The sequence below is a fragment of the Castanea sativa genome, chromosome 2 (assembly GCF_040712315.1).
Source record: "Castanea sativa cultivar Marrone di Chiusa Pesio chromosome 2, ASM4071231v1".
Lineage (NCBI taxonomy): Eukaryota > Viridiplantae > Streptophyta > Magnoliopsida > Fagales > Fagaceae > Castanea > Castanea sativa.
Window position 1 is genome coordinate 20652902 of NC_134014.1, and position 72089 is coordinate 20724990.

Sequence of the window (72089 nt, forward strand, 5' to 3'; positions counted from 1 at the left end):
TACTGTTTCTGATATTCATATATCTCTCTGCTTTTTTGAGAGAATTTTATTTTACGGGTTTAGTTAATAGATCTCTTTGATGTACTTGCTCACCTGCATCCATTGCTAGCTCTTGTTAAATAGGGAAGATCTTACTATGAATTAAGCAGTCCTCAAGTAGAACAAACGCTGAAGAAATCTATTAAATTTAATCTATTTATGGTTAATCATTCAAATTACAAGTTTGTTTGGATTTTTTTTTTGGAAAAAGGTGTCATTTTAATCACTTCTCTGAAAAGCTGTACTGTATTGTATCAACAAGAGTAATAAAAAAAGGTCATTTTAATCTCTCTCACACAAGATTAGTCGATTGTTAAAAACTGTGATCAATTCGCCATTTCTAGCCAGTTTTAGCAAAAAATGTGTCAAAATGATAAATTGGACAAAAAGAAAGAAGAGGAGGTATTTAACCGGACCAAAACTTGGGTTGGTTAATGATTATTGATTAACGCAGTGAGCAAATAAGGACACTAAATATTTTACAATCTATTCAATAAGACAATTGGTGGTCAGTTGAAGATGAGAGCAAGTTCTCACTTTTTAATGCATCACTGAAAACTTGTTACCTCAATAATTTGTGAAAGAGTGTCAAAAAGTTGTGTACATAAATTTATTTTTATTAAAATGGAAGTTTTATCAATTAAGTTTTGTCTAATTTCAAGAACACTGTTTGTCCTCGCTTGATTAAACGAGAGGTAGTGCAGGCCTGAATTCCTTGTAACTCTTGCTGAAGTCAGTTTTAAGAACACAGTTTGCCATGGCCTACTTCTAGCAGTTTTAATTTCACTGACTGGTAGGTTCTTGAATTCCTTGTATAGTTCTTTTTTTTTTAATGGGAAAATTACTTGCATAGTTTTTTTTTTTTTTTTTTTGAGAAGCTACTTGTATAGTTGTATATACTCTATAATGCCGTTTGACCATAAAACCTTAAGGATATCATTTGTTAACGCAGTAACTTATCAATTTATTATTATTTTTTTTTTGAGAAGAAGATTAAATTGAGTACAATTGACACTTTTTATTTATCTCAATTACAATTTAAAACATACTATATTAGTTGTAATTTATTTATTTATTTATTTTTTATTTTATCAATAGATTTTTATATTTTTTTTTTTTGGAGAAGATTGTCAATAGATTTGTTGTGTATGAATGTAACTGTAACCGGTATCTTTAATTGTTGGTCCACGGTACATAAATGTCTTGAACCTATACATTAGATCATGGGTCCAATTTAATTTTAATGATTGAACCACATTAGTTGGGCTAGAGCCCACATACTTAATTTTCAAGGGACTTGATGTCCGGCCTGAAATGAAGAACTCTGATGCCTCGACCTGGTTTAATTACCGAATGAAACAAACGGATGTCCATTTGTGATTTGTTTGTTTTGCTGAGACTAAAATTTTTTTGATAAAAATATTATAGATAAATGTAAAAGTTAACTGAAATAGTACAGTGAAATTTATAAATAGTACTAAAAAATACAATAAAACTCATGAATAATATTAAAAATAAATTAAATAATAAAATAAGTTGAGAAAAATAATTTTTGTTTAATTTAAAGGAAAAAAAAAACCTGAAGGAAAGAGTGAGCTCTTACTTTTCTTCAAACGTTGCCCATGTGTTGCACTATTGCGAGGGCCTGGCGCACCCCACCAAAAAAAAAAAAAAAAAAAAAAAGGAAAAAAAAAACTCAATCAATGTAAGAAAGTTAATGCAAACTACTTTGGCGGCGCAGCCCACTAGGCCACAACGAATATGAAAAAAGATACCTAAAATTATTATAAGGGTAAATTGCGCTTTACATTTCTATAGATAGGGTGTTTGAATTTTACATCCTGAAATTTTATAATTTAGATTTTATTTTCTGAACTTTGAGAGTATTTGGATTTTATATCCCGATATTTCAAAATTTGGAATTTACTTTCTAAATTTTAGGGGTATTTAGATTTTATTTCCCAAAATTTAGGTGTTTGAATTTTACACTTTTGAAATTTTAGAATTTGGGTGTATTAAATTTAAATACTCCCAAATTTTTAGGGGATAAAATCTAGATTATGAAATGTCAGGATGTAAAATCTAAACATTTCAAATTTTAAGAGGTAAAATTCAAAATTTGAAACTTTAGAGTATAAAATTTAAATACTTCCAAATTTTAAGAGTGTAATTTGCAATTTATTCTTATTATAATTATAATTTTAACAATTAATTAAAAAGAGATATGAGGTTCGACATTCGTTAACACCAAAAAACAATTGGTGTTTTAGTATTATAATACTAAAAGAGATATGGGGTCATTTTGATATCAGGAGTGGAACACCTATAGCCATAAGTTGAAATTTTCTTTAAAAAAACTAGCATTTAATTGAGAGAGGAGAAAATGGTCCAATAAGTTTTATCTTTCCAATTATTTCCAATTCTCTATGGAATGAATTAAGGGGCCAGTCTTGTCACATACATGGTCCAAAAACACTTATTTGAGTGTGTTGGTGTTCTAGAATTTTATTCCATCAAACAAAGAATTTTATATATTTTAAATGACGTTATATACACTCTCAAACTCCTCTATTTCTCCATAGACCACTATTGACAAGATGTTAACCAATTTTTAATTTTTTTCAAAGTAATAGTTTTTTCTTTGCTCAAACTAACTCATTTCCCACTTGAATTTTTGTGTAGATTCTGAATTTTGAGGCTCTTAAATGACCTAGACGATAGAAATGTTTTTCAATTTGGGTCTGTTTTCGTGAATTAAAGAATTTTTTTCCACAATTCGTCCACCACTAACTCATACCACATTCTAGTCAATATATCCTCAACTTTGTTGTATAAAATGCTATTTCTACCATCTACGAGATTCGTGATGAGAACCCTAACATCATCACTTTTTTTGGGTAGTTTAGTTGGCTTTATGTTTCTGGGACTTTTCTGTTTTTTCTGGATTTGGATTTTATGGGTAGTTTGTTTTCTTGTGCTTTTCAATTAATCATTGTGAAAAATTGTGCTCAGTTTATTGTCGGAAAATGACATTTGATCACTTATGTGATCATATCTCTTCAATCATCAAAAATTGTTGAGTGAATCTTGTTCTATTAGAAAGTATACATGCATGGTTCAATATGGACACACATTTGACTAGTTTGAAGCTGCATTTGTAACTTTTGAGGCTGCGCATGCATCTTGTGGTGAAAAACCCTCTCTAAAAAACTCAAAAATTAAGTTCTAAATTTTTTTTTGTTACGGGTATGTTTCATTGTTTTGCACCAAAAAAAGGTATCGAAAGTCGAAACACATCCCACAAAGCTGGGATGTAATTTTCAAGCTCAAACTTCTCCTATAAAAGTCCTACATCTTAGAAAAACAAAGGAAATGATTTTCTAGAAATGATCCCCGATTTGTCCATAAACATATATATACATTGGACGTTAGGGGTTATTGTGAATTGTGATGCATCCAAATATTATATGGCAAAAGTGTAATACACTTTTCCTTCTTTACTTTGCTTTAGGCTGGGTTTGGATTGCACTGAAGTGAAATTTCAGCATGTTTGCATCTGTCAGTGGGTCCCGTGCATTGTTCACGGGACCCATAAGTTGTCTAATTCAGCAAAATTTTCATTAAAATTGGGTTCCACGACACTATTTACACATTTAAAAATTATTTTGCTACACTGTTTCAGTTTTTAGTTTTCAGCAATAAGCGGTATCCAAACATACCCTTATTTATATGAGCTATTTCATCTACTAATTCTTGTCACCTAGGGGAGGGAAGGTTAATGTGGTTTGGAACTTTGGCATAATGACCTTTATTAGCAACATAAAGCCCTCAATAACTACCGTACTAATATGTTACAATGAATTTAATGTAGGGAATATATAGTAATACATTAAGTCTAGTATGGTAAAATTACAAGCATGTAGTTCTTGGTATTCCTTAGAACTGTGGTATTTCCATTTATGGTAATATATTACTAATATATTCTAACATTTCCTCTCAAACCTAAGGTGGAGGCTTATTGAAAACCTAAGTTTGGAAGGAAGGTTTAAGGAATTTCTTTAGTACTCATGGAATGTATAACATACCACATTGGAAAAAAAAAATCACAATGAAAGAGGAAGAAGCTTGTGAAGTGCATGATTCAAGTGAAAGAATCCATCTCTTTGGGGGCATGTAGAAACGGTTTAAAGAGCATTTGTTGTGTTGCTTGGGTAGAGAAAACATTGAGAAGACACTTGAAAATAGAAGCTTGTCACAATGATGGAAAGAGGTCTAATGCGAGAGTGCAAGTAGGCATATTTTTGACAGTGTGTACTATATGGATCAAAGATCAATGTAAGTCACTAGTACAGAAATAGTGCATGAGAACCAGGGGCGTAGCCAAGAATAATTACGTGGGGGGGGGGGGCTGAGTTGTAGTAGAGATATACTAAATATAATTCATAAGTCCATTGGATACAAAATTATCAACTTTCATCTATCATCATATACTTGAACGTTAATGAACATTAAAAACTGTCTAGTTCAATGTAGACATACAAAAGAGAACATTCACATTAAATCATACCTGGCGACGATTTTTCATGGAATAAAATTCATCCATTATCATCTCTATAGTGAAAGTCCTTGCAATTTCCTTCTTTATATAAACTATCATATTATCTGCCAAAAGCTCATCCTTTATTCTATTGCGAAGTTTTGTTTTTAACAGCTTCATAGCCGAAAAAGCTCGTTCTGTAGTTGTTGTAGAAACTGGAAGAGTCAACACAAGATGAATAAGTCTATCAATCAAAAAATAGATTTTAGATTTTCCTTAAATTTTCAATCCCCTACATAGCTTAGAAATTGTACTCATATTCTGAAAATCTGGATGTTTTGTCACATCAAGCTCATAATGTTGCAATTGAGACTCCAAAATTTCTTATTCATGTTCAGCGAAATCTTGAGGATAATATTTCTTAACCAAATTGCATATATTAACAATTTTGAATAATCTAAAAGCATCCTTGGGATTTAAAGCTGAACTAAGAATGATAAGTTCCGTCGTTAGCTCACAAAATCTACTTTTCAATTCTTGCAATTGAAAGTCTATTACAACTATAAATATGCCAATTCTAAAATGATGTTCTGCTTTTAAATCTTCATCTTGACGACAATATCTACCTCGAGCTTTAGTGTAATGAGAATTCATATAAGGAATATCAATTTTATGTTGCTCACAAAATGATATAACACTAGCAAGTAAAGGCTCCCAACCATTATCTCTCAACTTTTGAATAAGTGATTTTATAGTTGAAACTAAATGCATGGCATTCAAAAGGTCTTGAGAATGCTTTTTCAAAGCTTGACAAAGAATATTAGTAATTTCCATTATCTCTTTCATCAAATGCAAGATTAAAATAAATTCAAATGATATTAATACCTGTTAAGCTCTCTCGACATCACCACATTGTTTATAGTTAACCCCTTCCTCAGAGATAGTGTTGACAACTTTGCAAGTAGACTCAAACATTTTTATCAAACTACAAATAGATTGAAAATGAGATCCCCATGTAGTATCTCTAGCTCGTTGCAAAGTTCCAATTTGGTTTGCTCCTCTTCCAGTCTCAGTTTCATTATAAGCAATCATACTCTCAACTTGTTTTGCTTGAGCATATTGCAATTTATCAGTACGCTTACTAGAACCAACAACAATATTGATAATATTAATCAAATGATCAAAGAACTAATGAACAACTTTTACTTCTCTTGATGCTGTAACTAGAGTTAGTTGCAACCTATGAGCCATGCAATGTACATAATAAGTATATGGGCAATCTTTAAGAAACAAAGCTTGCAATCCATTCCATTCATCATGCATGTTACTAGCTCCACCATATCCTTGACCTCAAATATTTTCAATGTGGAGGTTGTAATAAGAAAGGATAACACATATCTCATTCTTTAAGGTTAATGTAGTAGTGTCTCTAACATGCACAACATGAAAGAAACATTCTTTAATGAAACATTCTTTATCAACAAACCTCAAATAATGGCCATTTGCTCTCTCTTCGACTTATCTCGAGCTTCATCAACTAGAATGCAAAATTTTGCATCCCTAATTTCTTCACGAATAGCATTTTGCACTTTACTAACTAGAATATGCAAAATCTCCTTTTGAATTGTGGGTGACATATAGTTGGCATTCCATGGAGCATTTTTCAAGACAACTTTAGCTACATTTTCATTGAAAGTTAATGTGTGTTTTATCAATTCAATAAAGTTACCTCGGTTTTTTGAATCAAGGCTTTCATCATGACTTCTAAAAGCACAAGCTTGGTATGCTAACCATCGAGCACACTCTCTTAAGGTCTTGAGCCGCAATCGATTATTCTCTATTTCTTTTGATGTTTGTTTCTCAACTAGTTTGTCAATATGTCCTGAATAATTCATTAGATCCTCACAACATTTCACAACATTTTGTGTGGTGTATTTAGATCTTTCTCCTCATGACCAATTAAAGAACAATTCATTCCATCCTTCACATTTTTCCAATTATTAAAACCTTTTTTAGTGAATGCATTTGATCCAGGACTTCTAGTTGGTTTCTTACAGAAGAGGTAACAAGGTAGACAATAGATTGCATCCATTGAAGGTGAGTATTTCAACCAATTTTCATGTGATTCAAACCATGAAGATTGAAAACTACGACGATGATTTTTCAGTCCTTTGTATGGATACTTTATGTTTCTAGGTTGATATGGACTGGCTATGAGATAAGCACGTCGAATTTCATCTTGTTCATTGACAGGGAATTTATATATTTGTTTATGTGATCCTGGGCCACAGTCTATCCCTTTAGATTGAATTCTGAAGGGCTAATATTTTTTTTCTTAAAGAATGCATCAATTGTTTGTCCTTTGCTCATTATTTGGCACCTAATTTCAATCCTAAAAAAAAATCAATTCAAAAAATGATAAACTAACTTGGGAGAGAGATATAATAATTTATCATATAAAATTCACTCTTACATACCCTCCCCAAATTGCCTTCCATAGATTAATTTTTATTCTTTTATAATTTCCTTACTTTACTACCCTACTGCACAATGCAAGCCCCACCCGGCCCCCACTCAAGAGAAAAACAACACAAAAGCCAAAAAGGCTAAGTCACAGAGTCAGTGGGTCAAGAATAAGTAATACAATAAAAATAAACACAAAAAGATAAAGTTAAATAAGCATAAATTGCTTTGCTGGCAAGTGGCAAAGGGATATCACATTCATATATTTGATATTTCTATTTGCCATTCAGTATTTAGTTCAGTTCTAGAGAAAAAAGAGAGATAACTGAGATGAGAATGATTGAATGAGATACCTTGAGGAATTAAGGTGAGGGCTTGAGGAGTTGAGGTAAAGGGCCTTGAGGTGTTGAGCGATGAAGGCTAGGTGAGGTCAGCGGCCAGTGGAGTTGCAGCGTCACGGTGATGCGTGAGGACTGGGAATGCAGGTAGCATGGACTGAGGCAGTTAGGCAGAGTGCAAAGGCGTGACGTGAAGACTAGGAGTTCAGGCAGTGAGGTAGAGACATGAAAATGAGTTTGTTTTGTTTGATTAGTGTTAGGTACTTCAGATTTGGGTTGGGTTGGGCTAGGCTGGAAGTGGCTTTAGTTTAGAGGAGAATTCATTTTGTTTGATTAAGGATTTTGGGCTGGCCGGCTAGGCAGGATGTGGGAAATATTTTTGTTTTATTTGAAGTTGTATTGGACAAGAAAAATTGTTCAAAATAATTTTAGGGGGGGGGGGGGAGCCAAGTAGCTCCGCGCTTAATGAGAACTCTCAAGGGGCGTTAAGGGGGCTTTTGGTTACTTTAATGTGACATTAATGTGTTTGGTTTATTTAATTTTTTTTAACATTATCTTAATCTAGAATTACAAATTATATCATATCACCTTAATCTCATCAACTTTTTAAATAGGGGTGATCTTACATTACTTATTTGTTGGAGTGTTTTAATTTATCAAATTAGCCATGCTAATAAATTTTAATTACAAAATTGTCCCTCATATATATTATTTTCACAAATAGTAAATTAAACCTAGCTATATCCCTATTATCAAAATAAAAAACCTAACTATATCTCTCTTCTTTCCTCTCTCTCTCTCTCTCTCTCTCTCCCCTAAGTCAAACCCTAGTCTAACTCAAATCTCAGAATTCCAAGCCTCCAATGGCGTCGTCAAACCCTAGGGTTTTCATTGTCCTTCTCTTGTGGCCATCTCATGTAGTTCTTTATACACAAAACCAATGGTTTTGGTAGTAAAGAACTCAAAATCTTTGCTCTAATGGCGTCCTCAAACCTTAGAGTTTTTGCCGGCGAGCCTTGAAGCCATTTTGTTGTGGTTTTGGGTGACGTAATTTGTGGGCTTCCCCCAAGCAAGGATAGAGAATCTCTCCTTCCTTGAGGCACTAGCAATCGATCTCGCGGCCAACAATTGATCTTTTGTTCTTTAGCCGTAAAGCCAATGTAAATAGGGGCAGAAAAGCTTAGCAAGTTTGGGCTTGAGCTTGGCCGCAACATTGAAGGCTATGGAACTCAAGACTTTCTTTTTTTTTTCTCTTCATTCGTATATTTTGGAATTGATTGGTTTATGTGGAGTTTGGGGTTGTATACGTCTATGGCTCGCCTGCCTCCTCCTTCTTCTTCTTCTTCTTCTTCTTCTTCTTCTTTTTTTTTTTTTTTTTTTTTTTCCTTATGAGTCTATTCGTTTCCTAGGAGAATAGAAATTCCTTCTCTTTTTTTTTTTGAGAAATAAATTCCTTCTAATTTGAATATTCAGTTCTCTAACTTTGTTTCTTTAAATTCGAAAGATACATGGTTGAATCTTTGGTACTTTGCTTGTGATTTACAAAATTTAAAAATTGGATTGTAAGAGACATTTGTGAAATTGGATTGGAAATTTTGTTGGATCTTGTTTGGTTGGTGAGAAAGTGCAACAAAGTAAAAGGGTGTTTAGTTATTTTGTGAATTTTTTATTAAAATCATAAGTTTACTGGGTTGTTTAGAAAGGACATTTGTGGAAATTTGTTCGAAGAATTTTAAAGCATTTTTGGAATATCACGGAGTGTAACTAGTGAACCAAACAAAGTAATGTTAGGATTATCTCCTCGTGTAGGAGCTCTCTCTCTCTCTCTCGCTTTTGACAAGCCATCACTTCCTAGGGTTTCCCTTAGGGTTTTTGTTTTCTTTTCAGTAACTATCAATCTCTACTTATTACTCCTCTTGTTAACTCTATAGCGGAAGATGTAATTGATAGTCTGGAGAATATGAAGTTGACTACAGAGGAAGAAGAGATTATTGCGATTTTAGACAAAGGAAGACCTGATGGAAATCGAGAGTTGCAATCTAAGTTTGATCGGACAGTTTCTTACTTGTAAACCTTTCCATAAAAGGGTTGCAAAAAACACTCTGAGAAGGGCTTGGGGTTTGAATGTTGGGTTACAGATTATTAAAGTTTGGCTCTAACTTGTTCCAATTCAAATTCAATTCTAAGTTTGATATGGAGTGAGTTTTACATAGCGGCTTGTGGACCTTTGACAATCAACTTCTCATGCTCTAGAGATGGCACAAAGGTATGATAGCAAAGAATATTAGGATGAAGCATTGCTTCTCTATGGGTGCAAATTTAGGGTGCTCTGTTTGATATGGTTTCGCCCCCAGTGGCTATGGAGTTGGGAAGAAGACTGGGTATGGTAAAAGAAGTGGAAAAATGGAAGAATCAAGATGATCAAAACTTCTTTATGCATGTTCGGATGGCCTTACCTATCTTTAAACCGCTTTGTCGAGGGGGCTTTTTAGCTGGCTTAGATGGTAATTGCACATGGTGCAAATTTAAATAGGAAAGGCTACTAATGTTTTGACATTATTGTGACTCCAGAGTTGGGAAGAAGATTGGGTATAGTAAAAGAAGTGGAAAAATAGAAGAATCAAGATGATCAGAACTTCTTCATGCATGTTCGGATGACCTTATGTATCTCTAAATTGCTCTGTCAAGGGGGCTTTTTGGCTGGCTTAGATGGTAATCGCACATGGTGCAAATTTAAATAGGAAAGGCTACCAATGTTTTTCCATTACTGTGGCCTTCTTGGGCATGACCTGCGACACTGTGCTGTCCATTTTGTAGCGGTGAAAAACTGTGGGGAAGTGAAGTGCCAATATGGGGATTGGATGTGTGCCTCGAGTAGGAGACCACGTTCTCCTCCTAAACGTAACAATGGCTAGAAATACCATTAGCGGTGGCTAAGAAACACCATAAACACCCTAGGAAGGATGGTGAAAATGGAAAGAGCGAATTTTTAGGGATTATTCTTGATCCTCAGCAAAACTACCCCATAATTCCTGAGGATAATATGGCTAGTAAGGAAAGTGGGCTCTTAAAGTTCGCAGGAAATGTTATCGAGATTTCAAATTCAAAAATTACCATTGATCACATGCCTTCTACTAATGATTGTGTGCAAGATAACAGTGGGTTGTCTATTTCAAAGGCCAAGCCCAAATGGAATCGAATTGTCTATATGGACTATGGGCCAAAAAATAATGAGATCATTAGCCCACTAGTGTAGCTTGGGAAAAGAAGGGCTCCACATGATGAGAAGGATGAGGGTACTCACAAGCAATAAGCAAAATAGAACAAGTGAGGAAAGAGTGCGGCATGGAAGAATGACTACGATGATGATGAATTGGTGAGGGTGGAGAGCCAACCTTGCCTGGAGCAATGAGGCTGTTAAGTTGGAACTACTAAGGGCTTGGGAACCCTTGGACAGTTTGAAGCCTTCGCAAGATTGTGAGGGATCAAGCTCTCATGGTGTGTTCCTTGATGGAAACCAAATTGGATAAAGATGGATTGTAAAATTTGTGTGAAGATCTGCCATTTCCTAATAAGATAGTGGTCAAACAACCTAACTCGAGAGGCGGTTTAGCTTTGATGTGGAAGGAAGGAGTGCAAATGGATTTAATTAACTACACTGCCAATCATATTCTTGTAAAGGTTAGAGAGGAAGATGGGTATAAATGGTTTCCTATCAGGTTTCTATAGGTGGCCTAAAGCTAGCCAACGTGATAAGTCCTGGGTTTTGTTCAATCATCTAAAATCCTTTATTGATTTCCCTTGGTTATGTGTGGGAGACTTTAACGCCATCATAAGCTTTGTAGAAAAACTCAGCCAAACCCTACCTCAACAGCGGCTCATGGATGATTTTCGTGAAGCATTGGAGTTGGCCAACCTAGTAGACTTGGGATTTCAGGGATATCCTTTTACCTGGAATAATAAGAGACCAGGGGAAGTAAACACTAGGCAAAGGCTAGATCGAGCTGTGAGCAATGATGCTTGAAGACAAATTTCCTCTCTCCACCGTGACACATCTATCCTCTCGCATATGATCATCTACCTATTACTCTCCAAACTAAATGTGCGGGAAAGTGGTAAGTAAAAGGAAGTCGCGGGTTCAAGTTTGAAGAATCATGGTTGCTTTGGGACGAATATGAGGCAGTGATTAAGGATGCTTGGGAGAAAGGGAATCTCGAGGCAACGACATTGGTTATAGCAAAATAGAAAATTGAAGCTTGTGGGGTTGATTTGTTGGCTTGGGGATCATTCGAAACTCATCTGGATATAGAGGAGATAAAAAAAACTTCAAATTATGATTGAGGCCCTGAATTGTGCTGATTACATTGAAGGGAATAAAGAAAAATTTTTGGAGACCAGTAAGAAGTTGGATGAGTTACTACATAGGCAAGAAATTTGTTGGGCACAAAGGTCTCGAATTCATTGGCTGAAACATGGAGACAGAAATTTAAAATTCTTTCACTCATCAAAAGCTTCACAGAGGATAAAACGGAACTACATACAGAGACTAAAGGATACAAAAAATAATTGGGTTGATGAAATAAAGGATCTAGTAGGAGTGGCAATTGGTTAGTGTCTAAATGCAGTTCCTCACAAAGTCACTACAGAGATGCATCAGATTCTGACCAGTGATTATAGTGCAGACGAAATCAAAAGAAAGTAAAGTTATATTGCTTTAATGTGATTACATGAATCTAACATTACAATGATCTAACATTACAGCTTGATGTGACATCAAGTGAACCAAATGCCCCCTAATCATATGCGAGACATAATTTCTTCAAAGTAAGAAGCAGTGCATGCGACGATAAGGAAGTGTATGATTGGGATTGAGATGGTGGGCGAGAGCATGAGTGATGTTGAGATAGCAATTTTAAGAGGTTTCAAATGTTGATATGAAGAATCTACGTGTGTGTGTGTGTGTGTGTGTGGATCTAGATCTCTGGTATGAGCTTTGATGTTGATTTCAAAAGTGAAAATGAAGGTTGATAAGAAATGAAAATCATGACTTTGATACCATGTTAAAATAGGAAAAAATAAAAAAATAAAATGATATAAAGAGAGAAAACAAGAACAATAAAATTGATATGGTAAAATCTCTAATTATTGAATAAAAATATAGTTTGACCTACATCCATAGCAGAAATCCCAAAATAGCTATATCTTAACTATACTAAGCTGTATGCATTAATAAAATCAAATATGGAGTATATCTATGAATACATTAGGCTTATTTTGTAAGCCTAAAACTACGATATTCCATAATATTTTACAAACCACGATCTACACAATTTAGTATAATATCCTAATAATATATAATTATGACAATTTAAAACATTTGTTATTGATAATTTTTTTAAAATTCTTTAAAATTATTCCAAATCAATTTCGAATAAATTGTGTTAAAATAAAAATTGCTTAACATAAGAAATGAAGCTAACGAAACACAGGAAAAGTGGTAACAAGAAAACAAACATAGAGATCATTCCGGAGTTCCCTCCCCCCACACAGAGACAAGTTATATAAAGACTAGAGTCTTTTTTTTTAGAATCAAATAAAGACTAGAGTCTACTTTTTACTGTAACAAACTTATATTATTATTATTATTTATTATAAGATATATACAACTGGCAGTGGGACACCTATTAGTTGAAATCATTTATCATTTCCTTTTCTTGATTCACATTTATCATTTCTCTTTATACAATTGTTTAACCATATTTGGTGAGCCACGTGTTCATGAACAAGAACCCTTCCTTTTCATCTCCAACCAGGATAAAATAACTCCTTTGAAAAGATTGCATTAGATTAGAAGTCCCACGTTCAAATCTAAGAGCTTGTGAGGTATCTAAGAGCTTGTGGGATATGAGAGATAAAGATTGAGATTTAAGTTTTTAAAAAAGAGTTTTGTTCTATCGGACATTGATGGTTTTGTTCATGCTAATATCCATACTTTGAATAATCAATAATATCAGTACGCTGTCTTCTATCTCAAAAAAAAAAAAAAAAGTTTTATATGCGTATACACTTAGATTAAACTAAAGTAATTTCTCAACAAAAAAAAAAAACTAGAGTAGAATTTCTATCTTTTTATATATATATATAGTCCATGTTCCATTATGGTATTGGTTGGGACTTGGGATTTTTTATTTTCCATTAATGGGGGCAATCTAATTGAGAGAGACAAATTTTTATCACAAACTTGAATGTAGCCTCTAAAGGTTACAATTTCCACTTAAAAACATTAGGCTAAAATGCAAAACATATACTTTAATTTTCATTAGAATTCATTTTAATCCTTTAATTCTATTTTCATTTATTTCAGTTCTCTAAAGATTCAAGTTTATCCAATTAAGATCTTTTTGTCAACTTTTGTTAATTTTTTTTAAAAAAATTATGGAAAATATTTTTTGGTCATTAGTTAAAATATTTTTTAAGAGGGTTCAACCTATGGTGTCCGCTCCTGATGATAGTTCTTTATCATCAGACCAAGACACCAATCAGAACTTGGCGTAGGTGGGGATTGAATCCCAAATCTCTTAGACAACCATCAGAGACCTTACTAGTTGAGCTAATTAAAATTTTTAATTCATATGACTACATATTTTAAAAATATAATCGTTAAATTATATGTTCTTTGTGTTCTTAATACACATGTTAAATTTTGTGCTATTTACTATTCAATCCATAAATGTATAATTTTAAACTACAAAAATTTGAAATTTAAACATTTTATTGATGACATAGTTATTAATTTTTTATCTTCTAAATTTTTTTTGTAAACATAGAAGATGCAAGAAAAAAATGTAACATTAGGTTTTTGTTTTTGTTTTTTTGTTAGAGAAGGAAGGGTAAGGCTTCTGTCCAGTGGAAATTTCCACTGGACACGTCTGGATTCAGACACGTGTCCAAGAGTGGACACATGTCCACTATCTAACGTGTCCAGTGAAAACTTCCATTGAACACAACCCACACCCTTGAAGGAAAATATAACCTTATGTCCCATCAAATTTATTGTAGACCTTCTCCTAGGAGGTTTTTGTCTTTTCAACCTAATTGTGGTTCTTACATGCACAACGTCATTGCATGTTATATGGCAGCAAAGCTTAGCATAGGCTTATCTATATTATATAAAAAATGATTCCCTTCTTTCGAGGGAACTTTTATGTCATTGTCAATCAAAATGGAACTTTTATATAGTTTAAAAATATCTTCATTAATGAATGATAAATTCATTTAAAAATAGAGTTATTAATGTCAAATAACAAATTTCATTTTGAATCTAAAAATGAAACTTCTAAAATTTAGGATTTTTTTTCTTCACATTCAAAAAAGAAATTACAATTACTACTTATTTCTAAAAGTTATCATTTTTATTTGTTTGAAAAATAAAAATATATATTTCTAAATTATAATATGTACAAATTATTAATCTTTATCTAAAAAAATAAAAGAGACTCTAAGCATGCGCTAAAGAAAAAAAAAAAAATATTTCTAAATTATAATATATACAAATTATTAACATTTACCAAAAAAATAAAAGAGCTTTTGAGCACGAGCTAACATAGCTTTAATTGGAAAAGTAAAAAAAAAAGTCAGGATGAGGGAAAATTATTGTGTACTTTCGGAGTACCATAAATATGTACTTCTTTCTCTCACATGAATGATAGGTCTCACTAATTAAATTCATGGTAGAACCCTCTATTTATGTGAGAGAAAAAGTACGTATTAACGGTACTCCGAGAGTAATTAATAATTTTCCTTGAACAGATATTCCCAATCAAAATTCAAAGCATTAATTAATTTGTTCAAAGAAAAAAAAAAGCAGTTCTTTTTCATTTATTGTTTGGTTATAACAAAGTCGCTTTAAGCAAAAAATCAAAAAAAACAAAGTCACTTATAAAACTCCCTTAAATAGAGCACAGGTTCAATTTCAAAGGAGACACGGAAGACAGAGAGAGAGAGAGAGAGAGAGAGAGAGAGAGATGAAGAGAGAGAGCCATCCTTTGCTGAGGGGAGGGAGAAGAGGAGACAGTAAATACAATCATGGGTGGACGGCGACTGAGATGCAATCACTGGCTAGCATTTGTGAGGCTTTATTACCTCCTTTGACATTAAATTCTTTGGAGGGGAAGAATGACCAACCTACCAAGGCTGTGCAGTCCTTCTACAAAGCTTCTGGGTCTCAATTTCCAATTCCTGATGAGGTAATAATATTAATTCTTCAATTACTCTGTCTGTGTGTGTGTGAGTGTTTCTGTTTGTCTCTCAGTTACCATGCATGGTTTAGTTATCAAGGTCATGTTTTTATTAGAACTCATGAAATTTGTCAATGATAGTTTCTACAGCCCTCCATGGGAGACTTTCAAGCTTCTATCTAAATGGGATAAGTTAGACAAATATTTATGAGCTGTAATACTTACTTAAAAAATAAAAAAAGTCATCTATTTGTAATTAATTAGTTTGCACGCACAAATTTATTATAATTGTATATATATTTTTTAATAATATTATTAGTGCACAATTGGACTTTATATTTTGAAAATATATTAAAAAAAATTATTTAATAGACCTTAACCTATTTCATTAGGTCATTGTCAACAAAAACCAGTTAGGTAATCATCAAAGAAGTACTTAAGCTTAGTTTGGATAGGGAGTTTGCGTATGGCGTTTCACGTTTGAGATTTTTTTTTTTTTTCCTTCCTGCGCACATGTTCCAACAGAGACAGCATGTACTGTTTATCACTGTGCGTAAACAGTAATCGCACAGTGATGCACTGTTCATATATTTTTCAGATTTTTTAAAATTAAAAATGGGACTCACAATACTATTTACATATTTAAAAATTATTTTACTATAGTATTTTCAGTTTTCAGTTGTATTCAAACAGATTCTTAATTTTTAATTTTTTTTTTTTTTGTAATGGAATGAGAACAGACTGCAGAGCTTCTAGGGAAAAGGGCTGTAACAGAAGCTGTGATATTACTGAGAGTGGTTTTAGGGGCGCTGGGTACTAGGTTGGGTACTTTATTGCTTTGTGGACCTCTTTGTCTTAGCAATACGTGGCCCTTCGTCTTCAACTTTTCTAGCATATCCTTGGAGAATAGAGAGAAAATTTTGCAGAAGTGGTTTAGACATAGATTTTTGACACCGATCAGAGCTGCAATTTTTTACGTCAAAGCCTTGTGCCTCTACAATTTCTTCTCTCGGGTAATGCCTCATATCCTATTTGCTTTTTCTTACATTATATTTACTACTATAATTTATTACTTTTTTTTTTTTTTTTTGAGGAAAACTATAATTTAGTACCTACCTAGATATTGAAACAAAAGAAGACAAAATAAATTTTTAGCACCCAGTATTCCTATTTGGAAAATTCTTAGTTTATATCCTATATATTTTGTGCTTTTGCGGTGTATATTTATCTCGCTGCTATAAATGTAAATCTATAAAAGTCCTTCCTATTGTGCTACAATTACAAAAAAAAAAAATGATAGCTGGATCAATGAACTGTCAAAAGGTTCGATTCCGACCCTTTGGGCCCCAATTATAAGGATTGGACACAAATTCAATTTAATTCTTGGCAGGTAAAACGGACAATATTACAATCATAAATTATCTTACAATATTTTTACAATTATTAATATGATAAATTTTTTTTTGGGTTAAAAGATGATAAATTTTTATTGATTGACATTATTTTTTACTTATCAATAATTACTAGTAATCATGACAATAGTTTGTAAAAACTTTTATAGGTCATGTTAATGAATACCTTAGGCATTGGTTAAAAATTCGTTTTAGGAAAGTTTTGACATCATTTTTATGGGAAATGAAAAAAGTTGTCAAAATATTAGTTACTTTTTTTTTTCAATAAAAACTTTCTTTAAATAAATTATTAATCAATACCCTAAGAGTATTCGTTAGCATTTCCCAACTTTTATATGGATTTAACATTTTTCATAATTTGTAGAAACAACTTAGCAGGTTACCATTGAGTTACTGTTGAATTTCTTGACTCCGCCATTATTATGTCTGCCTCTCTTTTATGGAAATGAAAGAGCGCAAGTTTGTCCCAATCCCAAATAGGCAAATAGGAATGGTCCATTTAAAACTTTTTATTTTATTTTCCTGTGATTATTGTCAGAATTTTAATTCCATTAATAAAGTATAAAACATTTTTTTTCCTTCATTAACGTCAGAGCTCTAATTCAATTAATACACCAAATCATTTTATATTTGTCATTACTGTCAAAGCTCTAAAAAACTTTTTATTTAAAAAAGAAAAAGAAAATTAACAAGATCAGTCAAATACTCAAAATACTACGCGAAGAATAAAATTTTAGAGTTTTAGAGAAAATTACAGGATAAAACACTTTTTAAATTTTAGAGTTATAGATTTCTTATTTAAATCTTAAATGTCAAAAATGTTTCATTTATATTTTAAATTTTTTTACAAAGATTTTATTTAAATCTTTTATTTTTAAAATTTCATTTAAAGATTAAATTTTGAAACAAATTTCATTCAAAGTAATTGATAATGTCATATTTAATGGGATTAACAAAAAAAAAAAAAAGTAATAGAATGTTACATGAATGTGACGTTTTAGAAGATTTAAATGAAATATTTTAAGATATATAAAAATACATAAAATTTTAAGGTTTAAAATATAATTACCCAAATATATAACACCTATGAAAATGATATGATATAAGATATAACGTTGAAGTGAGGAATGAAAAATAACTAAAAATGGTTGAAATCACAATATCAACACATGATCATCATTGACGCTATCCTGCTTGTCTGCTGTCAAGATACAGAGGTTTATGAATAAAACATTATATTTTCTTGATGACTCATAGTTTTTTTTTTTTGGGAGAATAGATGACTCATAGTTTGGTGAATACTTGGAGTGAGAGAAATTAAAAGGAGGCTAGATTAGAACTTTTAGACTAGTCATGTTCTGGTCCAGTTAAAACTTCCAACTCTTCCAACTTATTAAGCAGTTAATATTTCTTTACCAAGCCATTCACAATGTTAATAAGATTTATAATTCTCACATAAATTCAAAATCTTGAAAGAGAACGTGATTTGACAATCTCCTTAATTTATGCCTTTAAATTTATATTTGTCCCTTACAATAACTCTTATGTTTTTATTTTTTGATAATTTTCTTAAGGGTAAACTACGTATTTGGTCCCTATTCTATATACCATATTTCAATTTGATCCCTAACCTTTTAATTGTGTCAATTTGGTCCCTAACCTTTTTTTAACGTGTCAATTTAATCCTTACAGTTATCTTTTGGATGAAAATTAATAATATGTCTAATGGCAAAAATAAAAAATTAGCTTCTATTGATGTGATAATAAACTAAAATTTTATTTTGGCTATTTGCTATGTAAACAATTTTCATCTAATATATAATGACAAAGACTAAATTGACACGACATTAAAAGGTTATGGACTAAATTGACACAATTAAAAGGTTAGGGATCAAATTGAAATATGGCGTGAAGGCTAGGGACTAAATATGTAGTTTACCCTTTTCTTAATGATGACTCAATAAATAAGAGAGTGAAGATTTGAATTCAAGTTTTTCTTTTGCATTCACATTAAAGATGCTAAAAAATAGATAAGAGTCTTATAGTTGAATTGAGACATCTCCATGCACAAAGTGCTTGAAGGTCTAGGATGAAAAAATGTTTGAGTTGAGGGCTTAGCAATTTATTATAATTATCTTTATAAAAAAATTGCTAAAAATATTCTAGTTTTTAACACTTCAAAAAACTGTTTTATCTATTTTAACACTGCACTTTACAATGTACTCTACATCAAATCTTCTATTTTTTACATGCAACCTATTAAAATAATATAAACAAGTAAACAACCCAACCTATTAATTAATTTATTTATTTTTATAATCTCAACACCACACACTTTAGGCATGATGGTTAGCCCATAAGTATAAATACTTGTGGGGTGTAGAGGGTAAGGGCTAAGGAGGACAATTAATTAATAAATAATTTATTTTTTAATTATTTTTTATATTTTTCATAAAGTGGTATTAAAGTTTTCTTAAAAATAGTCTATTAAAAAATGTTATAAATCACCCTGGACCCTTTGTTTTGTTATATTTTTTGTCATTTTGGAAAGAGGAATGCTATCACCATAACAATTTTACAATACTTTCACAACAAATCATAAGTAGTAGATTGTTATTTGTAGGGTAAAAAATTAATTTCAATAATAGATTTAAATTAAAATTAGTAACAACTAACCACTAATAGTTTGTTGTGAAAATATTGTGATCATAGCACAATATTACATTTCGAGAAAAAAACAAAGATACTATTCTTGTATGGGTTGTGTTAACGAGCACAGTAAGGTGCCCGTTAATAACACAATTTATGGTAGCTTTTCATATTTATGGGCAACTTTTGACAATTTCTTTTATCTCTCTTAGTAATTTTCTTTTGACAACTTTTTTTTTTCTTTTAAATGATACCAAAAAGAAAAATCTTAACAACCAGCACGGAAATTTTGTCAGTACAGCCTACAAACAGTTTTTGTTTTTTATGAGAGTTTCTTTCCTTCATTTTTGATCCACCTACTTCGTACGGCATTGTATTGAAAAGAATCTTTTATTTTTTTGCTGAAGAAAATATAAATAAAGGCTTATTCATTGATGCTAAAGTTACAAGTTGTCTTATTTTATCAATTTTTTGAATAATTCATAATTATAATTTGAAGAAGATTTCAACCTGAATGTATTTTCATTAGAAATTTTAACTTTAAAAAGTTGAAAATTGTTTCTTAGACAAAGTTTCCGTAGAATAAGACATATTTCCTTTTTTTCCGGGTTCAAAGATTTTTCGTATGTGATTCGGACTATACCCCACGACAGCTAGATGTCATTTTCATTAGTTGTTACCCATAAATTGGAGGATGGTAGATTGACTATCTTATTATTGCCTTGAAAGCAAAACGTGTTGAGAGATTTTTCTTCTCTTTCTTTAATTTTTATTTTTAGTTAGAAAACAAATAGGGTACCCTTTTACATTTTCCACACTCTTTCACTTCTTTTTATGATTAATTATAAATTTTTGTTGACAAAAAAGGTATAAGAATTCCTTAAGGGGTAAAAGATTTCAAATCTAAGATGTCGTGAATATCATGAGGTCTTAAAAATCACCTAACCAATCATTTGAAGTTAATTACTTATAAATAAAAAAAAACTTTGAACATTCCAATTAACTTTTTCATTGGTTTTAAAAAAAAAAAAAAAATTATCTCAAATGTCATTGTTCTCTTGAAAATTTAACAAGTAATACCAAAAATTTTATAACTCAATGATATGTAACTGGATTTAGACTATTTACATTAGTTTGTGCAAAATTTTCTCTCTTGTTTAAAATAAAAATTAACTTTTTTTTTTTTCTATTTTTGTTAACTGCTTTTCGAAACAACTACATCAATGATTTATTCTAAACTTTATTTCATTCAAATAGTTTTACTTCACTCATTTTTATTATTATTTCCTCCACTTTTCAAAATATCAAATTTTCCTCTACTTTTTAAAATACTCACACCCACTTTTCAAAAAGAGAATAAAATATTCGTTTGGTGAAGCTATGGTGTTCCCTAATTTTGGGGTAGCACAGTGGCAAAATGGTACTTTTCTCCAACTTACTATGTGACAATTGAAAATGCTATTACGTGTAGTTTTAGTCATGTGACTTGTATTGGGAAGCTAATGTGGGTGCTTTTGTATTTTGGGTTCATTTGTCATATAGGGGCTCTTATGCTATTTTAGAGAATCCAATGTGAATGTTCTTAGATAATTATGAGGAAAATTATTAGTTATTTCAGTAATATATTGATGTGGTACTCATTCTTTTATATGAACTTTGGATTCCAACATAAATTGAAGAAAGGGGGAAGTATGAATTTTTTTTTTGGGGGCATAATAATGATGTATCAAGTTGATGTCGATTTTCTTTGAGATTATATTATTTAGAGTTCGTTTGGATAACACTTATTTTGCTGAAAACTGAAAATATTGTAACAAAATAATTTTTAAATGTGTGAATAGTGCTGTGAGATCTATTTTTAATGAAAAAATTGTTGAAAAAAGATGTTTGTGGGTCCCATAAACAATGCACGGGACCCACTGGTGTGACACATTTCAGTGCAAACTTTGCTGGTCAAAGAGGTAATGGATCTCGTGCACAGTGCACAGGACCCATTAACAGACAACATCCCACGTGAAAACACTGTTCTCAAAAAAAGAAAGAAAAGGAAAACGCAAACACAAACGTTGAAACACAGACTCTATCCAAACGCATACTTAATTTCATAAAGTGGACTACGAAAATATTTGCTCAGATTATGCTCTAATTTGAAATTAAAATTAGGATTTGATTGTAGACTATTTCACTTTCAAAAGTGATATTTTCCATATCAAGCTAACACGTTTTTGACTTGGTTTCTGAATTTAAATCTAAGGTAAGTTTTTTGATAATCTAAATCTAAGGTAAGTTGGTAATAATAATATGACCAAATCAAATGTTCCTGAAGTTGTATTGTTATATATATTCTTGTTATATTCTCTCCAAATTTTTATTTCTGAATTGGTATTAGAATTTTCAGTGAAGACTTTTAGTATTCAAATCTTCCATTTCTTATTGTAAATTTGTAAGTTTGTAATTATCGAATTTAATATATATATACTGTATGATTTTATAGATTTTTTTTTTTCAGTTTAAGTAATTTTAACCATTGGACTAATAAAAACTAATTAATCTAAAAGTGGATAAAATTTAGCTTGTAAAATTTAAGCCTAACATGCACTTAAATTAAATCAATCGTTTTGTTATTTTATATAGTTTATTGTGCCTTTCCAAAAAGCGCACCGTTAAAAACGCATTTCTCAAAAATTTTCTCCAAATTATATAATAAGTTACGTGCATTATTTTTTTTGAGAAAATATAAAAAACTGTTTATAAATTATAAGTTAGTGCGAGTTTGTACTTTGTAGAAAGTGTGTGCTTGATGACACTATGACAGTGTCAAAATTGCTATGGCAATATCAATCTTATTGGGTACTCCCTAGTCTTATTTAGACAATATTTGAGTCCATTCCTATAAGGGGAAAAAATAGAAAAAGAAAAAAGATAGTTGAGTCCATTATTCATCATTATTTCTTAGGACTTGATCGTTGTAGTATTAAAGTAGTACTCCTAATTTCTAGTTTTAAATTTGGTCAAGCATGTTTAAGAAGTCCCGATGAATAGTTTGATTATGTCAAAATGTTTGATTAAGAAGTCTTGAAATAATTTAATCTCTCCAAACAACAAATAAAGATAATTATTTATTTAAGCAATAGTTTAGAGCATAATATATTAGAGATGACGACAACAAAGAAATTTACAAAACCATTGTGGTGGACTACGAAGATAGAATTCCAACATATATGCATCAATCATATCTGATGCGGTACATGTGGAAAACTATCATTGCAATTGGTAAAGGTGATCATCCATTAATGCCTTGGTACTAAAATTCTAGGTTCGTTGATGGGTAATTATTATATTTTGAAAGCTTGGACAAGAATAATATGTTAATGTGTGTACAGGGGACCCATCAAGTAAAACAGGTAAAAGAAATGGAAAAAAGAGAAGGGATCTCATTTTTTTGTAAATATTTTTATATGGGGCTCTTATCCTAAGCAGCAATGACAATGGGGAAAAAAAAAAAAATTATGGGTTTTGCAGTTTTTGGTGCCATTGGAGAGAATGGTTCTTGGGCCGACAAGTTCAGGTCTTTTTTTTTTTTAATAAGGTCGACAGATCGGATTGGGCAGAAATGGTTTGCCCATAACGAATTCTTAATAGCGATGTGATAGTGCTTCTATGTTTTTTATTTATTATTTTATTACCCCAAGTCTGTTTGGATTGATGAGAGCAGGATAAAGTAAAGGAGATTTAATTTAAAATGAGTATATTTTCAACTAACTCTATTTTACCTCTTTCATCTCTTCTTCATTCAAATGGGCCTTAATGAAGATAAAGGAAGGAGTTGAGGTGTACATTAAACCCATGAACAAAGTATCTCTCCAAACTTATATAGAGAGAAACTTTCTAAACTTTTCAGATATCTCTTTTTTGACCAATAAACTTATTTTTATACACATTTTTAGATCATAAAAACTTGAAATTTTAACATTTGTTTGAAGACATAGTAATTGATCTTTGGTCTTCTTGAAATTTTATAATTATGAACAATATAATAAGAACATATAATCTAACAGTTAGATTTTCAAAACTCACTCTCAATATAAAAGATATATGAGGAGTTTGAAGGATTTCTAATTAAACTAGTTTGGAGAAAAATTTTGTTTCAAATCTACCAACTTGATGAAATTGACCCAATCCAACCTGATGTATCAAATTAGTTTCATAAGTTAGTGGGTTGGAATTTTATTTGATTGGTTAGAATTAGTTTTGATGAATTTGAAAATTTAAATTATAATTTAAACACATTATACAAATTGTGGGGGCAGAAGGGTCAAAATATGTTTTTGGGCCTTAGGCCTGATCCGAGGGTATCAACTTGTCCGAGGAGGGTTTAGTGGTAATAACTATATCGAACTTAAAGGCCCACAAGCAAACTATTGCGAAAGAGGTTGGTGGAAATAGTCCGAGGAGGGGGATCTTCTCGGCTCTATGAAATAAAGACTATGCTATGCGTCATGATGTTCATAAGGAAATTCTAGGAGGTCTGGTGGATGAAGATGTGTTCCGCGAGGATACAGAGAGAAAGAGTGAATGAGAAATATCTTAGAAAAAGCTGTTACCACCGCATTAGAGACTCTGTACCGACCTCTCTGGCCGCATTAATAAAGAAATGACCTCTGAACAGTAGCGATCAGCCTTACAACTATTGCTTGAAGATTTCAAGAGGGAGGGGGATGGACAAGTATCTAGATTGGTGATCTGGTCCATACGTGGAAGATGGTGGGAAGAAGGAGGATGATATAAAAGGAAGAGAAAGGCATTCAAGGGGGGGATCGGAGAAGAAAGAAATACACTGTACACATCACCTTCAATTGTAATATATTTTTAAAACAAGGAAAAGCAATACAAGTCATGCTCGGCTTTCGTCTGAGGAGACTTTCTATTACATAATCAGTTCGTCGCACGTAACTTGGGAATATAACCCATCATTTTTTGTTATCCAACATCCATAGAACCTAGGTTTTACAAATTTCATTGTATAGGGCTTTTAGGTTGCACCCTTCATACTGTTGGGTTCAGGTGCGAATTGTGACCTTACAATTGGCGCCGTCTGTGGGAACCTTGTGTTTGAGGAATTGGAGCCTTATGGCCGGCTCAGGTCCGCATTATGCAGAGTCTATGGGGTCCCAGCATGAGGATCACTCCCTGCATCTTGAGCAAGAACGAGACCGAGAGGGTAGTGTGCATACAGGGTACACTGATGGGAGTCGCTCACGAGATGGAAGTAGAATCCCTCACGATGAACATGCAAAGGCCATGCAGAAGGAGATTGACCATCTGAAAAAGAAGTTGCACTGCGAGAGGCGAAGGCGAACGCTCTCTTTTTCTGAACCTTCTTCTGCAGATAGCCAGGGTAGTGGCTACAAGTCCAGATCAAGAACTCCTCCTGATCATCTTCGTGGTCATCAGGGCAAATAATCTTCCTCTAGGGGCTTGGGAAATGATGCTATGAGTAGGGCGTTACACCAAATTTTCAAGTCACCTTTCATATGTAGGGTGGAGAAGGGGAAGCTTCCACGACGGTTCACTCAACCCACATTCACTATTTATAATGGTTGAACAGACCCTGTGGAACATGTGAGTCATTTCAATCAAAGGATTGCGGTATACTCTAAAAATGAAACTTTAATGTACAAAGTCTTCCCTTCTAACTTGGGACTTGTTGCGATGAGATGGTTTAATGGGTTGAAGGCAAATTCTGTTGATTCATTCATGGAACACACTAGGGCATTTGGGTCCCGCTTCATCACCTGCAGTAGGGTTTCTCGGCCTTTGGATTCGTTATTGTCCATGGCCATGGGAGAAGGGGAAACCCTGAAAACATACTCTGACAGGTACTGGGAGATGTTCAATGAGATTGATGGTGATTTTGATGATGTGGCAATACGGACTTTCAAGGTTGGCCTCCCTACTGTGCACGACTTAAGGAAATATTTGACCAAAAAGCCTGTGAGGAGTGTACGTCGGCTCATGGATCGAATCGATGAGTACAAACGGGTTGAATAAGATCAACAATAGGGTAAGGGAAAAGCAAAGGTTATCCCTCAGGAGAGGAGGGATTTTAGGTCGGATAGATACAACAATTATAGGCCCTGGAGAGATTTTGCTGGGCAGTCTGGTCCTGTTGTTTTGCAGGTGGTTAACACTGTATTCCGAGAACCGGTGCATCAAGTGTTGGAGAAAATCCGGAATGAACCATACTTCAAATGGCCTAACAAGATGGCTGGGGATCCTATGAGGCGTAATCAAAATCTCCACTGCCACTATCATCAGGATAGAGGTCATACCATTGAAGATTGTAGGACTTTGTGGAATCATTTGGAGCAGTTAGTTAGGGAGGGAAGGTTGAAGCAATTTTTGTATCATCCCACTGGGCAAGAAGGCCGTTCAGGTTCGGTGAACCAAGGGAACAATTCATCAAGGCCTCATCTGGGAACAATCAATGTTATTTTTGCCGCTCTTGGCAGGACTGGTTCTTGTCCTACCAGGGTGATGTCTGTATCGCGTACTCTCGCCGAGGATTCTAGTTCTGAACCGAAGAGGATTAAAGGGAATGTCCCTTCTATTTTAGGTTTCTTGGAAGGAGACAAAATTGGAACTATCCAACTGCATGACGATGCTTTGGTTGTTACGCTGAGGATAGGGGGCTATGATGTGAGAAGGGTAATGGTTGACCAGGGTAGTGGTGCAGGTGTAGATATTATGTACCCTGACTTATTTAGGGGGCTCAACTTAAAGCTCGAGGATCTTACGGCTTACGATTCGCCACTAATAAGCTTTGAGGGGAAAGCTGTCATACCAAAAGGGCAAATTTGGTTACCTGTGTAATCAGGTCCAGAAGTTGTTGATGTAGATTTCATTGTGGTAGACGCTTATTATCCCTACACGGCTATTGTGGCAAGGCCTTGGCTGCATGCTCTAGGTGCCGTTTCCTCAACTTTACATGTCAAGGTGAAGTTCTCGTCTAGGGGATTGATCGAGGAAATTATTGGGAGCCAATTTGTGGCTAGACAGTGTATAGTAGCTGCAATTCTGCATCAGCCTGGGCCAGAGTCCTTGGCCTCGGCTACGGGGGGCTTAGAGCAATTAATGTCGCTGACTACGCCCAATGTGGCGGCAGTGGAGGAAGCTACGTGTGAGGAGTTAGAAAAGTTTCTTATAGGTGATGATCCTGAAAAGTTCTTTCGGGTAGGAGTTCAGTTGCCACTTCAAGAGAAAATGGAGCTGGTTACGTTTTTAAGAAAGAATGTAGATGCATTTGCATGGAATGCTTATGAAGCCCCTATGGTTGATCCGAGTTTCATTTGTCATTGCTTGAACGTCAATCCGGCTGTCGTTCTGAGGAGGCAACCACCTCGGTGTTTCTCTGAGGAGCACTTCGAGGCTGTCAAGGAAGAGGTGCTTAAGTTCAAAAAGGCTGGTGCTATTAAAGAAGTGTTCTATCCAGAATGGTTGGCTCATATAGTGGTAGTAAAGAAGAAGAATGGGAAGTGAAGAGTGTGCGTGGATTTCACAGATTTGAACAGAGCTTTCCCTAAAGATTCATTCCCAATGCCTCGTATAGATCAGTTGGTGGATGCTACAGTTAGGCATCCTCGAATGAGTTTTTTGGATGCTTTCCAAGGTTACCACCAAATACCTTTGGCTTTGGATGATCAGGAGAAGACAACCTTTGTTGCTCCTACAAGTAATTATCATTATAAGGTAATGCATTTTGGTTTGAAAAATACAGGGGCTACTTATTAAAGGATGATGACCAGGATGTTTGAACCACAGTTGGGGAAGACTATCGAAGTGTATGTGGATGACATGGTGGTGAAAAGTAAAATAGTTTCCATGCATGTGAAAGATCTGAACGATACTTTTCAGATACTAAGGAAGTATCAATTACGTCTCAATGCTTCCAATTGCTCTTTTGGTTTGGGATTTGGAAAGTTTCTGGGTTATAAGGTAACTCATCGGGGAATTGAGGTCAATCCTGCACAGGTCAAGGCAATCAATAACTTACAGCCACCTCGGAATCCTAAGGAGGTTCAGAGGTTAACTAGGATGACTGCTGCCCTCAACTGGTTCATCTCTCGGTTTGCAGATAGGTGCAGACATTTCTTCCAGTTACTAAATAAGTGGAAAGGATTTGAATGGACCGAGGAATGTGCTTTAGCTTTTCAACAACTCAAGGATTACCTTTTGCGACCACCCATTATGTCTCAGCTAGAAGTTGATGAAGTTCTGTTTGAGTATATTGCTGTGGCTAATCATGCTGTTAGTTTGGTTTTAATTCGGGTTGATAATAATGTGCAGAGGCCAGTTTATTACGTGAGAAAATCCTTACATGAGGCTGAGGTGCATTATCTACCTTTGGAAAAAGCTGTCCTAGCAGTAGTGCATGCTACACGTAAGCTTCCCCCATTATTTCCAATCTCATACAGTTGTTGTTTTAACTTAGATTCCTTTTAAGTCTATTCTTCGAAGCGCTAATTACACGGGGAGGATTGCTAAATGGGGTACCATCTTGGGGGCTTTTGATATCAAGTATATGCCTCGCATTTCCATGAAAGGCTAGGTCCTTGTTGATTTGGTGGCGAAATTTGCGGAGCCCTCATTAGAAGAGAATGTCAAAGGCTTAGCCATGGATGAAAAATTAGTTGGCATGATCTCGTGTAAGGAACCTTTGATGTGGAGAGTGTATGTTGACAGAGCAGCAAACCAAAGAGGATCTGGTGTGGGGTTAGTTTTGGTGTTTCCTGAGGGGTTTACTTTTGAGAAATCCTTGAGGCTAGGGTTCTTGGCTACCAACAATGAGGCAGAATATGAAGCGCTACTGGTAAGGATGGATATAGTTCAAAAAATGGGTGGAAAAACAGTGAAAATGTTCTCAGATTCACAACTGGTGGTGGGCCATGTAGAAGGGAAGTTAGAGACTAGAGATCCAAGAATGCAAGAATACCTAGCCCGGGTCAGGTATTTACAATCAAATTTTGAATTTTTTACTTTGATGCATGTCTCCCGGAGTATGAATACCCATGCTGATTCCCTGACTACCCTTGCAACGTCCTCGGCACAAAGCCTACCTCGGGTCATCCTTGTTGAAGACTTGTGTAAGCCCTTTGGAATGCATAACGACACCATTTGAGTTCATCAAATAAGGGTGGGACCTAGTTGGATGGATCCTATAGTATCATTCCTTAAAAATGATGTCTTGCCAGAGGAGAAAACTGAAACAGATAAAGTACGTCGAAATGCACCTCAATTTTGGCTATCCGAGGATCAAAAGTTGTACAAACGCTCATTTTCAGGACCATATTTGCTGTGTATATATCCTTAAGTAACATAATTACTTTTGGAGGAGTTGCATGAAGGGATTTATGGAAGTCACACAGGAGGAAGGTCTTTAGCTCATACAGCTCTTACCCAGGGATACTGGTGGCCCAATAAGCAGAGAGAAGCCCAAGATTACAATGTTAGAGATTTGCTCCCAACATCCATCAGCCAGGTGGTGCCCTTAATCTTCTGTCTAGTCCTTGGCCATTTGCTCAATGGGGATTAGATATTGTAGGGCCTTTCCCAAAGGCCACAGGGAATAGGAAGTGGTTGCTCGTGGGGACAGATTATTTCACTAAATGGGTTGAAGCTAAGCCATTGTCAAACATTAGAGATGTGGATGCAAAGAAGTTTGTTTGGAAAAACATTGTCACTAGGTTCGGAATCCCTCATACTCTTATTTCAGATAATGGTCTGCAATTTGATAGTAAAGCCTTCAAAAGGTACTGTTGTGATTTAGGCATCACGAATAGATATTCCACTCCAGCTTATCCGTAAGGGAATGGGCAGGCCGAGGTAGTCAATAAAGTTATAGTTAGTGGACTCAAGAAAAGGCTGGATGATGCCAAGGGAAGATGGGTGGAAGAATTGTCACATGTTTTGTGGACATATCGAACTACATCTCGAAGATCCACTAGAGAGACACCATTCTTTATGACTTATGGAGCTAAGGTTGTAATCCCTTTAAAAACTGGGTTTTTGACACTAAGAACAAGCTCTTTCATCCCAAGTAATAACGACAACTTACTAGAGAAAAGCCTAGACCTAATTGAGGAACGATGAGAGAATGCCATGGTTCAGCTAGCTTATTATCAGTATAAACTCAAACTGGGATATGATTTCCATGTGAAGTTAAGGCCACTTGCCCCTGGAGACTTGGTGTTAAGGAAGGTCTTGGGTACTGCCAAAAACCCAGCATGGGAAAAATTGGGACCTAACTGGGAAGGACCTTATTGAATTACTTGGCATAGGGGCGTATTATCTTGCAGACTTAGATGAAAAGGTTGTACCATGTCCCTGGAATGTAAATAACCTACGAAGGTATTATTATTAATGAAAGACACTTCTGCCATCTTATTCCTGTTGATATTGTGTTGCGTTAATTATCAGTTCATTTTTCTAAGTATCAAACAGAAACTTGGTCATGTCTAGCTCCTCGGATCACATACCTTGTGAAAATTGGTATTTTTATTAAGTGTTAAACAGAACCTTAGTTACGTCTGGTCCTCGGATCATCTACTTTGGGAAAATTAACACTTCAGTTCATTTTTCTAAGTATCAAACAAAAACTTGGTCATGCCTGGCTCCTTGGACCACATACCTTGTGGAAATTGATATTTTTACTAAAAGTTAAACAAAATCTTAGTTACGTCTGGTCCTCGGACCATCTACTTTGGGGAAATTAATACTTCAGTTCATTCTTATAAGTATCAAACAGAAACTTGGCATGCTTGGCTCCTCGGACCACATACTTTGTAGAAATTGATATTTTTACTAAATGTTAAACAAAATCTTAGTTACGTCTGGTCATCAGACCATCTACTTTGGGGAAATTAACACTTCAGTTCATTCTTATAAGTATCAAACAGAAACTTGGTCATGCTTGGCTCCTCGGACCACATACCTTGTAGAAACTGATATTTTTACTAAATGTTAAAAAGAACCTTAGTTACGTCTGGTCCTCGGACCATCTACTTTGGGGAAATTAACACTTCAGTTTATTCTTATAAGTATCAAGCAGAAACTTGGTCATGCTTGGATCCTTAGACCACATATCATGGTGGGATTTTTGATTTACTTTTGTGCCTAAGTTTGACGTAAAATCTAGTTTCAGACCATGTTTTTTTCTCGTTTTAGGTTAAGGTATATTCTTATATATTTAACTGTTTTCTATTGCACATTAAATGGTAAAATTTCAATATACAGGTTAGCCACTGATGGCTTAGGTCAATGAGATGAAATTATTTCCATGTCAGATTACTGATATTAACTAAGACATTATAGAGATCTACCCCGTTCATTTGAATACTAAGTTATTCATACTATGTATACGAATTGTACTAAGATAAAGAGTTAAACATTCCCAGTGAGTGAAATTTGTAAAGAAGTAAAGATCACAATCTTGAACTTGTCATTATAAATGTACGTGATTACATTGGAAATAAAAAACACAAGACAGAATAACGATAGTAAGTTTATAATAAAGAAGAGCTATCTGGAAGTTAGGCAAAAAGTTGAGAGAGAGTCCTAGGCTGTTCGTGTCTTGGTTTTCAATGGGGGGGGTCCTCTTTAGACTTTGTCTCAGCTTCCTTTGTTTTATCCTCCGCCCCTTTTGGCCCAGTTTCTTTGGATTTAGGAGCCATTTCCTTGATGACTAGGGGAGCATTTGCAGATTTGGTCTCAGGGTCATGATTTACTTTCCTTTGTCTTTCGCCCCAAGTGGAGGATCACCCTGGTCAGCCTTCTTGTTTAGACCCTTATCAGTCTTTTTATCCTGGACCGTAGCCTGGTCAGAGCCTGTAGATGCTTTAGCGAGTGGAAGAGAGCCCTGGACAGTTGAGGGTTGGGTAGGAGGCGCTGACTTGGAGGCAGTTGGAGGAGGAGGTATGGCTTCAATCACACGGATGTCTGGGGGGATCCATATATTTTCAGCCTTTCTCCATTCTGAGGTAGCAAGGACCCCTGCAACATTAAGGGCTTCTGCCCACACCTCCTGGCAACACTCCCTACACACCTCAGCCAGTTCTTCGACTAGCCGAGTTTTAGTCTCTTCAACCCCCGTATTGAAGGAAGCTAGTGAAGCAGCATCCATAGTCTTCTTGATAGTGCGGGCCGTTTCTTGGGCCTGAGCTAACTCACCCTTCAAGCGCAGAATGTCTTTTTAGGAAATGGATAGCTCTTGTCCTTTGTCAAGATGCTGTTTGCGCTGCTCCTCTGCTTGCGTCTCGGCTGTCTTTAGTCTAGCCTCGGCGTTTCTTCTCTTCTTTCCCTCTTTCGTCAGTTTGTTAGTAAGCTCTTTTTTCTCCTGCTCGGCCAAGCCCAGAGCTTTTTCAGTTTCGACCCTGATGCCGGCCTCAACCTTAGCATCGTTTCGAGCGTCTTCGACCCACTTCTTCGCTACGAAAACTTCTTGAATGGCCTACGTAAGGATGACGGACAGGTGCATTATGACAAGGGTAACGTAAAGGCGTGTGTATGCTTAAAGGGGTAAACAGAAAGTAAATAGTAATGTTAGAGTAATAAAATGGTACGTACCAAAGCCAAGTCCCTTTTCAGGGACAGGAAGAGATTTGGTTGCCTCATCCCCATCAAGGCTTCCATGTCCTTAGGCAGCAAGATGGGCTGTTTCAAGGTCTCGGCTACATAATGGGCATGCCCTTTTTGGAATTCTCTTATAGAAGAGTGGTGGGGAATGGGTGCCCTATCCAACTCCAACGAAGGTGACCAGTGAGTTTGAGCTTGGCACACCTCAGCCAATTCATGGCTATCCCTGCTTTCCACGGATGAGGCTCTAATTTGGCCCTTTCCCGCCTTTTCTTGCTTTTGCTTCTTTTTCGGGGCCAACTCCTCTTCTTCAACCTCGTTCACTCTTTTCTTCTTTTTGAGGTTGGGAACAAGAAGAAGGGAGCTTGGGGGAGGGGGAGGGGGAGGGGGTGGGAGATTAGCAGGAGGTTGAGACCCCGAAGAGCCTTTCACATTGGCTTGCTTACCCCTCTTGGCGAGAATATCCTTTAAACTATTCCCTGGTTGCAGAGACATTTCTTCTTCTTCTTCATCGTCACTGCTATCAACACGCGCAACTATGAAACCCTTGATACCAGAGCCTTCGGCGGATTCGTTTTCTTCATCCGAGAGGTTGACAACGTGGCCCTTTGAAGGTTTCTCTGCTTCCTCAAGTTGGAACTGGTCTATTTCCTCCTCAAGGGATAGACGAGGAGATGTGGGCTCTTCTCGGATGGCTGTTGCCTCAGGTCGCACCGAAGGAGGGACTACTTTTAGTGGGTGTATAGGATGACAGAAGGGTCGTCCGTTAAATCGTGTGGAGCAAGGAACTCCAGTTTCGAGACGTCTATCCTTCTACGTCTCCGGTCACCCGTGATGATCACGTTGCCAATATCTTGGAAGATAGCCGATAGCGGTTCGTATCCCAAGATGAGATGGGCTGCCCTCACTTGCAGGTCTTCACTCACGAATACCTCGGATCTTAAAACTCTATTGAGGTCTGCGATACTGGATAGGCTTGAGCGGGGCGATACGTGCTGTTTATCTGAAAAAATGTCCAAGGAACTAAATATGGTTAGATAAACAATAAACGTCAAATAAAAAGGAAACTAAGATACAATATAGATCTAAATGATAAATTTAGGAGAACTAAACCCCAGGCCAAGGGACCTAAATCCTATGGAATCACACATGGTTTTCCCTCTTCGACTAGACAATGGGGACTGTTGTACCACTTCCCAGAGGCGATTAAATAGTCGTCCTTCATGCCTTTGTTAGATTTGGAAAGACACGATATAAGCCTAACGATGCTAGACCTGGACTTGAGGTAATACCCTACGGCTTTGAGTTTGTGACACTCATACATATGGGCAACGTCATGCCATGTGAGACTCAAACCCATTTGCTCATTGAGAGCGTTGACACAACCTAAAATTCTAAACATGTTAGGTGTACATTGGTCTGGGCATAATCTATGATTACGTAAGTATTCACTGGTTACATTCTTTATGGGAAGTGTCATTCTACCCTCAAAAAATGCGATTATAGGAATGACAACTTCCCTTTCTTTCCTATCGTCAACTATGGCTTCTGGGGGGGCAATATCTCAAACCCACTTCCTGAGGGATGCGGTATTTGGCTCGAAAACCCTCCATACTGGCGTCGGTATCTACTAGACATTTGAATCTACCCATTTGGTTGGAGTAAAAATGGAAATGGATACAATTAATGGCCGAGGACTAAAGCCGAGGAGAAAAAGAATTTAAAAGAGTGAAAAATTACGGGAAATGAGTAAACGATTCTTCGCGAGCTTCTTGTGAGGAGAGAAAAGGAAGGAGTCTTAGGATTTGATTGATTTTTGGAATAATGAGTTGAGTTTTGACTTCCTAGGCGTTTTGATATATGGGAGGCGGCATTGAATGGGAGTTATCCCGCTCAAATTTTGAGGAAAAACCCAAATCGTTGGATATGCATCTCATCGTTGGACGTAGAGGATAGGGTGTTACTTAGAGCAGTTAATAGGGGTGTTATGGATTTCGAGGCATCAGGAGCAGTTTCAAAAGAAGTGAAATGATATTCTCATGTGTAACGGTTTGAGAAGCGTGTGAAGGCTGTGGTGTTGAATAAAAACTTCATTTTTCTCCTCGGAAGGGAGAAAGAATGAATTTTTGAGGGGCTATTGTGGGGGCAGAAGGGTTAGAATATGTTTTTGGGCCTTGGGCCTGATCCGAGGGTATTAACTTGTTCGAGGAGGGTTTAGTGGTAATAACTATATCGAACTTAAAGGCCCATAAGCAAACTATTGCGAAAGAGGTTGGTGGAAATAGTCCGAGAAGGGGGATCTCCTTGGCTCTATGAAATAAAGACTATGCTATGCGCCATGATGTTTATAAGGAAATTCTAGGAGGTTTGGTGGATGAAGATGTATTCCGCGAGGATACAAAGAGAAAAAGTGAATGAGAAATATCTTAGAAAAAGCTGCTACCACCGTATTAAAGGCTCTGCACCTACCTTTCTTGCCGCATTAATGAAGAAATGACCTCTGAACAGTAGCGATCAGCCTTACAGCTATTGTTTGAAGATTTCAAGAGGGAGGTGGATGGGACAAATATCTAGATTGGTGATCTGGTCCATACGTGGAAGATGGTGGGAAGAAGGAGGATGATATAAAAGGAAGAGAAAGACATTCAAAGGAGGGATCGGAGAAGAAAGAGAAAAATACTGTACACACCACCTTCAATTGTAATCTATTTTTAAAATAAGGAAAAGCAATACAAGTCATCCTCGGCTTACGTCCAAGGAGAGTTTCTATTACATAATCAGTTTGTCGCACGTAACTTGGGAATCTAGCCCATCATTTTTGTTATCCAACATTCATAGAACCTAGGTTTCAATCCCACATTCTACGAATTTCATTGTATAGGGCTTTTTGGGCCTGCACCCTTCATACTGTTGGGTTCGGGTGCGAATTGTGACCTTACACAAATCATAATAATTTGTTGAAAAAAATGCTTAAATAATTGATAAATATTTAATTTTTTTTATAAGGCATAAAAGATGTATATGCACAATTCACTAACCAAACATAGCCCATGCGGGTTGGGTTAAAAAAACCAAGGTTTTGAAACCCGGACCGTTCATTGAACCGTAAAAGGAAGATGTTCAAGGTTTTTAAGGTCAAATCGAGGTTGAACCGGAGTCGAACCGTGATGACGTCATAATTAATTTAATAATTATTTAAATATAAATAAATATATTACATTTGTAAATATTAGAAAAATTTACTAAAAATATCTTAAAAATTGAAACAAAATACATAAAATAGTACATTATAAGGTTAATAAAAAATAGTACAACATAAATAAGCTTAAAAAGAAATTTTTATAATAATCCTTTCAGAGAAATCATTTCAATTAACTAAAAACGACTTTTAAAATAAATTCATAAATTGCATAGGTATTATTCTTAAATAAAAAGTTAATTTAGTAATATTTAAGCGAAAATACACTTTTCGTCCCTACATTTTGGGTCAATTATCATTTTGGTCCTGTTGATGCTTATTTTGAGAAGCCGAGTAGGAAGAAGAAGCCCAACAACGTGGGCAGAAGAGAGTTAGCAATTGGATAGAAAAGCCATTAAGTCCAAGCGGCAAGAATAATGGATCATAGGTTCATAAAGCAAACAAATGGACCTTGAGGAACCAAAAGGGCCTAAAAAGGCCCAGAAGGAGAGAAGTAGCAAACCGATGGGCAGTATGTGATGAAGAAAAGAGAAAATTGGCCACAATAGCCACAGCGGGCTCGAAATAATGCAAGTAAAGAAAGTAAGGAGCAATGGAGAGTCCATAAGCCCCAAGGATGAAGGATAGAGTAATTGGGCCAAGGAAGTCCAAGGAGTTAGTAAAAGCCCATGGGAAACGCAAAATTAGAAAGGGCCAAGAATGTCCAAGGAAAGTAAGTGGGCTAAAGATGCCCAGAAGGAAATAAATGGGACCCAGGAGCTCGCAAGTAACGCAGTAAAAAGCCCAATGATCATACTTGGTCATCAAAAAGGAAATAAGCAGCAAGTCTAAAAAGGCCCAGCAGGTTTGGGTCAAATAACATCACAGCAGGAATAGCAGAATGATGTGGTAGGAAATAATAGAAGGACTACAAGAAGAAGCAAAAAGAATGGCCTAAAGGAAGGAAAGCCCACAATCAAGCAAAGCCCAGCCCCCTAAAGGAAGGAAGCTAATAAAGAACGAACGGGAAAACAGCTCATGCCGTAAGAAGTCAAGGATGGATGGCAGAATGTGCAGATGGGTCTTAGACCGCGGAAAATGCATGAGCAGTAGGTAGGTTTTGGATGAACATGAGAGTAAAGCACGCGCAAGACCCAAACACCACTTTATTTATTTTGTGAACGAATTTCCTTTGTTATCTTTATTATATCTACCTGTCGTAATTTTCCATAGCAGTTCTGTCTGCCACGGGCCTGTGATTCAAAATCTTTGTTATCTTTATTATATCTGTCTACCATAACTTCCCATAGCAGCTCTGCTTGCTATGAGTCTGTGATTCAAAATCTTGGCAAACGAGGCATAGTTTGCGCACAAGCCGGACCAAGGCAGGTTGCAATTGGAACGGTTTCAACTCCCTAATCCAGAACACTTTGGGCCTAGTACGACATGAGGTAGTCCAACCTAATATTACAAAAAAGGCCCACCATAGGTCCCAAAATTGATTTCGTTGCAAATTTCATCCCTAAAAAACAGTGAAGTAGGGCACTCCGTCTGCCACGTAGGAGGTTTCCATCAGTGGGTTGATGACAGGAACCATTTTAAAAACGATTTTCTTTTTTTAGGGATGAAATTTGCAACGAAATCAATTTTAGGACCAAAATGGGAATTGACCCAAAATGTAGGGACGAAAAGTATATTTTCGCCTAATATTTAATATTTTGAGAAAGATGACATAGAAGTTTAGAAACTATAAATCATGTAACTTTAATATAAATTTAATAATATTGCATATTAGCTCCCAAGAAGAGCACTTGGTCTGTTGGTCATGGCTTTAGTCTTGCTTACAAGGTGTGAAAAAAACCCTCTAGCTTGACCTCAACTTATGCACTCCTAGAAGTTGGGGAGTGTGATATCATTTTATTTATTTATTGATTAAAGAGGAGTATAGTTGTTCTTTTATCACCTTACACACCTAAAAGGAAAAGAAATTCTAATACATGGGTAATAATTTTAGTTGGTAAATTTTTTTGTAGTTGAATTAGAGACATATATTTGAATCCCATCTATACAATATTGGTGCCTCACTTAATGATAAAAGAACAATCATCATAAAATTGTCATTAACTTAGGCTTTTATAAATACTCTACTATTTGATTTTGGGGTTTGAGTCGTGAGCATCTTGATCATGATAAAGACTTTGGGCAACAGCAGGTTGTGCTATGCTGTTGTCCAATATCATGCCTTCAAACTGATTTACAAATCATAAGCATCTTGATCATGATAAATTTGAAGACCACGGGTCATCAAACATATATACACAAAACAACTATCACGTATCACAAATAGCCTACTCATCATGCACCACGAAGAGGAGTAGCATAACACAATCTGCTGTTGAAGACATGCCTTCCTTATGCCGCATGCAGTTTGTGAGCAAGGTAAGGTTAGGTTACTTGAGCATGCGATGTGACATACTGGTTCATGTGGGAAAATGAGTTTGGGTTGTGGCCTATCGACAAAACATGGTTAGGCTACGTATGGCTGGAGATAATTTTTAGTATTTAGAACACCAAACACAAAAAATCACCCGTATTATATGTGTCAAAAGTCTAATAAATTTGGCTTGAGCTACAATGATGTTTTAATAATAATAGTGTATGACGAGATGTGCTATTAATAATATTTGGGTATTTTTTTATTCAAACTTTTCTTTTCTTTATGACCAATGACAATTATTCAAACTTTCTCTCTCTTCAATGACAGTTGGGAACAAAAAAGAAAGAATAAAAAGACTGTTTAAATAGCAGTAAAATGATAGAAGATGTGATGTAGAGTGTATTGTTAAGTGATGTGTTAAAATAAGTAAACATTTTGATGTGTTGAAATATAGGGCCTGTTTGGTAATGTTGTTTTAGTAATGTTGTTTGTATTTTTTGAAAATACGTGTAGGTGAAAAAGTGTGTGAAAATATATGTAATTTTGTTTAAACACTGAAAACTGTTGTTTAAAATTCACTACCAAACAACTCATAATTTTTTTAGCATATCTAATGCTAGTGCTCTAAAGATATTTAGTAAAACTGTGTCTTTTCTTCTCGTGCTTAATTGAGAAGAACCTTGTTTTCCACTCATTCATGTTGTGATCCTTAAAAGAGTTAGAAATTGTTTGAAACCACAAATTCTTTTCCATGAGGTTCACTGCAGCAAAATCTCCAAGGAGGTTCTAGTTCATGCGGACCAAGAGATATGTTGGAATAAACCATAACTTGATCAATTAGTCTGTGTTTAGTTGTTTGGGATCTAAATTGAATTTTTCAATGTCCACTTCAAAATACAGATCTTTAATAAAAAATTCAATCTTTTCTTCAAGAAGTTTGTTGAATTTACAACCAACAGAGTGAAGCACAACACCTAAGAAATTAACTCTATTATCTTTTATGTTCTTCCATTCTACAGGTGAATGAAAATGATGAAAACCCAGCATGGGAAGCCATTGGATATCATGTTGACACTGGTAAGGAGCCATTTGAAGTCCCTCAAAAAAGGCCCCTTGACAAAGGAATGGTAGAAACTATGCGAGAAACTGACACAACCCTTGTGCAATCTCTTGCCCAGAGAGGCATCAGAGCTGAATTAGACCCCAACCAGAACCTCTTCGAAATCGAATGTGATGTTGTAATTGTTGGTTCTGGATGTGGAGGAGGAGTTGCAGCTGCTGTGCTTGCATGTTCAGGACACAAGGTCATTGTTCTTGAGAAAGGGAACTATTTCACTGCTTCTGATTATTCTTCTCTAGAAGGCCCCTCCTTGGAGCAACTATATGAAGCAGGGGGACTCTTTGCATCTACTGATGGGGGAGTCTTTGTTTTATCAGGTTCAACAGTAGGTGGGGGGTCTGCTGTTAACTGGTCAGCATGCATCAAAACACCTAATACAGTGCTTCGGGAATGGGCCGAGGACTGCAAAATCCCATTTTTTGGGAGCCCTGAATATCTCTCTGCTATGGATATTGTGTGTGAGAGAATTGGTGTAACTGAGACTTGTGTGGAGGAGGGGTTCCAAAATCAAGTACTTCGAAAAGGGTGTGAGAATTTAGGCCTTAAAGTTGACTATGTGCCACGAAATTCCTCGGAGAATCATTATTGTGGGTCTTGTGGCTATGGCTGTAGAGAAGGACAGAAGAAAGGGAGTGATGCTACATGGCTCGTGGATGCTGTGGATCATGGTGCAGTGATCTTAACAGGATGTAAAGCTGAGAGATTCAAATTGGAAGAGAACAAGAGTGGAAGCAAAAGAACAAAGAGATGCCTGGGAGTGATAGCAAAGACTTCGAGTAACAACACCACAAAGAGAGTAGAGATTAAGGCCAAAGTAACAATCTCGGCATGTGGGGCTCTTTTAACACCCCCTTTAATGATCTCAAGTGGATTGAAGAACCAAAACATTGGCCGCTACCTTCATCTGCACCCTGTTGCTATGGCCTGGGGATACTTTCCAGAATCAAATACAGACCTCAGGGGTAAAAGCTATGAGGGTGGAATAATCACATCGGTCCATGATGTGGTCGGGGAAGACTCAAAGGTGAGAGCCATCATAGAAACTCCATCCCTAGGGCCGGGATCATTTTCTGGATTATGTCCTTGGGAATCTGGAATAGACTTCAAGAGAAGAATGGTAAATTATGCAAGAACTTCTCATTTGATTGCAATAGTTAGGGACTCAGGATCTGGAGAAGTTAAGGTAGAGGGAAGGATAAACTACAAGTTAGATACATCAGACACAGAAAACCTCAGGGTTGGGTTAAGGCAGGCATTAAGAATTTTGGTAGCAGCTGGTGCTGTTGAGGTGGGCACCCAGCGTAGTGATGGGCAGAGATTAAAATGCAAAGGAGTTAGTGAAAAGGAAGTGGAGGAGTTTTTGGAGATGGTTTCTGTAGTGATAGGGCCATTGTCGATGGTAGAGAATTGGACAACACTCACCTCTGCCCATCAGATGAGTAGCTGTAGGATGGGGGCTGATGACAAAGAAGGTGCGGTTGATTCTAATGGGGAAAGTTGGGAAGCAGAAGGCCTATTTGTTTGTGATGGTAGTGTTCTGCCTAGTGCCGTTGGTGTCAATCCCATGATCACCATTCAATCCACTGCTTACTGCATTTCAAAGAGAATAGCTGAGTCCTTAGGAAGGGTAACATTATCTAAAGCTTCCTGATCCCCCTTATTCTTCTTTGACCATGCAAACATCTACATGTGCACACATATGCACACAATAATACATACACCCACATTGGAAATGTTGTTTTAGATTGAATCATCTGTTAAATAAGGATATGTTACAAACATTAGATTCAGTATGTAATAAGTATGTAACTTCTTATGTCTGTCAATGATTAGGTGCATATATTGTATTGCTTTCTCAATTTTAAGTCATTTAGACTAAAAGTTATCTAACATTATGTCTGTCAATGATTAAATGCATATATGGTATTGTTTTCTCAAAATTTTTAAGTTATTTAGACTAAAAGTTCCAAATTTTCAACCACAACATTCCCCCCTCTCCCCCCGCCACCAATAGCTGGAAGACAAGAATAGGGGTAAGAAGCAGTATACAACTGAAAATAAAGCAAAAAGTACTAAGAGAAATAAGTTTCTAGGATATACACAAATTTATGAGTTTCATCAGAAGATTGAGTCCTAGAAAAATGTTGATATTTTATATGGTTTCCATTTATTGCCAAAAGGAATAATTGCAAGATTTCCATAATACAAGCAGCCTTTTTACGATGAACTCAGACTAATTTCATGAAAATAAATATCCTTAGACTAATAGGCCAAATTAACCATAGAGACGATAATCAGGTTCCAATCTGTGAGGATGAACGTTTAAAGGGGAAGTAAAACCGTTAGTGTCTGTGAGAGTTGAAGACAAGTAAAGCATCACAACAATAGAAAATTCTTGGTTTCTTTCTTTCTCTAACATTTTCATCTAGAAAATTCTTACTCTTATGGCAAATGCAAGAAAGTGATGATAATGCAAACTGATAGTGACTGGTGGTGAAGGGGAAGGGAAAGTGGTAATCCTGTTCATAGAATCCCAAAGTGGTAAGCCTTACTCTGGGATAATAAACATGAATTTCTGAACCATGTATCAAAACATTATTGGTGGTGAATAAAGCTTTAAGAGTTTGGAAACAAGTTCATAGAAAGTGCATGTTTGTTAGAGGCTGAAGGGAAAAAGTATGTAGCATGTTATTTGTAAACTAACTTGGCAAGCCACTGTTTATCACACTTGGAGTGAAAAAAATGCAAGAATTCATGAAAGAAAACCATATTTCTTAAAGTAAGTGGACTTTGCTTGAGAGAACATATTTCTTTTTGTTTAAGTTCCATTGTCTGTAGTTGCTACTGCATTAGACAGACAAAACTTTCAAGTAGCCAGACCCACAGTATGTGCCAAGCAAAAAGAAGATATACAGAACAACCTTTCAGAAATGTAAGGCACAGTTCATGTCCAACTTAGAATGCCTAAATGTACAAGAAACATTGCTGTTTTTACAAGAGCTTTGTTCATTACAATTGGTACCTTAGAATTCACATTTTGAATTGGATATGTAATGAATGCTTTGTGTGACTGCACATTTTGTTATTTTGAAATGTGGAACCCTTTTGCAATCCCATGCCTCTCTGGGTCAGCTTGTAAGGGAGATCTGTACGCGAGTCCGAGAAAGGGTTCAGCCATCAGAATCCATCTCGCTGACTGGTAAAGGAACTTCATTTACTGCCCTGTAGTGGCCGACGTTGTTTACTTGCTCATTCTCCAACCTATTAAATTGACAATTTACAAATATGAGAAAACTTTACTTTCAGTTTCCATAGTTCACAAAGCTATGGAGGAACATCTTAATTACATCACTAACCAATAAAGAACCTAATAAGTATTTCTCAAAAGTTCCTGTTTATGTGGCTTTGTTTGTTAATTTTGAGTATGCTAGAAAACAGTTGATAAAAATTTAAAGTTTGGGGGGGGGGGGGGGCAAGTTGTTTCCAATTAGAGGCATTATCAATAAGATAGCTGCTAATATAACTGTCACTCTCAGAGTCTTAAAATGCTAGTCATATAGTTCAATTATATGTTGAAGAACTCTGCCTAAACAGGATAACAATTTTAACCAAATTTTTTTAATGTAAGACTGAAAGTACCTGTAAAAGTTCCAATGCCCACGACGAATAACTTCTAATGAAGCCAAGAGGAAATCTAGTAACTTTTTCTCAGGATCTCTATTGATTTTCATTATGGTCTCCAGCCATGCAAGTCTTAGAACAGCATTCAAGGCCTACAATTCAGTTTCTTATCTGTTCATATCTTTTGTCTAAAAGTGGTATAAAGAAGGCCACGAAAATTCTACTAGGACAAAAAAAGAAAAAGAAAAAAAGAATAAGAGTTTGCTCACCATGGACATGTAATAGATGCTTTTATTCTTCAGAATTAAATTATCTCTAAGGCATAAATTTTTGGAGGGTCTGAGAAGACCCCAGTCCCTATAAAAATCCCAGTACAACTGATATACTGTAGCCACCCCAGAGGTCACCAAGACCACAGCAAGCCATACATGGCAGTTTTTTGGGTCATATTTATGCTGCTCGTATGTCAACCTCGCGCCAGCTGCCACCATGGCCGAAACATACTTCCCCATGTTACCCAAATGTTCCCCTTTAGAATCTTCGTACCATCTTCTTGCACACTTGTAGTTTCATTGAAAAGCAAAGTGTTAGTTGGACCAAGAATGCTATAACAGGCAACAAAAGTTTTCAAAAACTTGCTGAAGTGGTGAATTGTGATTAATGCAACATCATTTTCATAGGAGTAAATAAGGCATACAGATTTTTGGACAAATTGGACAAAGTTTTTGAAGCTATCTCCTCTATCCTACTACATGGCGATTTATAAAATCATCAATGTGTATTATTTAATCAAGTTATATGACTCATTAAAAAGTCATGTGAAAACTAAATATGGATAGTCTCTTTAATTGCCATATAATGTGTTGGAGGAAAATAGTTTCAAACTGGTTTGGAGGTGAACTTTTTCTTATAAGATTATACAATACTATAGGATAAATTGTTGGTCCTCTTCCACTTTGAGGTCCTAGGCAATTAGTGGAAGAGCCGCCACTCCAACGTACACAAAAGAGGAAAACAATTGATTAGACTACAATAGAGTTTGGGAGAGCTACCTGCATTGCTCGCCAATAATATGGGAAAAACGAAATTACATAAGATAGCTCCAGAAATAGCTTTCCATTAGAGCAGGTTCTGTACTGGTGTGTTATGAAACTTCTTGCCAGAAGGTTGCAAGCTATGGTTTCCAAGTGCCTCAGCAATGCAATCTATAAACAGAGAAGAATTTATTGGAGATTAGTCAAGGTATATCGAGAGAAGAAAGTGAATCTAAAACAAGTTTATTTAAATGTCCCAAAAGTTGTTTGGTTATCAAGAATATGAGTAAAATAACATAGATGTTTGGATTTTATAAGGCAAAAGTTACTTTTTTCATTGGACAATATATTGTAGCCTTGTTGGTTTAAGAGTTGTTACCTGGCTAGTAAGTTGGTCAGCCATGTAAAAGTCCACCATAGAAACCTAAATACATAGAATTATTCAAACTAATTGAAATAGCTGTAATTTAATAATTGTTCATATATTGTGAATAATGAATACCACTAATTGTTGAAGGAAATGAGAAAGGAAATAAATGTACCTTAAAAAATGGACAGCATACTATATTACGAATTATACGAATGAAGCGGTAGCGTGTTGGGCGATAGAAGATATTAAATGGCCATAGGAGCATAGTGAAGGCCAACTGAAAAACAAAAAAGGATTTAAGTTTAGAACAAAGGCAATACAAGATTCATAAAAACATTTAATGTTGGCATGAAAACCAGGCTTTACCTGGAGACAGCCAGTGTGTGTTGGGTTTATGAAACCCAGGAGATTTTTAGTCTAACTCTGAAACCTAGACTTTTCGTCATTATATTGTGGCCGTAGCAGTACTCATTATGTAATTAACTCTACTCAAGCCTTATGTTTGCTTGTTATGAATGAGTCCGGACCTTTTTACAATTTATATTTAAATATGTACATTAATAAACAGTTTTTTGATAAATTTTCTCATACACAGCACATGTTAGAAATTAGTTTATTAAAAAGCTAAGAACGCCTATGCTAGTTGCTACATAAATATCAGTAACTTAAGAGGAGATTTTTCCAATTAGAGCATGTTAATTTCTTGTTCTTTTGGTCCAATATGATATATAGAACATCAACAATAAAATTGCCAATAGTCTTGTAGTTTGATGGGTTAGTACCTAATAGTGTTTTCAATGAAAACATTAAAGTTCAAATCCAACTTTTCCCCCACTATCGAATTATCAGTTTTTTTTTTTATAAAAAAAAAACCAAAATTAAATTAGCACTAACCAGAAGAAGAAGTCCAGGAATGGCATCCACTGGGCCTTGCGGGTATCCACTGGCTCCTAACAAAAGGTGGATGACCAATGCTCCAACCACAATTGTCATGAAGGTGGTGCACATGAGGAATGCATCTCGGTACGTGAGGGCTGTGTTTGGTGAGGATCCAAAGATGAAATTGTAATTGATTCGTTTACTCTTCCACATGAACAAATTGCACCCATGCATGAACAAGTGCAAGCTTAGCAACGCAAACATGCTGCACAATTCACACCTTTACTATTAGCATATCAATAACATATACCGTCTTTTACCTTATAGTAGAGAGTACATGGACAAAATATGATATGTAAAAAAATGGTGAACATTACTAGTGTTTTTTCAGGAACCTCATCATTCAATTCCAGATTGGGTCGGTTGTCGTGTTTGCCAGAAACCCGACCCAACTTGATCCATGGACCATGGTCAGCCCTAATAGCTTGGTTTTAAACATATTTAGAGTTTTTCATAAATTTTTTTTTTTCCAACCCAGTTAATTCTAGACACTTTAGTCCAAATATCTATGGTTTATTTTTTAAATGGCTTTGTACTTAAAAGTGTAATTGTCGATCTTCTTTATAAGGAAAATCTAGTTTCAAATATTTAGTTACCACTTGTAGCAAGGAAAAAGAAAATAAAATCAATGGTTAATTTTTGTTTTACTTTATTGATACAAAGGCTTGTTCAATTCAGTCAAGTTAAATCTTTTTAGGCAAGTAAAACAAGTGAAATAAAGTCTTTTTAGGAAAATGTGAAATAAGGCCACCTGAAAATTGGGTATACTGTGTTCATATAATCTTTTCTTCTATCGCCATAGAATACACCCGTCAAGTGTGCCAAGAGAGCATACACAGTAAACAGTGACACAAAACAACCCGTAAACAATCCTGCAAACAAAGCAAGCAACTTTATTCAATGTTCTTAAAGGAAAGGCAAAAGAAAAAAAATAAACTTTAGTCAAAAGTGGCACAGTTTTATTCTTATGAAAATGAGAAAGGGAGGCACGGTGCCTGGTGGAGCCTACTTAAGATTGCATATTATTCACTATTGATGGTGGTTATTAGTCAGGACTAATCCCACTAGGCAATTAGTGGCCAGCAGGGTTCAAGTGTTAATGGAGAATTAGTATATATATGTGGGCTATTAGTAGTAAAAAGATCATTACCAACAAGGAAGGTCACCATGTGAGAAGCTTTTCGCTGCTGGGGCCTTAAGAACTTCATTGCCTTTTTTCTATCATTGTTGGCAAAGTGCTTTGTGAATATGGACTCCACTTCATCCATCATTCGAACCACCTTTTACAAACCAAATATAATAATACACACACAATTCCTTATTAGAACCATCACATTATTCTCCAAAATCTTCTTAAAGAAAAGTAAAAAGTATCAAAGACAACATAGTACTGAAATTATTGGTCAGTAAATCACTAACAAAGATTTTTTAATATCCACAAAATTCAATGCTGACAATGGAAATTGTTTTTAGGTGATTGGTGGGGATTGACTCAGTTACCTTGGACATACACATTCCAAATGGGCTTCCAAGCTTTATCACCACCAAAACTATTATTATTATTTTTGTTATTTTTATTCCTATCCGATAAAGTACAATTAGCGGTACTTAAAAATATACTTCTTGCCCTCCAAATCTTATCAGTACTTAGCGGACGGCTAAAAAAGATTATTCCTAAAACAATTCACTTGTTATTTGAAGAAATAATGTGTGGTTATTACGCCTAGTAACTTTAGTGATTTAGATGTGCATCTTTGTGTCAAGAAATGACTAATTGTCCTAAACATTTAATATTTTTGATAAAAAAAAAAGAATATTACTACAAGACTTGGACATACATAATTATACCTCTCTTTAATTGTCATGTGACTCAAATAAATTTTTTTTTTCTTGACTTAGCAATTGGCAATTGGCATAGACTATTTGGATGTAGGAAATGCAAACTTTTGAAGCTGCATTCTTGTTTTAGGTAAAGACATACGATAGTGGCCGTATAGAAATCAAAGCAATCATAGGCAAAGAGTTCATTTTTGAAGAAACAACAATTAGTTTACCTTGTCAGAGCTAATAAAGTGAGATCCCTTCACTGCTTTTAGATAATTTTCCGAGGTATTCTGGTTGGATACCTGTTCATATGAAATATTAAAATTTTAAAAGTTGTGGACAGAACTTAGAATATAATTGCATCATTAGTATAGTATTATATGCTAGAACAAATAATTTCATTGGAATATACTTCAACTTAATCCTTTCTAAATACTACTACTACATTTTAATTCAATTGTATTTCTGGAAAGTAGATAAGGAAAAATGTGTTTAGAAAATCAAAAAATAATTAGGGCCCTTGTAAAAAATATGATCTAATTGTAATCGAATCCGTATTGTCCATTTTCTGCAATAGTCAAAAGTTTTATGTAACAGAAAAAAGAAGAAAAAGAAAAAAGAAGAAGGAAACAACGGTGCTCCAATAACTCCATTTAGGTAACGTGGTATGAGTCATGGATTGTTAGGAACAGTAGGTTGATAATTGTTAGGAGTCTCACAGTCTTCATGTGAGGTACTTGACATCATTGTCTCCAAAACCAGTTAGCTTAGACATGGTATATACGAAATGTAAGTATTACATCAATTTTTAAATTTTAAAAACTCCCATTTCATTTCCTGTTATGTAAAAATCATCAAATTTAATGCCATTGAATGCTATCGACCTGAATTGCCAACTAAAAGCTAAAAGCTTTATCTACCAAATGTGTAAAATCCTAGTGACCAGAATATATCTATGCAATTCCTTTAGTGTCTTTTTCTTCTATTTGTGTTGTCGAATGTTATATATATGGTAAGCTATTTTCATTTGGTCAATTGAGATCCAGATATTACCACCATACCTTGTCAAATTTCTTCATTATTTTGACAAATGCCGTCATGTTCAGGGAGCTGCAACAAGGAGTGAATTAGTTCCACTAAAAAAAAAGTGAATTAGAATTGAACATGCTTAATTTAGAGAAAATAGAGAAAAAACTCAAAACACACAATCAAAAATCCCCTGCCACTTCGTATTTATTGAGTTATCACAATTACACATGATCCCAAAAACCACAAGTTTCTTTGTCCAGAAACAACTTCTTAATATCTATGGATGTGCCACAAACTAAATAAAAACAATTAAAAACTTTCAAAATACATTAACTTGATACTGTTACATTGTTGTACTCCGAAACTATTATTATTATTATTATTATTATTATTATTATTATTATTTAGAGAATTTCAATAGATGACATCTGTTTCTAATGATAGTTTTTTATCATTAAACGAAGACACTAATTAATTTTTGGTGTAGGCGGGAATTGAATTACAAATCTCTTATTTAATCACACGAAACTTTACTAGTTGAGCAAATTAGAACCCACAAACTATTATTAAATAACTACTCCAAACAAGGATAACATTATATTAATTTAGGTTTCTCTTGCATTGCAGCCTCAAAGTTAGTTTGAATTTATTCTTCTTAACAAATCCAATTTGATTTTTTGCGTCACATGTGGCCGTGGATATTTTTAGGCCTCGGCTCCCTTTCGAAAAGGCAAGCGCATTACCTTCACTAACTTTCATTTATTAAAGGCAGCCACACGAGGCAATGGAAAGTGCCATGCAGCTCATGTCTAATTGGGTTTTGATAATCTCTTATCCACAATTTCACATTCACTTTAATATATTAAATTGTGGACATTTTTGCATTAGTTACACATATGTATATGCAATAATAAATGGAAACAAGTGTAATTATTATTATTATTATTATTATCATTATTTTTTATTTAACAAGTTCCATCAACGCTAACCCAATAATCAAGGTCAAATTTCTTTAACTTAAACATTTTCTCATAACTAATAATTAATTAAAAGAACAAATAAAGAAGAAAAAAAAAACCTGTAAGTTTTGAGTAGACCAAGCCCTTTATAGAGCTCCATAAATGCTCCTCTAATCTTCTTCTCTAAGCATTGGACCTTCTTTGGATTGATGACGAATTCACCAGAGCTTTCCTTTTTGAGGTTATTCATCAAATCTTCATACAGAATTGAAGTAACGGAACGTGGTGCGTTGGCCGAACTGTCAATCTTCATGGCCATCTTAGGTTTCCCATTCTTTGTCTTAGTCCTTGTCCCGGAGTCCATAAAATATACCCCATTTCTTTCTAATGCAGCTCGTACTTCCTCTGCTTCCGACATTTGAGGGCTTTCAGCTAATTCAATCGAGCTTTCTGTTTAATTTCACATAATTAGAGATGATAAATTGCAAATTTATACATTATTACTGACTTTGGTAAGTTTTGATTGTGCTGAAGGCAAGTTTGAGTTATTAAGAAATAATGGATTTAATTATTTAATTTATCTGATTTAATTGTGTAGAGTTCAAATCACCAATCCTTAACTATCAAATCATCCCAAAAAAAAAAAAAACTTATAAGACTTAAATAGATCCCACTTTGAATATCAAAAATTAATCGATAATAAAGTTAATTGAAAGAAATTAAAAGTTAACGGATGTCTTAAAGAGCTTCGGTTTAAAAAATATTTGTAGAAAGTTTTTATGAGAATTGAATTTTTGGTCCTATTAATGAGTGCTCTGGGGATATTCGTTGATAGACTATTTTAAGAAAATTTTAATACAACTTCATGGGGAATATAAAAAGTTATCAATAAAACCAATCAATTTTTTTTTCTCAATAAAAAAGTTTCTAAAAATATTTCTTAAACCAATATCTAAGGACTTCTAAACTTTTATTATATATTAACAACTTTTTATATTTTTCATAAAAGTATTATCAAAACATTCTCAAATTGTCAATTAACAAATATTTTAAGGATAGCTCTTAATTAGATCTAAAAAAAATAATCCGTGAAATTAAGGTTACCTGAACCTCCTTCCCAACAGAGTATCAAAAGCTACTAACTTTCTACTATGAATTTCTGGAAAATATATTTATGACCCATGCATGGTGTTTTTGATGCCGTAATTGAATAAGAACAGTATTGATTGGTTCATTTTGTCCACTTATACCCTTGTCTTACGTGCGTTGGCTACTTGCTCTGTGAAAGCTCCAAAGTTTCAATGTATATCTCTAGGAACTTTTATTATGAAAAAGTTCAAATACCATACATATTCATATAAGCTAAATAAGCTGAGAAATAAGTAACGTGATTATTAGTTGTGGGAAGATATGATAGAACTCACCAGAGAAACTAGAACTGCGGTCAGGAGAGGACCAAGAACGAGGAGAATTTCCTCCATTCAAACTTGGCATAGAGATTTTCCGGCGACGCTTGTTGAAAATTTGATTAAGGTCGAGTATAATCTGCAGTTGCTTGTTGAGATCTTCTCGTTTCTTATGAAACTCATCCTCTTCTTCCTTGTAAAATTGGTTGACCTTATTAAGCTCGTTATCCAATTTTTCAAAAAAGAATTTCACCTAAACATCAATCAAATACCCGTAAATAATGTCAGTAAAAGAAAAATAATTTTATTTTTTGGTAAAAAAAGTAATTAGTATAAATGGGTCATAAGTGTAACCTCGTCTTCTTCATTAAATAACTGAGAAAGATCAGTTACATAAAGCTCATCCCCACCATCGTCAATGCTTTCGCATTTGACCTACAAAAAAAAAAAAAAAAAGGATATAAAATGGGATAAGTTTCTTGCTTTCTATAATATTAGTTTGTAATTATGTACGTCTTTTTCTTTGGTTTTTGTGCATTTTTTCTGCCACTCACAATTATTTCGTGATAATGAGTGTGAATCCTATAACCGTTTTATTGCTTTCGTGAAAGATTGAGAGACTCTCCAAAAGGGAAAGCAGAAGACACCAACAATGGTTCTATAATGGATCGCAGTTGGATTCCCATAACATTTTTGTCATTTCTGTTCCATATTCTTTTATTCTTCTATAGTAGTACTATTTGACAAACAAACTTGTATATCTAAGCATTTCTTTCTAGCAAATTCGAACAAAACCGAGATAACGAAGGTCATACATCAAATCTAATGCAAATTGAGAAAAGAACAAGAAGTTATTTGAATTATTTGAAATTGAGAGTATCATGTTCCAACACGCCGACAATGTTATGTACAACAAAAAAATACTGCACTAAATGTTATGTTCGTGGGACCCTTTTAAGAAAAAACTAAATATGGCTATGTCATCCTTGCAAATATGCAAGCTGGTGATAAAAAATTAAATGAATCTTGAGCACAAAATTTAGATACAATAACAATTTTTTAAGTGCCGTAAACTTTTGTAAATTTATAGAGTTGTAACTTTTGATCTTAGATTTACCCTAAGAGATACACAATAATAAAGTAACAGTTCTCACATGTATTGTGCCTTAAATTTACCCTTTAATTTATACATTACAAAATATTCAAGGGTATTATCAGCGAATCAGTTTACCTATCAGTGGCATCGGAAGAAACCTAAGACTCTTAAGACTTTTGCCTGAAAATGATGTCGATTAAAACTTTCTAAAAATTCACACAAACAAACAGACACGACAAAGTGACAAATCCATACACACATACCTTTCGGATACGAAAATACTATAAAAGAACAAAAGAAGCTTTCGTAAATTTCGGATGCCTTTAGCTTTTAAGACTCATCGGAAACTCCAACAAGTCATCGGAAAATCCTAAATGAATTCAATCCCACTTACGAAACCACCGGAAAACACAGAAAATGTCACCGGAAGTATATTCCAGTTGCTTTTTGTGTGGTTACATTCCACTTCAACCACGGTTATTATTATTATTATTATTTTGTAAGAGGGTGTGCACAAACGTACATGCATACATATGTATAAACATGTTTATGTATATGTATTATTGTAAATATATACCTGAATTATATCGGTTTTGTTCTCTGAATTTCGGAACTTGTCATAGATTTTCTTGGCGAAGAAACGAATAGAATCGAAAATGGAGACGCCAAAGTCGCCATCTGTGTGTTGGGATGGTTTGGATATAATTCTAGAAACTTTCACCTTCTTTACATGTTTCTTTAAAAGTCGATAGTTTACAAACGCATCCTTCCATTCTGGGATGAGTTGAGCTTCAAGCTCCTTAGAGAACTTCACCATTTTCTTCTCGTTTTTTCTTGAAGTGTGTGGTGGGGGACGAGTGAGGTATTAAAGGAGAGCTTAAGAGGTAAGAGTGAGTGATTTAAGAAGTATCCATATATAGAGTAGAGATGAGGGAAAGAGAGAGAAGAGCCGTGTAGCAAGAGTAGTAGAGGAAATGAATTGATCAGTAATTCTGATGTGGAATTTTTAAATTTACTTTTGGGAATTTTTTTTTTAAAATTTTAATAAATGATCTAGTGGTAATTTAATGAGACTAAAATGATTGGAATATATATACATATATATATATATATATATATATTTTTTTTTTTGGGCTGAAAAATGATTGGGATTTTTTTTTTTGAGAAAAAGAAAAATGATTGGGATTCAAAGCAGTGCGATGATGGCTATCCAAGTTCATCCACTTATTTTAATTTTAAGTATAGTTATACGCTCTGTTTGTTTCAATGAAAAACCTTGTGTAAAGATAGTTTTTCTTGTTTTTCAGTGTTTGGTAGCATAAAAAAAGATGAGTCAAAGGAAAATTATCTTTAGTCTACATAAAAAAGTATGACTTATTTTTAGAGATTATTTTCCATTAAATTTTTTTGAAAAACAGCTCTATCTCACAGCAAGCTAAATACGGGAAGTTATGAGGTTGTTTTTCAACTCATTTAAAGTTGCTACCAAACATTAGAAAATGAGATAGTTTTATAAAAAATGCTTTTTAGAAAATAACTCATTTTCTAGAAAACATCATTGCTGAAACAAACAGAGCGTAAAATCAGCTAGCTTTTGTTGCCAACTTTGCCACTGCTAAACACATGTTGCATGCAAGCTCTCTAGCTTGCCCTTGACCAATTTTTTTTTTTTTCAATAAATGCAAATTAAGGAAGAACATTAAAAAATTGTATATAATTTTCATTACATAGTGTAAATTTGTAATGCCATATTATTAATTTAAAAAAAATTATATTATTAATTTTTTTTAGACCCTTGAAGAAATGGCTTTTACCTTTTTCTTTTTGGATTGACAAGTTTTATTTATCTCCAGTTGCTTAGTCGCTATCCTTCATACTTATATTTTGATAGTTTCTTAGAACACCCCTTCATTAAAAAGAAATATAAAGGAAGAAACAGAGGAATGAAAGAAAGATATACAGAAAAAAGCAAAAATAAACTGTCTGGGAACGAAAAGGAAAAACAAACTGTCTAGGAAACGTGGATTCCCAAATTTGGAAACTGTGACGAATAGTTATGTTCCAACCGTTAGGACCGTTTTCTTTTAAAGAGATGTGGTATAGCAGATGCAACTTTTTTTTTTTCCCGGACTTTTGTTCATATCACATCTTAGCATAATCTTCAAAAAAAAAAAAAAAAAAAATTGGAGCTCATAAAGTCACAATTCTTACTAGTTTAATGGATAGATTAATAACTCTTAATTTGATTCTTAGAAAAAAATCGATTCTAAAAAAAAAAAACCCTCTTAATGCACATGATGATAATTTTTTTTCATCCTCTATTTTTTTTCCTTTTACAATAATATTATAAATAATCATTTCATTTTTGTTTTAAGAGTAATCATACAAATAGTTGAGTGGAACTATTATAATATATATATATATATATATATATATATATATAATTTTTTCATCGATGCAATAGGATTTGATATGGTATTTCATTCCATACAATTACTTTTTTTTTTTATTTAAAAGAACTTACTATTTTTTTTTTAGCAAAACGCGAGCGAGATATTATCAAAAAAATAAGATAAACTAAGGAACATCCGATTGGAAGACAACATCCAAATCATTTGGTAAATCCTCTACCAAACATCAGTAACAGTAGCTAAAACCGCTTGTCTGGCAAGGCCCTGAACCAATCTATTCCCATCCCGTTTAACATGCTGAAATTGACAACACCGCAATAGACTTCCCAACCGTTTTGTCTCATCTATAATATGGCCATAATGAGTATAACAACGATCTGAAGCTTGCAAAGCTTGTACAACATGGAGACAGTCTCCCTCAACATGCGCTTCAAAAAAGCTTAGCTCCTGATGGGGATAAAACAAACATGACGATACCACTACATGTAAAAACCGTTGTGAGAAGGTGACGGGTGATATGGCCAAAGAGGACGGATGGGTCGTGGACGGACAGGTAGAGTGGATGCACATAATTTCCCCTGTCCTTCTCCGTGTTACCTCAAGTCATATTATATGATTAGGGCTGACGTAGCCTTGATTGTAATTCACGCCAACGTATATATGAAGAACTCTTGCGCTACACGTTAAGCCTTAATTGAAAATTCATATAAGGAAAAGAACTTTAAGAGATCCGGATTTTCAGGAGTCACTCTCCTAGAAGGAAAGGATCACTTGACCAAGGCGAGAATCTCGGCCCTACGCTACTATATATACTCCAAAACCCTCACCAAGCAAGGTACGCACATTTGACTCAACTCTAATACTTTAGGGTTGAAAAGAAATTCTAACTTGACCTTCGGAGGGTTTTTGGCCGGCACCACACCGGTGCTCTCTTTTAGGTCTCTTTGTTTTTGTTTGCAGGTCTGGTTCCAGTTGGAGAGTGCTCGCAACTAACTGGTGACATTTTCGACATCATCAGCTCCCTTGCAAACACAACTGCCCGTTTTGCAGCCAACGCCTCTGCCATCTCCACCGACTGGACCATCCCCACTTTCTAACTCATGGCAGCCAACACATTACCCTCAGAGTCCCTACACACCACACCTATCCCAACTTGGTTGAAACCATCCAAAAGTGCTGCATCAAATTTTATTTTATAGCACGTAGCTGGCAGAGGAGTCCATCGCACAAGAGGTGGACAATCTACATACTTTATTTGACTAATTTGTTTATATAGGCAAGATATGAACCTAAATCATTTATTTGAGAATAAATTTTTTTATAATTTAGTAGTTGAGTTAACTATTCATAAAACAATTGATATTTTGGTCAAGAAAAACAATTGCTAATATTATTCCCTCATTTTTTTTGTCTTGAGGAAGAATATTATTCCCTCTTAAGTGTTCATATTTAATTAATTCCTTTTACAAAAGAAAATGCCCATTTTTGTGATGATGATATAAGACTTGCGCCTTCTTCTTCTTCTTCTTCTATCTTTTTTTTTTTTTTTGAAGTTTAGTGAGGAATCCAAAGGTTTATTTATATTACATTAATATAAACTAGTATGTAGCTCAGTGCATATACATGAGTACAATTAAAAATAATCACGATTCTATAATTCAAATTATACATTTTTTTAGAAGATGTTCAAATTCTACATGGTATTAGTTTACACTTATTTTTGAATCATATATTTCTAAAATATGTAATGGTTTCTCATTATATATATATATATATATATATATATATATATATATATATATATATATATATATTTATGGTTTAAAATTTAATTGGTTTTAGACTCTTTGGTTTTTTACACCCAATAATTCACTTGGTACAAAAATAAGGCACATGGAAAATTGGGCTCCAATTGAAATTCAATCTAGAATCTAATTGTATTTGGATTTTTCGATTTTGACACTCAATAATTCACTTGGCACAATATTAAAAACTAAATAGAATACGTGGCAAATTGAAAACATAATTAAAATCTAAATAGATTTTCTCTAAATTTTAACTATATATATATATATTGTAAGGACACAATTTGAGCCCAAACCCACAGTCAGAAGGGAATGGGCCTGAAATGCCTTTTACAATAAAATTTGTAGAGAATGGGCTTAAAATCTAGGTTCTAATGATGTTAGATAACAACAATGATGGAATTTGATCACGAAGATATACACAAGGAACTGTTTATATGAAAGGATCTTCTCCTCGGACACAAGCCGAGGATGATTTTTATTACTTCTTCCTAATACAGATTACAATTATGGATAATGAGGTCTATAGTGTTTTTTCTCCCTTTCTTCCGATCTCCCCTCCTCACGATCCCTTCTCCATTTTATATCCCCTCCTTCTTCTCTTCTTCATGCTCCACATCAGGGTTAGATTGCTAGTTTAGATGCTTGTCCCATCTACCTCCCCTAAAATCTTTGGAGACAGGAGTCAAGTTAAACTTTGAGGCTCAGGTTTCACTTCCCCATTAATGCGGCCAGAATAGCAGTTGCAGAGCATTCAATGTGTGGGCAGTGGTAACAGCTTTATCTTAGATATTTCACCGCCGTTCTTCTTATCTTCCATATTTACTATGTTTACCCTTACCCATAGGATTTTCTAGAACATAGCTTGTGGATGTTAACTAGCCCTTCTCCTACCACGGCTATGTATAGCTGAGGACATAATCTTCCTCGGACTTTCTTCTTGGACATACTTGCTTAGACATCATCTCTTTTTTATTTAGTATTGCTGTAGGAGTTAACATTCATACATCCTCGGACCATTCAGTGTCCTTAGATTGGGCTTTTAGCCCAAAGAATACTTTTGGGCCACCACACACATATTCCCGAACCCAATGACCTTACAATAGCCCCTCGAGATTCTCATTTTACTACCTCGGGAGGAAATGAGGATCTCGACATTTGTTACCGTTAGCTTGTGTACACCATACATCTTTCCTGACAGGGATGATGACTTTTGAACTGCCTATAGCACATTCTTGACGTATCGGCATGCGAAGCGTCCTCAAATTAAATTCTGACGTCTCTCTGTCTCCCATGCTTAGCGATGTGATGCGCATCCAACGGTTGAGGGTGACATAGAGACATAGGCGGGAAGTTTCCCGCTTTATGACTTCCATCGGTATAAAAACTAACAATTCAAACTATCTTACACATTACAACACCCATTCAACGTATTTGCCAACTTTTTGCAATCTACATGCGCCCTCACATTTACCAAGAACTAGGCCGAGGTGACTTTGTCGTTCTTAAAGTAAGTTTTCCCAGACTCCATCTTCCATTATTTCTCTTATTCTCTCTCTCTCTCTGGTGTTTACTTTTCCTCGGCTCATCTATTTTCTTAGTTCTTCCATCATACCTACACCTCGCTCCCAAAAATGGGTAGATTTACATCCTTAGTAGATTCAAATGAAAAAATAGAATAATTTAAGGCTAAATATAGTATTCCACCGAGGGTGTCTGTTACATAATGTACGGAAGAGGAATGGTTAGAAAAAAGACAGATAAGTGAGGTAGTAATCCTGATGATAGCATTCATAGAAGGAGGGATGAAAATCTCAATGGGGGCCGTTACCAGGGATTACCTTAGGGCCTTTAGACTAGCTCCTACTCAATGCGCCCCGAACATGTTTAGGATTCTGGGTTCCATAGATGCCCTAAATGAATAGATGAACCTAGGACTCACCCATCATGATGTGAACTAGGTTTACAACCTCCACTTCCTAAAGAAACAAGGTGGATATTATCTAAAATCTAGGTATCCAGAAGTTAGATTAATCCAATGTCTCCGTGAATCCAACAAGGGTCTGAAAAATGACTTCCTAATTAAATCAGGGGATTGGCACAACGGCCTGCCCTGTCCAACAAGGGAGGGGAAACCAAGTGAAGTTTCGAATTCGGTTGAAATGTTAATAACCATTCTTTTTAAACCTGGGTTTATATAAAACGTTTACTTATTCTAATATCGTTTTTCTTCTTGAAGATTTTGCAAACCCATACGTAGCGGATCGCCATCCTCATCTTGTTGATTTCGCAAGATTAGATAGAATACTGCAGGCTGAAGTATTTGTGCACTCAGACGGCCAACTCCGAGCAGCTCATTTAATCCTCGGCTATGATCCCATCTCCAAAGCTTTCCAGGCGCTGAAGTGCGTGATCAGAGCCAAGGACTCGCGCTTACGCCGGATAAGCATTGCTGTCGAGGGTTTTCTGCTACCTGAGGGAACTCCTATTCCTCAAGGCACCCATATCACACAACCCATACAACCCATACCAGACGGCATCCCTTTCGTCCCAATTCCAACTCAGCCTACAACTGGTGTAGCCACCTCTTCCCAACCCAATATAAAAGAAGAAGAAGAGATTGTTGAAGTATCAAATTCCTCCGAGGATGAGTTTGAAGTCTTCAATCGACCCTCTTCCCCCGAAGACCAAGTTGCTGTCCTCGACACATCCTTTTCAAACCCCCCGCAAGGCGACATCCAACAATCTGACATAATGGGCATCCAACGCAAACATAAGCTAAGTCTTAAAGATGTACTAGAAGCTCAAGTGGGGACCCAAGAGCTTCCTAAGGTACCTCAAACCAAGGCCAAAGATAAAGGTGTTAAGAAAGTCCCTGAATCCAAGCTCCCTCCTCCTCCTTCCACCCAATCTCAACACACTAACCAAGCTGACCACAAAACAAAGAGAGATCAGCAAAAAGGGAAAGAAGTGATTGAGGGAGAGAAAGACCCCCTTTCCGAGGAGCTTGAGCACGAAAAAGAAGGAAACAGGCCCGCATAGTGCAGACAAGGTCAGATAGACGGACTGAGTCTCACGCGGCTGTACATGCCCTAATCTGGGCTCCTGAGATGACCATGAACAACCATGTGGTCACTGTTGACGCATCCATCAGGAATTCTAATGAGGGAACAGCCGCCTGCGTAGCAGACACACTGGAGTAAGCTTTACTATTACCTGAGGACATGGGTGGGCTTAGAAGAATGAGAGATCAGAATGTCTTCATGACTTTGAAGAAGGAACTTGCTATGGTAAGGATCTCATCCAAGCTTTGTTTACCTCCATTTCTATTACACTTGAAAATTTTAACTTTGCTTTATTACATTTCAATCTTCTATGCATAGGCTGTTCAGTTTGCTCACAGGGCAAAAGAGATCGTCATTAGTACGTATAAGTCCTTCAAGGCTGAACAATTAAGGCGCAGCAATGCCCAGAGGATCCTTGACCTACAGGAGAAGAAACTACAAGAGGTCACGGCTAATTTGAGCAAAGCAGAGAGTGAGAAGTCCAGCTTGGATGCTGGCTTAAAAACAGTTGAGAAGTAAGCTGAGAACCAAAGACTGCAGCTTAGGCAAACCGACGAGAACTTCGCTGCCGCAAAAAAGCTGATTGAGGATCTTAAGAGAGATTTAAAGGAGTCTGAGAGGGCAAAGGAGGAGGCCATCAAGGCTAGAGAAGAGGCAATCAAAGCAAAAGAGAAGGCAGGGAAGGCAAAGGACCAAGCTGAATAAGAGGGTTATGAGGTTGGCGTGGCAGAGACCACTGAAACTTTCAAAGCTCAAGTCCCTGAGGTATGTAGGCATTACTGCCTTCAAGTATGGAATGAGGCACTTTCCCGAGCTGGGATTGATTCCTCTTCCACCCTTTGGAAGGCAGAAAATGTCTACTTCCCCCCAGCCATCCGAGCTTCTGCCCCTCCCCAAATCAAGGATGGTGTTGTCATTCAAGGAGCTGAGGATAAACAAGGTGATGTAGCTGAAGACCCTGTCTCTATTGATAGCTAGCTTCCAAAGCATGATGAACCAACAGAAGGGGTGGCACCTGAGGATACACAGCCTCCAAGTGATCCCAAGGAATCTTCCAAGGACAAACAGACTAACCAAACAATGGAGCTTGTCTTAGCGACAATTCCAATAACCTTGAAGAAAGATCCAAAAGGCAAAGGGATAGCTGCTGACTTTTCTGCACAACCTCAGCTTCCAAAAGATCCTAAAGGCCCTTTAAAGTTAAAGCTGAAGCCATGATTGCTCCTCTTTTCTCCAGCTTTTCTTTTTATCTTTATTTAATGTAATTTTGACAACTTGCAAGCAAATATACTTTTTAAGAATTTCAAATCAATGAAAAAGAGCAACTTATTTCTACTACAGATTTCAAATTTACTGCCCTTCTTTATATTTATACCTGTTATTTTTTCATCTTACTTGAAGTTTGTTTGTCACCCTAGAACAGTAGTCTGTTTCCTTTCATAAATTAATTAACAATTCTAAGGAAGCAATCTGGAATGAATTAGGCAATAAATATGTTCAATATACTGACAAATGCTTTAAGTGATGCTCATGGGCTTCTATCCATTTCTCACTATTTTTGGGAGTCTTCAAATTTTGCAAGCAGAAGGGCAAACTTAGGCCTGGATTCACGTTAAACATAAACAGGCCGAGGATCAATCATAATTAAATTTTAACCAATGCCCAATAGAATATCAACATACATAAGATACATGGATACGAAGAAGCGTCAATTTCTTTAGAAAGGATGATCCGAGGGCTAAATGTAACTAAGGTTCTGTTCAACACTTAATACGAATATCAATTTATACAAGGCATGTGGTCCGAGGAGCCAGGCATGACCAAGTTTCAGTTTGATACTTAGAAAAATGAATTGAAGTGTTGATTTCCCAAAAATAGATGATCCGAGGACCAGACATAATTAAGGTTTTGTTCAACCTTTAATTAAATATCAATTTAAACAAGGTATGTGGTCCGAAGACCAGGCATGACCAAGCTTTAATTTGATACTTAGAAAAATGAATTAAAGTGTTAATTTTCCTAAAGTAGATGATCCGAGGACCAGACATAACTAAGGTCTTGTTCAACAGTTAATAAAATATCAATTTAGACAAGGTATGTGGTCCGATGACCAGGCATGACCAAGCTTTAGTTTGATACTTAGAAAAAGAATTGAAGTGTTAATTTTTCCAAAGTAGATGATCCAAAGACCAGACATAACTAAGGTTTTGTTCAACAGTTAATAAAATATCAATTTAGACAAGGTATGTGGTTCGAGGACCAAGCATGACCTAGTTTCAGTTTGATACTTAGGAAAATGAATTGAAGTGTTAATTTTCCCAAAGTAGATGATCCGAGGACCAGACATAACTAAGGTTCTGTTCAACACTTAATAAAATATCAATTTAGACAAAGTATGTGGTCCGAGGACCAGGCATAACCAAGCTTCAGTTTGATACTTAGAAAAATAAATTGAAGTGTTAATTTCTCCAAAGTAGATGATTCGAGGACCAGACATAACTAAGGTTCTATTCAACACTTAATAAAATATCAATTTAAACAAGGTATGTGGTCTGAGGACCAGGCATGACCAGACTTCAGTTTGATATTTAGACAAATGACAACCAACATAATAGAGTGTAAACAGGAATAATATGGCAGAAACGCCTTTCATTAATAGTAATACCTTCGCAGGTTATTTACATTCCAAGGATGTTGTATGACATGTTCATCTAGATCTTCAAGATAATAAGCCCCTATGCCCGCAACTGAGGTAATACGATAAGGTCCTTCCCAGTTAGGTCCCAGCTTTCCCCATGTTGGGTTCTTTGCAAAACCCAAAAATTTCCTCAATACCAAATCTCCAGGTGCAAGTGGCCGTAGCTTCACATGGGAATCATATCCCTGCTTGAGTTTGTGTTGATAATAAGCTAGTTGAACCATGGCATTCTCTCTCCGTTCCTTTATTAAGTCTAAGCTTTTTTCCAATAAATTGTCATTATTGCCTGAGATGAAAGAGCTCGTCCTTAGTGTTGGGAAACCAGTTTCTAGAGGGATTACAGCCTCGGCTCCATAAGTCATAGAGAAGGGTGTCTCTCTAGTGGATCTTCGAGGTGTAGTTTGATACGTCCACAAAACATGTAGCAATTCTTCCACCCATCTCCCTTTAGCATCATCCAGTCTTCTTTTGAGCCTATTAACTATAACTTTATTTATGGCCTCGGCTTGCCCATTCCCTTGTGGATACGCTGGAGTGGAATATCTGTTCGTGATGCCTAGATCACAACAGTATCTTCTAAAGGCCTTACTATCAAATTGTAGGCCATTATCTGAAATGAGAGTATGAGGGATTCCAAACCTGATGACAATATTTTTCCAGAAAAACTTCTTTGCCTCCACATCTCTAATGTTTGACAACGGCTTAGCCTCAACCCATTTAGTGAAATAGTCTGTTCCGACGAGCAACCACCTCCTATTCCCTGCTACTTTTGGGAAAGGCCCTACAATGTCCAAGCCTCATTGAGCAAAAGACCAAGGACTAGACAAAAGATTAAGGACACCCCTCGGTTGATGGATGTTGGGGGCAAACCTCTGACATTGGTCACATCTTTTTGCATATTCCTGTGCCTCTTTCTACATATTAGGCCACCAATATCTTTGTGTGATAACTCTATGAAATAAAGATCTTCCTCTTGTGTGACTTCTGCAGATTCCTTCATGTAACTCTTCCAAAAGTAATTTCGTTGATTCTGGGTGTATACACTCCAATTATGGTCCTGAAAAGGAGCGTTTTACAATTTTTGGTCCTCGGACAGCCAGAACCGAGGTGCTTTCCTGCGTACCTTATCTGCTTTGGACTTTTCTTTCGGCAAGATATCATCCTTAAGGAAGGACACTATAGGATCCATCCAACTAGGTCCCTCCCTAATTTGATGAATTTGGATGGCGCTACCACTCATCCCGGTAGGTTTATACAGATCTTCAACAAGGATGACTCGAGGTAGGCCATGTGCCGAGGATGTTGCAAGTGTGGCCAAAGAGTTAGCATAGGTATTCCCACTCCTGGATACATGTGATAAAGAGAAAGACTCAAATTTGGACAGTATATACCTGACCCGAGTAAGATATCCCTGCATTCTTGGATTCCTTGCCTCTAACTTCCCTTCCACTTGACCTACCAGTAATTGTGAATCCGAGAACATTTGCACCATTTTTCAACCCATTTTCTGAACCATGTCCATCCCTACCAGCAAAGCTTCATATTCCGCCTCATTGTTAGTGGCCGAGAACCCCAATCTTAAGGATTTCTCAAAAATAATTCATTCAAGGGACACTAGAACTAGCCCTACACTAGATCCTCTTTGATTCGCTGCTCCGTCAATATACACTTTCCACAACGAAGGTTCCTCGCACGAGATCATGCCAACTGATTTTTAATCCATGTCCAATCCCTTAACATTTTCTTCCAATGAGGGCTCAGTAAATTCTGCCACCAGATCTGCAAGAACTTGTTCTTTTACAGAGGTGCGAGGCATATACTTGATATCAAAAGCCCCTAGAATGGTACCCCATTTGGCAATCCTTCCCATGTGGTATGCACTCTGAAGTATAGACTTAAGAGGGAGTCGAGTCAAAGAAATAACTGTATGAGATTGGAAGTAATGGGGAAGCCTACGTGTAGCATGCACCACTGCTAGGATTGCCTTTTCCAATGGTAAATAATGCACCTCGGCCTCATGCAGAGACTTGCTCACGTAATAAACTGGTCTCTGTACATTATTATTATTTCGTATAAGAACCAAACTAACTGCATGATTAGCCACTGTAATATATACGAACGGAACTTCATCAATCTCTGGCCGAGACATAATGGATGGTTGTGAAAGATAATCCTTAAGTTGTTGAAAAGCCAAAACACACTCCTCGGTCCACTTAAATTCCTTCCACTTATTCAACAACTGGAAGAAAGGTCTACACCTATCCGTGGACCGAGAAATAAACCAGTTGAGGGCAGCAGTCATCCCTGTCAACCTCTGAACCTCTTTGGGATTCTGAGGTGGGTGCAAGTTATTAATTGCCTTGACCTAAGCCGGATTAACTTCAATCCCCCGGTGAGTTACCATGTAACCTAAAAATTTACCTGATCCTACACCAAAAGAACATTTAGAGGCATTAAGTTGCAACTTGTACCTCCTTAGCGTCTGAAAAGTATCATTAAGATCTTCCTTATGTGCGGAAATTGCTTTGCTTTTCACCACCATGTCGTTCACATATACTTCAATAGTCTTTTCCAGCTGTGGCTTAAGCATCCTTATCATCATCCTTTGATAGGTAGCTCCAGCGTTTTTCAAACTGAAAGACATTACCTTATAATGATAATTTCTCGTAGGAGTCACAAATGCAGTCTTCTTTGGGTCCTCTAAAGCTAAAAGTATTTGATGATAACCTTGGAAAACGTCCAAAAAACTCATCCAAGGATGCCCGACAGTAGCATCTACCAACTGATCTATCTGAGGCATTGGGAAAGAATCCTTAGGACAAGCCTTGTTTAGATCTGTGAAGTCCACGCATACTCTCCACTTTCCATTCTTCTTCTTTACCACCACTGTATGTGCCAACCATTCAGGATAAAACACCTCTTTGATAGCATCAGCCTTCTTGAGTTTTAGCACCTCTTCCTTGACAGCCTCAGAATGCTCTTTAGAAGAGTGCCGAGGTGGTTCCTTTTCAGTACTACAGCTGAATTGACATTCAAAGGATGACAAATGAAAATCGGATCAACCCCGGGGGCCTCGTAAGCATTCCATGAAAATACATCCACATTCTTCTTTAAAAACATAACCATCTCCACTTTCTCTTCAGGTGGCAATTGAACTCCCACCTGAAAGAATTTCTCAGGGTCGTCGTCTATAAGAATCTTCTCCAATTCTTCACACGCAAGTTCTTTTACCGATGGTACCCTAGTTGTGGCCAGAGACATTGATTGCTATGGCCTTCCTTCAGCCAAGGCTGAGGACTTCAGCCCAGGCTGATGCAGAATTGCAACCGTCATGCATTCTCTAGCCACAGATTGACTTCCAAGCAGTTCCTCTATCTGATCTCTAGACAGAAATTTGATTTTGACATGCAAAGTTGAGGACATGGTACCTAGAGCATGCAACCAAGGTCTTGCCACAATGGCTGTGTAGGATGACAAATGAAAATCGGATAAACCCCGGGGACCTCGTAAGCATTCCATGAAAATACATCCACATTCTTCTTTAAAAACATAACCATCTCCACTTTCTCTTCAGGTGGCAATTGAACTCCCACCTGAAAGAATTTCTCAGGGTCGTCGTCTATAAGAATCTTCTCCAATTCTTCACACGCAAGTTCTTTTACCGATGGTACCCTAGTTGTGGCCAGAGACATTGATTGCTATGGCCTTCCTTCAGCCAAGGCTGAGGACTTCAGCCCAGGCTGATGCAGAATTGCAACCGTCATGCATTCTCTAGCCACAGATTGACTTCCAAGCAGTTCCTCTATCTGATCTCTAGACAGAAATTTGATTTTGACATGCAAAGTTGTGGACATGGTACCTAGAGCATGCAACCAAGGTCTTGCCACAATGGCTGTGTAGGGAGAATAGGCATCCACCACAATGAAATCCACGTTTACCACTTCTGGGTCTGATTGCACAGGCAACCGAATTTGCCCCCTTTGGTATGGAAGCCTTCCCCTCAAAGCTTATTAAGGGCGAATCATAAGCCATAAGATCTTCAAGCTTTAAGTTTAACCCTTTGAACAAGTCAGGGTACATGATATCCGCACCACTACCCTAATCAACCATCACCCTCCTCACATCGTAGCCCCCTATCCTCAGCGTAACCACCAAAGCGTCATCATGTGGTTGGATAGTCCTGATTTTTTCCTCTTTTGAGAAACCTAAAATTGGTAGGATATTTGCCTTAATCCTCTTCGGCTCATCCCTAGAATCCTCGGCCAGGGTTCAAGCCACAAACATCACCCTGAAAGGATGAGAGTCAGTTCTTCTAGGTGCAGCAAAAATAACATTAATCGTACCTAGAGGAGGCTTTGATGAAGTGCTACCCTGGTTCACCGCCCTTGAGTGGTTTCCCTGCCCATTAGGCCGATACAAGAATTGCTTTAACCTTCCCTCTTTAACTAATTGCTCCAAATGGTTCCACAGAGTCCGACAATCCTTAGTGGTATGACCCCTCTCCTGGTGATAATGGCAATGGAGGTTTTGGTTGTGCCTCAAGGGGTCGTCCGCCATCTTATTGGGCCACTTGAAGTATGGTTCTCTTGATTTTCTCTAATAGCTATTGCACTGGTTCCCTAAAGACGGTATTAACCACTTGAGGGGAGGTAGGACTATCTTGTCTAGCAGAATCTCTCCCAGGCCTGTTATTGTTGTATTTGTCCGACCTGAAATCCCTCCTCTTCTGAGGGATAACCTTCGCCTTTCCCTTACTTTGCTGCTGATCTTCCTCAACCCTTTTAAATTCATCAATGCGATCCATAAGCCGACGTACGCTCCTGATAGGTTTTTTGGTCAAAGATTTCCTCAAGTCGTGCTCTGCAGGTAGGCCGACCTTGAAGGTCTTTATCGCCACATCATCAAAGTCTCCATCAATCTCATTGAACATCTCCCAATATCTGTCTGAGTATATTCTCAGGGTTTCCCCTTCTCTCATGGCCATGGACAATAATGAATCCAAGGGCCGAGGAACCCTACTGCATGTGATGAAATGAGAGCCAAATTCCCTAGTTAGTTCTTTGAAAGAATTGATAGAACCTGCCCTCAAGCCATTAAACCACCTCATCGCCACAGGTCCTAGGCTGGAGGTGAAGATCTTGCATATCAAAGTTTCATTCTTAGAATGTACAGCCATCCTCTGACTGAAATGACTCACATGCTCCACATGATCTATTCGGCCATTATAAATGGTGAATGCTGGTTGTGTGAAGCGCCGAGGGAGCCTCCCTTCTTCCAATTTGCGTGTGAAGGGTGACTTGGAGATTTGATGTAATACCTTACCCATAACATCATTTTCCAAGCCCCTAAAAGAAGAATTTTTACCCTTTCATTTATGCTGGTTGTCTTCCTCGTAGGAGAAAGACTCATCCGGGGGAGTCCTTGACCTTAGCCTGTAATTGTCATCCTCAGAGCCCTCAGAAGAGGGATCAGAGAGAGAAAGGGTTTGCCTTCGCCTTTCGCGACGTAACTTCTTTTTTAGGTGGTCAATTTCCTTCTGCATGGCCTTAGTATTTTCCTCGTGACGAACTCTGCTTTCTCCTCGTGAATGACTCCTACTTCTGCTAGTGTGCGTTGTATGTACACTACCCTCTCGGTCTTCTTCATGCTTAAGATGCAAGTAGTGATCCTTACTTTGGGACCCCACAGACTCTACATGATGTGGACTTGAGCCTACCATAATGCTAAACCTCCTAGAACACAAGATCCCCACAGACGGCGCCAATTGTAAGGACATAATTTGAGCTCGAACCCACAGTCAGAAGGGAATGGGCCTGAAAGACCTTTTACAGTAAAATTTGTAGAGAGTGGGCTTAAAATATAGGTTATAATGATGTTAGATAACAACAATGATGGGCTTTGATCACAAAGATATACACAAGGAACTGTTTATATGAAAGAATCTTTTCCTCGGACACAAGCCAAGAATGATTTATATTACTTCTTCCTAATACAGATTACAATTATGGATAATGAGGTCTATAGTGTTTTTTCTCCCTTTTTTCTGATCTCCTCTCCTCAAGATCCCTTCTCCATTTTATATCCCCTCATTCTCCTCTTCTTCATGCTCCACGTTAGGGTTAGATTGCTGATTTAGATACTTATCCCATCCACCTCCCCTGAAGTCTTTGGAGACAGGAGCTAGGTTAAACTTTGATGCTCAGGTCTCACTTTCCCATTAATGCGGCTAGAATAACAGTTGCAGAGCATTCAATGTGGGGGCGGTGGTAACAACTTTATCTTAGATATTCCACCGCCCTTCTTCTTATCTTCCATATTTACCATGTTTACCCTTACCCATAAGATTTTCTAGAACATAGTTTGTGGATGTTAACCAGCCCTTTGCCTATCTCGGCTATGTATAGCCGATGATATAATCTTCCTCGGACTCTCTTCTTGGACATACTTGCTTAGACATCATCTTCTTATTATTTAGTATTGCTTTAGGAGTTAACATTCATACATCCTCAGACCATTCAGTGTCTTTAGATTGGGCTTTTAGCCCAAAGAATACTTTTGGGCCACCCCACACATATTCCCGGGCCCAATGACCCTACATATATGCATCATATAATTTCTTCCCTTCATGTCCAAGGACATAACCATTAAGGTCTAACTAAGTTGAAGTTTAAAGATTGTAGAATGTTAAAAGGGATTATCATTTTTACTAGGTGAGTCCTATAAATTGATATAATGATTAATCTAAACTAGTGTATTATCCCGTGTATATGCACACATACATTTAAAAATAATCACAATTATATATATATATATATATATATATACACATATACAGTAGTAGAAGGCAAAAGCACAACAGATATAGAATAATTCAAAGTAAATGATAATTCAAAGTAAGACGGTAGAACTAGCCAAACAGTTGTATATCAAAATAGATCAAAAGTATTGAAAATAGAAGTGTTTATTAAATGTACTTCAAAACACTTACAATAGTAGTAGTAGCAGAATCAAGATTACAGTGATCAACAGGAATAATCAGTACAAGGCTTGAAGACTAGTCCTGGTTCTAGTTACAAGCTTTGTAGAATCAGTGAGATATTCTAAACTAAGGGAAGTCTAGAGAGAGTTCTAAAGGAAATCCTAGAAAAGAATTCTGAGTTTAACAATAAGGGACAACCCCCCTTATATAAGTAAATAAAGCAGTGAATAGTACAAAGTGAATAGTGACATTTTTACTATTCATATCAAGACCCGTGAGGGGCATCAGGAGCAATAGTAGCACCAAATCCGGAAGGAATCAGATTGGCTTTGGAGCTGAAAGTAGTTTGGCATGTTGTGCCAAATGCATCATCAGTGGAGACAGCAATAGTGGAGGTGGCAGATAAAGCAATGGGAAAATGCTTTAACATGGGTAAATATTGTAGTAGGTTTGTGAAAAAGTGGTCAAAAGATGGGATACCAATATCATGTAGGATAGTAAAGAATATTTCTTCGGCAATGTTGGAGCCAAAGAAGCCAAAGGTCAACAAAAGAAGCAAGTCATTGCTTTAGTCAAAGAATCATTATTAACAGGGAAAGTAATAGTAACCAAGTGAATATTGGAATTATTGGCCGTTGGGCAGGCCAGTCAAATAAAGAGTCTTTAATCAGTAGAGGGGGCATCAGATGGGTAGCCATCATTAGGATCCCGTGCAGGATAAGGATCCCATTCATATATACATTCATGCTCATGGTAGGTGGCATATTGGTTGCAAAAGCCACAATATAGTAAGGGTTCGAATACAAGATCTCTCCTAAGAAACTTCATTGGATCATCATGGCTTATCCAGTTAAGATTACAGATAGCAGAAACATAGGGTCTTGGCCCAAAAACATAAATCCCATCTGTGCATCCAATGAAATAGTAATCTTTCCATAAATCTTGGATGACATCTAGAATTCAGTTGTTAAAGTAGCTACTCCAACAGTCAACAAGAGTATTGGGATATCTGTAGGAAAGGTAGGTGCCACCTTTATACCATTTTCCCTAGTAAGTGTAGCCATTAATAAGAACAAGGTGCTTTGAGGGCTGGACATTCATCCAATTATTCAATTCCCATCTTGGTAAAGTACTCCAGCACCTAATGGAAACAGAAGGACTTTCAACATTTTTAACAACATTTCGAATGATATCAGGGAATTGGCTAATTTGATCATGACTCGTTAATTTTAGGAGTCTAATAAAGTCAGATTCAAACATTTGAGATAACCAAAAGGGATCATCATCTGAACCATCTTCATAATTAATCAAAAGGCCAGGGAATGGGTGATTCAATTCAAAAACTCTGAGACTACTTCCAAAGTGATCTCCCCAAACAAACCTTATATGGTGAATATCATCGGGATCATCTGGATCAGGGATGGTGGTTGTGACCAAGACTTTGAAATATTTAGACCAAAGATCAAAAGATCTGGTCATAGCCTTGCTTTCAAAAATACAAGATTGTATTTCTGGAGGCAAATTGGCAATAACACTTCTTAGTAAGAATTGAGTCTTAAGACCCAATTTAGCATAATCAGTGCCCATTATAGTCTTTTTATCATTTGAATGGATTTCCTCTCTGCCAAAGAGTTGACTAAGAAGAACATTAATATCATCAAAATCAGTAGGATTATCAGGATGGCTCCTATGAGCCTCATTTGAAACAAGGTCATCAATATAATTGGCATAAGTTTCATTTTGAACGGTTAACTCAGCAAGATGGGTTGTATAGGCTTCATTTTGAGCAGTAAGGTTAACAAGGTGGATTTCAAGTGCTCTCATTGCTTTCTTGAAAAATTTGGGACGGGTTAGTGAGAAGGTAGGTTGGAGATTATCAAGAATGAATTTAATGGGGTTTGGTAATTCACTAAAGACTCCATTATGGAATTGTAGATCTCTAGCTAAAACTTCCTGTAAAGCAATTATGATATCACCACTGGAATATGTCATCTCTGCCGGGACAAATTCCTGAAGGGATGTTGCATTACAGGATTTTACTCCAGAAGATGCACCTTCATGCATTACAAAAGGTTGTCCCGCTGGGAGCCTTTGTCTTGAGGATAGCCCTCTGCCGGTGCTTTCCCCTTGTTCTTCTTCTCTGCCAAAGAAGGCATTATATTCCACTTACTAGTGGTAGTATTAATATTTACTTCCTCCTGCCAAGTTAGGAAGAAGATGTTAAGCCAGCTGGTCATAGTAAACAATTCAATGATAGAATGTTTTTTGGAAAAATGAGAGTAAATATATATATAAATTCAGAATCTAATTAAATCTAGACTTTTTGGTTTTTGCACCCAATAATTCACTTGCCACAAAAATTAAAAAATTAGATGGGACACATGACACAAGATTGAACTCTAATTAATATTCAGTTTAAAATCTAATTGAATTTAGACTTTTTGATTTTTTGCACCTAATAATTCACATGACACACAAACACGTGGTGCAAAATTAGACTCTAATTTAGAATTTAATTGGATTTCCTCTCAGCTTCACCTCATGGGCGGCGCCATGCATAGTTCAGGGGTTAAAATGAACCCCCTGAGGCAATTTTTTATTTTATTTTATATATATATATAATTTTTTTTTGGTTATTTTACCCTCTTAAAATAAAAATTTGAACACTTTGACCCTAAATTTTTAAAACCCACTTGGAATAAGTTTAATTATGATTCTCTTAACAATATTTGATCTTTTTAAAGACAAAAAATGCCTAACAATAAACCAATTTTATCTTAAATCTGGGAGAAATAGTAAGCCCAACAACAAAAGTAATTTTTTTTTAATCTTAAATCTTAAAAAAAAAACACCATTTAGATCTTAACAAATTTGAAATAAACTAATAGAAAATACTAGTTTACCTTGTACTATTAATGTAATATTTACATTGTTTCTAAATGTGTACAATATTGTATATTTTTTGCAAATGTGTTCAGTATCATTATTTATAATGTAGATCTTACATTGATTCTAAACAAATGTGTACAATATAATTGTCTGCAACATAAATCTTGCATTGATAGTACAATGTGAACATGTAGTTGTCCTAACTAATAAATAAAAGTATTTTAAGCAGTAATAATTAAAATTCTTTTAACATAATTAACATGTTCATTATATTAAGAAAAAATATGTCAAATGAACATGTAGACTCTTTGATTTTTGTACTTAATAACTCACTTGAATGAATATTTATGATGTGGTCCCACATTTGATTCTAAAATTAAGAAATAAAACTCTTTAAGAATAAAGAATTTAGGACACATGGCGCAAAATTAGAACTCTAATTTGGAATCTAATTTGAGTTTCTCTTAGTTTCACCTATTATTATATATATATATATATAGATGGTTCCACATAAGTTGATAAATAAAATTTTTAATTGTTATCTTGCTTTTTTATTAGACGTTGTGTTGATGGCCATTTTTTGGAATATCGTACAAGTCCACACAAAGTAAATTCCAATTTATGTGCCTATTATCTCTATTCATATCATTTATTTATTTATTTTATATATGGCTCAAGCCCATATATTTTTAATGGGAAATTGAAGGAGTATGGTTTGGAGAGTAAACAATGGACTTAAACTTAGGCTTCACAAAGTGAGTTTGGAACACTTGTAAAAGCTGAAGGTCCATAAGAAGGCCCATGTTCTAGCCACAAACACAAAAATAAACATTAATTAAAGTTTTCGTATCTGCTACACAATTCAAATGGTCGATTGATTTAGCTTAAAACAAATAGGTTAGTTGCATCTAAGACATTCTAGAG

The 72089-nt window shown here is 35.8% G+C and overlaps 2 protein-coding genes across 2 annotated transcripts; one reads left to right on the forward strand and one right to left on the reverse strand.

The window, feature by feature from the left end:
- Window positions 1-15345: 15345 nt before the first annotated feature.
- Window positions 15346-40909, forward strand: LOC142625738 (long-chain-alcohol oxidase FAO1). Its single transcript, XM_075799446.1, has 3 exons — window positions 15346-15623; window positions 16355-16627; window positions 38940-40909. Exons 1-3 carry the CDS (start codon window positions 15402-15404, stop codon window positions 40689-40691), a joined length of 2247 nt encoding a protein of 748 aa, XP_075655561.1. The 5' UTR covers window positions 15346-15401; the 3' UTR covers window positions 40692-40909.
- A 901-nt stretch (window positions 40910-41810) lies between these two features.
- LOC142625811 (phosphate transporter PHO1) lies at window positions 41811-52186 on the reverse strand. The gene is made up of 15 exons (XM_075799535.1): window positions 51896-52186; window positions 50577-50657; window positions 50241-50475; window positions 48936-49266; window positions 47890-47938; window positions 47059-47130; window positions 46155-46284; window positions 45756-45876; window positions 44960-45209; window positions 44238-44342; window positions 44075-44119; window positions 43714-43866; window positions 42931-43221; window positions 42680-42813; window positions 41811-42301 (listed from the first exon to the last, which is right to left on the reverse strand). The coding sequence occupies exons 1-15, from the start codon at window positions 52133-52135 to the stop codon at window positions 42211-42213; spliced, it is 2328 nt and encodes a 775-aa protein (XP_075655650.1). The 5' UTR covers window positions 52136-52186; the 3' UTR covers window positions 41811-42210.
- Between the last annotated feature and the right edge of the window lie 19903 nt (window positions 52187-72089).

Bases quoted from the DNA above. Each gene is read 5' to 3' on its own strand.
- LOC142625738 (XM_075799446.1), top strand. From the start codon at position 15,402: ATGAAGAGAGAGAGCCATCCTTTGCTGAGGGGAGGGAGAAGAGGAGAC. The intron at 15,624-16,354 runs GTAATAATATTA...GAATGAGAACAG, and splicing joins AATTTCCAATTCCTGATGAG to ACTGCAGAGCTTCTAGGGAA. The intron at 16,628-38,939 runs GTAATGCCTCAT...TCCATTCTACAG, and splicing joins TCTACAATTTCTTCTCTCGG to GTGAATGAAAATGATGAAAA.
- LOC142625811 (XM_075799535.1), bottom strand. From the start codon at position 52,135: ATGGTGAAGTTCTCTAAGGAGCTTGAAGCTCAACTCATCCCAGAATGG. The intron at 50,476-50,576 runs GTTACACTTATG...ATTGATGTTTAG, and splicing joins TATTTAATGAAGAAGACGAG to GTGAAATTCTTTTTTGAAAA. The intron at 44,343-44,959 runs GTTAGTGCTAAT...TTTGTTTTTCAG, and splicing joins TTCCTGGACTTCTTCTTCTG to TTGGCCTTCACTATGCTCCT.